Here is a 53092-nt window from a genome sequence, read left to right on the forward strand (position 1 = left end):
GACCCCCAGATGATATATCCGAGTTTGGAGAAATTTTAATTTTTGGTAAAAAAAAAACCCCGTGGGGTTTAAAGGTACAGTATGTAAGAAATCTAAAGCAACTGGCTGTAAAATCGTCCTAACATGTAACAGAGACTCAGGAATAATGTTCATATAACATACTGAACTCACCAACAACAATCCTACAGCCAAGATATTCGCATTAAAAAAATTTTTTTGCGGACCGCAAATCATGTTTATGTTTTGAATTTCTATGGTTGGCTTGTGTCGCCACCCAGCGCTCTCTCCCTGTCACAGCGTCTGTGGCATTTCAGCCTCCGGGTTGCCAGTTAGCTTCCACTGAGCTGCAAATACGGCTTGGAGATAAAACGAGATCATGAAAAAAAAGATTGTGTTCTATTATCGGTTATTATGGTCATATTTGCTTGATATCACACGGTAGAAATAAGCGGCTTGTCGCTCTGTCGTTTAATAGGCTACACAGCTTGCTGTTGTGAGCATGTAGCCTAGTTAGTTTGAGCTGCTGCTAACGCTAAAGCTAAAGGGAAGAATTACAAAGTGAAAGTTAGAAAAGAGGGAGGAAATGTGGCGAAATGGAGCCGATGGTAAATGAAGTGATTGTGAACGTGTGGAGCGGTTCATGAGAGGAGTCTGTCCCGGTCAGGTCGCCTGTCTCCGGTCCTCATGTTTTATGATCCGACGTCAGAAAGTGGAGGAGAACCGGAGCGGCTCGCATCGTTTATTCTGCGGTAAGACGTCTCATATGTTGGCTCATCTACGGCATGATTAACACGCACTACGGCTCCGGTAGATGCGGGGTTACAGTGTGTGTGTGTGTGTGTGTGTGTGTGTGTGTGTGTGTGTGTGTGTGTGTGTGTGCATGTCTGTGCGTGCGTGTGTGTGTGTGTCAGCGCTGCAGACACAGCATCAGCAGTGAATGTAACAATAACTTGCAGATCACCTGAGTGACGTGAACTCCGCTCGTAACTTTACTGTGAGTCAGAGCAATAAAACAGTGAGGTTGTTGATGAATATTGACCTTTTTACTCTGCTTTGAGACTGACTGAGTGAGCAGAGCGGAGGTTAGCGCGTCGCTGTCTGGCAACCTGGAGTCTGGTGGGTAGGGGAGGGGGGACAACGCGCTGCTGTGTTTTGAATTTGACTGCAGCAACAATTTTGGCCACATTCTTACATATCGTACCTTTAACCCACGGAGTGGCTCTTTTTTTCAAAATGGCTTGAGCGGTTTTTGGTCATTTTCTCCAAAACCACCCGCCCGATTTCAACCAAACCTTCTGCGTTGGACTCCCCTCGGACCCCCAGATGATATATCCGAGTTTGGAGAAATTTAAATTTTTGGTCAAAAAAAAAAAAAATTGGGTCAAAAAAAAACTTTAACCCGCGGAGTGGCTCTTTTTTTCAAAATGGCTTGAGCGGTTTTTGGTCATTTTCTCCAAATCCACTGGCCCGATTTCAACCAAACCTTCTGCGTTGGACTCCCCTCGGACCCCCAGATGATATATCCGAGTTTGGAGAAATTTTAATTTTTGGTCAAAAAAAAAATAAAAAAATTGGTCAAAAAAAAAAACTTTAACCCGCGGAGTGGCTCTTTTTTTCAAAATGGCCTGACCGGTTTTTGGTCATTTTCTCCAAAACCACCGGCCCGATTTCAACCAAACCTTCTGCGTTGGACTCCCCTCGGACCCCCAGATGATATATCCGAGTTTGGAGAAATTTTAATTTTTGGTCAAAAAAAACCCCGTGGAGTGGCCCTTTTTTTCAAAATGGCCTGTGTGGTTTTCGGTTATTTTCTCCAAAACCACCGGCCCGATTTCAACCAAACCTTCTGCGTTGGACTCCCCTCGGACCCCCAGTTGATATATCCGAGTTTGGAGAAATTTTAATTTTTGGTCAAAAAAAAAACTTTAACCCGCGGAGTGGCCCTTTTTTTCAAAATGGCCTGTGTGGTTTTTGGTCATTTTCTCCAAAACCACCGGCCCGATTTCAACCAAACCTTCTGCGTTGGACTCCCCTCGGACCCCCAGATGATATATCCGAGTTTGGAGTAATTTTAATTTTTGGTCAAAAAAAAAAAAGAAATTGGGTCAAAAAAAAAAATCTAACCCGCGGGGTGGCCTTTTTTTTCAAAATGTGGTTTTCATGTTTTCACTCCTGTTCAGATGCACTCAAACTACAACTGTTTTGTCCTGACACACTTTGTGAATTAACAAAAAACACACACACACCCCAGAACAAGCCATCAGAAAACATTTATTTTTAATCTGAGCATGGTTGAAGTTATGTACACCTTTGAAAGTTGAGTATTGTCCACTGGATTTGCACTGTAAGAGAACATGGGCTCATTGTGTTAGAGGATGTCCACACGAGCAAAGGACTGATCCGTTCCCAGATTGTTCTCCACAAACACCTCGTACTTGCCAGCATCAGACGACTTTGCATTTTTGATGGTGAGGATTGTGTTGGTGTCTCCAACATCAAAGAAAACCCTATAAGACAACCACCGTAAGATTTGTGTCCTTCTGACATTTATTTGCCAAACATCACCACAGTGATGATGGTGTTCATAGAAAATGTATTTCAATATGATCTACATTGAAGAAATATGGTTAATGAATACAGTTGATAATTGTCCCGACTTCCTACCTTTCATCTTCTTCGATGTCATCTCCGTCTTTGAGCCAGGCAACATCTGGAGGAGGTTCTCCTCTTATTTCAGCCTTGAGCACGACTGTAGTCCCTCTCTTGGCCTTCTTGTTGTCCGGGCCTTTAGAAACCTTTGCAGGGACTGGGAGAGCATGATGCAAATACTTAATGTATTGAAGATTTACTGCAATGTCCAGAAAATAGGGTGTTAAAAAGTGAGATATTTTTGTGGTAAACAATGGATATTTGGGGAAATACTCTTGAGGATTGATACCTTTAATATCTAATACCAACAAATACATGTTTACAGCCAAGAGCTGGTTAGCTTAGCTTAGGATAATGATTGAAAACAGGAAAACAAACTGGACTGGTTCTGCCCAGAAGTAACAAAAGCATATCCCAAGAATACTGAACTGGTTCAGGTGGTTTGACCATCTCTGACCAGCTGACGAATCTCAGGTTCCTTCCCCACTGCAAAGCATCGCAATGACAAAATGTGAACAGTCCGTACACACCCTCCACCAGAATACAAGCAGATCCTGATGTCTGCCCGAATGGATTCTTAATGGTGACCGTGTATTTTCCCAGATCAGCCAGAACCCCGTCTCGAACCACGAGCGCCACAAAGTCCGGGTCTTCAAACACGTAGCGGTACTTGGGACCATCCTTCAGCTCTTTGCCGTCCTTGTACCAGACGATGAAAGGATCTGGGAAAGCACTGACTCTGCACTCCAGCTTGGCAGCACTGCCCTCAACAAGAACCACATCTTTGAGCTCCTGCAAGATCTTCGGGGGGCCTTTCTCTCGCATCTCTTTACGTGATCTGTATGACAAACACAGGAAAATAAGAATTCAACGCGCAAGGATTTTATGCATGAATGGGTGCAGCATGCATCAATGAACTAATAAGTCTGACTGTGCACAAAGGCAAAAGTATTTGCATCTCTGCCCTACAAAGGCAAAGTGCAGTATCTATCTGCATTTTCTTCATTTTTTTTATGACCAATCAAAAGTTCAATCTGGTAGAATTTGATATTGGTACTGCTAAAAATTTCTAAAAGCTAAAAGTTATTGGGCTTTTTATTTTGCCGTCCATTCAAAAAAGCACTGTGAAACCAAGGCAAAGTGCAGTATCTGCATAATTCCATTGGAGTAAAACCAAGGCTAAATGCCTGTAGCTAATACCAAGCCAAAGTGCAGTATCTGCACCAACACCAGGGCAAAAGTGCAGTATCTGTCAAAATTGGTCAGAAAGACAAACTACAAAATACATTTAATTCAGTCCACTTTTATCTAATCAATTATAGACTTGGTAGTTATTCATAATTTGATGCTTAAACCTGACAATGAAAAACACAAAAAGCAGTTTTTCTCAGTTTGGCATTTTTACAGTTACTGCACTTTGCCTTTGTAGGTCAGATCTGTACTATATTCAAACTGTGTACAGTGGTTTGAGCATCTGTACTATATTCAAACTGTGTACAGCGGTTTGAGCATATCTACCCAACTGCAGCAAAAAAGGGTCAATATCAAGGACAAAAACAGCAATTTCCGTACCTGTGTCCACGATATGACGCCTGGATTCGGATAGCTGCCTCCTGGACCTGAGGATCGTTGATGTTCAGTGTGCACCCAGGAGGGGGTGCCGCCTTCACTTTGGACATCTGCAGCAGTCAGAGTCAATATCAGCGGCAAAGAAACAACCTTCCAAACAAGTACAACCTACTCTTGGATTTTCTCACCTTGGAGATCCTCTTGAAGATCCTCTCTGCCTCTAGTCCTCTCCAGAGTCAGCAAACATAAAAAGGCTCCTGCTTTATATGTAGAGGTCAGGAGGAGCTTTGCAGGTCTTCTAGGATCAAGGCAAATGAATCATCGCCCAGATTCTCCCTCTCCTTCTTTGGATATTAGGCAATTGTCAAACAAGACTGAAGATGCGCAACAAATGTTACAGAGACATTTCCCATCCTTATATAGCATTCATCTCAAATGCTCTGGAGAACCCTGGAGCGTTAATGGTCGTTTAAATGGAAGTATGTTGAAATATGAATCGTCCCCGCTGAGAATAAGCATGTATCTGTTGGTGCTCAGGGTCATGCGGAGGGAGTGGTGAAGCATGAACTGACCACAGGCCATTCAGGTTTTTTTTATTTATTTAACTCAAACAAATTAACTTATAGTTTTATGCATGTTGCACTTTTCATCATCTGTTGAAATAATTTGCTACTCCCCAAATCCCATATTTGTCACATTTCCTTTATTGTTCATAGCCATAACAGCTGTCATGCCTTTTCCATGCCAGATTCAGAGATTTCACAAAAATAAAAAGCAGAAGCTGTAACAAATACAGTCACCCAATAAATAAACAAATTGTGAACACACACACACACACACAAAGTAGTCACATTCATATAATCAAAATAAAGAACTAGTCATTCATTTAACAGGCTATTTTCTCTGTGGGTCTAATATCCATCACGAGGCACTGCAACACATTCCACAAAATACGGCATTGAGGTTTTAATACAAAATGTGGAGCGTTCAACATCTTCTTCAAAACCCTGTTTTCTGCGTACAAGCAGTTGTTTCTTTTTTCTTTTCTTTTTTTTTTTTTTACATGTGAAGAACAGAGTTAATATATTGCACAAACGTTTATAATTGTATGCAATGTTGCATTTCATGCTGATCTTGCATGTTTTCATTCAGGTTTTTAACAACTCCCTTAGTGATTCACTTCTACTCTGCATAGGAAAATGACTGAGCCAAAACAACAAAGAGCTGCAGAAAAAGGCAGTATTTATCTAGCAATAGCGTTAGAATATATAGAACTAGTCAAATATCTTCATAGAATTACCAACAACCTCTGTCAGTCATCACATGTTAAAAGAACTCAGAATTGATTTCTACCATCCAAAGAGACTCCTTGTGTCCGCTTAAGGTTCCTTGATACTTTCTCCTTATGAATCTAAACACAAATGGTGTGTTGAGTGTGCAAATCTGTAGCTGATATCAAATGTTTGCAGGTGACCCCAAAATATATCTGACATTTGTGCAAAAGTCTCACATGCTGGTTTTGAAAAACTGAATTTGCTGTCACAAGGCAAAGCAATACTAACAGGCACAACACTACTTAAGCCATTTATTTACCATAAAATAATAAGGATCAATGTATCATTGATATAAAATCAATATTATCTCAAAGCCAATGATGTGGATTAGATAGAAGATAGACTTTCAAAATGAATCATAGGTTGAAGCATCCTCTGGCTAAAGGTTATAAAACTATTGTGTCTGAGTCAGATTTTAATGTGGTCTATTAGAGTAAACGACTAGGATTGAAACCAGAGTGAAAAAAATAATCATGATTCATCTGTTTTGTAATGGTTTGAAAATTGTCCAGTCATGGAGGTACTGTATGTGTTCATGTATTTACACTCTCTTTTATTAATGGAATAAAAGGAAGTATTTCCTATTTACAGTTGTTTTCTTATTCTACATGTGTATGATTGTCTGAGGTGTTGACATTTCTTATTTTATTTTATATTTTGTACAGTGTGCAGTGGCTGAAACATTGCCTGTGAATTGATTTTTCTTTTTCTTTTTCTTTTGATCACTTTGACTTTTGACAGTGTACGCTTATATAGACTGGAAAACCAAAAAGATGTATAAAACTTAAATTAAGGGTATACATAAATTAATTATTTATTTATGTAAAATGTAATGGTAATTCTAACCAATTTAAATCTTACTTCTTACTTAAATCTCACTTCACTTTATTTATAAAAAGTTCAGCTACTGTATTTAAAATCTAATTCATAAAAATGAAAGAAAGCGGTGCCGAGCTGTTTAAAGTTATGGTTAAAATAAGAATTTATACACTCAGCTAATTTCTTCATCAACATCCCAATGACATCTCAATGAACTGGAGAGGCTATTTTTATATGCTGACTGAAGCTAACTCTTTAAGGGCACTTAGGGGCACCCCAGTATCACCAGTAGGTTACTCAGTTCACCACCAACCCCACAAATAATCTAACATTTACGGAAGGTTGTGTGTTTAAGTAGAAACTGACCCGCCGACTCAGCAAAAACCTGTAAACCTCACTTTTCGTAAACTCAAGTGACAAGTGCGTGGCTAATCAAACCGGATCCTTGACACTGGGCTGAGTGGAAGAGAGCTGTTAAACTGGAAGCCAGTAATGTGTTTGTTAGCTTATCTGTGGTGAAGGACCAGTGTCAGCCAGCACCGACACGGTGACGGTGCAGCAGGGAGTCTCTTGTACCGTATATATCATCATGTAGAGCAAAGAGGACGATGATAGCAAAAAACATATTGTAAACCCCCACTTCTGAGAGAGAAGGGAATTCTACTGATCACGTTTCTTAACATTAGGGAAGAAATTTGTGCTGATTAAAGGAGTCATTTGTCTAATAGCCCTTGTAGAGAACCCTCCAGTGTATCTACTGAACTCAATATGTGTCTAATAAACTCCAAATCAAACAAACTGTTCTCTCTGGAGCTGCTACAGTCTTGACAGAGGTGCTATGGCAGTATAAAATCTCAGACAGCACAAATTACACTGCTGTGAGTAAAGTGATAGATTAAGTTAATAAAGAGAAAAATTTTGAATCCTACATTGTTATAAATCAAAGAAAGAGAATCAGCCGTCCTAGTTTTGGCTGCTCAGGGAACATCTGAATATGATTCTGTGATAGATTTAGGGAGCAGAGGTCTTACTATACTATACAAAAGGCATCATTGTTTTAGCAGTCCGTCTTCTATGTATTTCCTATTTCAAAGCCTAATGAATGACTTTGATTCATGTTTTCAACATCATATAGATTTATGATATCGATTTCAGGCCTTCTGTGGTTGGTGTGTTATTATGTGACTTGACCCTAAGAAAAGAAGTAATTTATCCAAAATATATGCAAAGTTGCAAACCTTGAGGTACTAACTTGGAGACACTGCCCTGCCTTGTATGAACAAGGTCCACATTATAAAAAAAAGTGCAGTCAGGCTCTGATCAGAGGAGCTCCATAGGCATGAAATCCTTCTTTTAGATTCTTGTTCAGAACCACAAAAGAGAAAAAGAAATGATGTCTCTGTCGATCACAGCCACTGCTGGTTTCATTCTTTTTTTCTTCCTTATGACCAACTTCAACAACTCAGACCTGAAGGAACAATCCAACCTGGCGGCCCCAAAGTCTTGTCTTGCTCCGACAGCGCTTCCCCCCCATGCAGTCCCACCACCAACTGGTGCTTGGAAGCCTGTTTTCACTGGGTGACAGGTGTGGTGGGTGAGGGTGGCACAGTTGGCGTGGTGGGGCTGGTGGGGCTTTGCGCTGAGCTCCTGTAGGACCGCAGGAGAACTTTGTGCTTGGTGGCCACCTCCTCTCGCCTGCGCTGCTGGTCGGCCAAGAATTCCTTGAGACGGGTGGTTGTAAAGGTGAGGGTCTGCCTTCGAAGGCGCATCAGGTAGGCATCTTGAAGCCAGGAGTTACTGAAGCAGTCCTTAATGGATGGACGGGCCCTGTTGAAGACCAGACAGTGAGGACAGGAAGTATTTATAGAAGTCTTGTTGTAAATTTAGGTCTCTAGTGGGGTTCGGCTTACCAAGGGTAGCTACAGAGAATCTTCTTAAGAAACAGAGAGGCACTTTGGGACACATTCTGGTAGAGTTTAGAGAGGTCAAACTTGGCCGCCTGGATCCTGGCTTCAGTCTCCTGAGGATCATTTTCCATGAAAGGCGACCTGCCACTCAACCTGGAAATCGAGCGGAAAGAACTGCCTGGATCACTCCAAAAAATCAACCATGTGAAATACATCTACATCAAGGCTGATTCATTAGTTTGGATGTCAATGAAGACACTACCATCAAGACACACCTCTGCATTCAAAATTACAGCATTAACAGCTGAAATCAAAACAAACATTTCAGGATCACAACACATTCCTTAATCATAGACCCAGTTTCCCTTAAAGAACACTATGACATTTCTATTTAAAGAGGACCTGCTGAGTGGAAGCTGAGAAAGCAGTACTCACATGACGAAAGTCAGCACACCCACACTCCAGATGTCAGCTGGAGGACCTACTACATCCCCTTTCAACATCTCTGGAGCTGTAAACAGGAAAAGAGAAAGAGGCCAGGCTTTATTTTTTTTATGTTTAACTTCAATCTCATCTGCAGAAAATCCTTGTACGTTGACTTCAGTTCTGATGTTGTTTTGTGCATAGTTTTAGTTTAGCTGAGTTTATTAGCCTTTGTTTTCATAGCTGGTGCACACTGACAATACAGTTAAATAAACCTGAGGAGTAGAAGAGACTACATCAGGATTAACAGAATAAATCATAAAAAAAAATCATTCATACTCTTTCCTGATTAGCACAGTTATACAAAAGTGCTTGATTCTTTCCCCCCAAAATGACCAGTTTAGCCTGAACACACTTCACACACACTGAGGAATTGTGTGTGTCTTATCTTAACATTTTCAATTCCACTGAACACACTTCCAGTGGTTTCTTTCAAACAACATCTTACTACTAGAATGAAGTGCAGCATCTTTTACATTCAGCACAGTCATCGTTCTCAGAGATTCCAAATTATGCTCGGTAATACATTTGGACTGTATTGTATAACTATATTTGTGACTGTTCATTAGTGTCTGTTTTATGTGAACAAATTTGAATAGGGTGCGTTCTCATGTGCCTCCTAATAATAGCTGCTGATCTAAATGAGACATTAATAAAATGTCATTTTAAGGGACACATTTCAGCAAGAGAATCTGCAAATATTAATGTATTAAAAGGCTTATATGGAAAAATGTGTTAGCACATTACTGCTTATCCAACCAGCAGATGCAGAGCTGCATAAGAACATTGTTCACCAGCTGCTAATTTTGCTTATTTGCTATTTTGTGCAGGTCAGGAAGTGTGGCGTAGTGAGAGTGAACAAGTGAAGCAAAGTTCAGGCCACAAAACCAAAACACATAGTTACTAAGCTCAGAGGTCTGAGGGATTTTGCGGATTTGAGTGATTACTATCACTCTATCATGAATAGTAGGTGTCTTACACATGTACTCCAGAGTTCCAATAGGAGGGTTGAACTGCTTGAGGAAGAGTGGGTTGAATGTCTGAGAGCTGCCAAAATCTATGATCTTGATGACATTCATGTAGGTGACTATGATGTTCTCTGGCTTGATGTCCAGGTGGAGGATGCGTCTGGTATGGAGATAGTCCAGACCCTGGAGGACCTGCACGATGTAGGTCACCACGTCGTCCTCAGAGTAACGGAACCTGAGAGGAAAACAGTAAGTACAGTATATTATTAGGCCGACGCTTAGAAAGAGCGTTTCTGCTAATCAAGTGACAAATGAGTAACAGTCCTTCACCTGTCTATGAGGCTGTAGAGCAGCTCCTTCCCACTGCAGTACTCAGAAATAAGCACCAGGTAGCGTGGTGTGACGTAAGCTTCGTGCAGAGCCATGATCCTTTCGTGATGAAGGGACTTGAGGATGTCATATTCCTGCAGCACTGACTGCTTACTGTCAACCTCATATGGGACGATCTTGGCCATGAAGAGGTTTCCTGTGGCGTTCTCTCGGCACTCACGGATCACACCAAAACGGCCCCTGTGTGACAAGGATATGCTATGAATTCAGCAGGTAGACACAAAACTAATACCAGATCTGATGTTGATGATATTTCTTTGCATGTTTACCCTTACAGAAAGAAACACATGAATTTCACATGTGACATGTGATTTTTCACATGTGAAAAATTTAGCACATGGGAATCATGTTATTTGCTTGTGGTTTTGGCGCAATTTTATGTGAATCACATGTGAATACACATGTGATACACACAAACACATGTGTTACCGTGTAGCTCTCTCTCTCAATTTCAATTTCAGTTTTCAATTTCACAAGCTTTATTGGCATGACTGTCAATACAATATTGCCAAAGCGTTACAAAAATGGTATAATAACACATACAACATAAATAAATAAACAGATATATAATAATAAAGATGATACTAATGAACAAACAGTGTAGATATCATTTAGCAGGTAAAACTCAACAGGAGCAGGAGGAGCTGTTCATATAGAGGAGCTCATGTTGAGCAGCTCTTCTCTTTTTTTATGACACTCATTGACATATTTTGCTGCTTTCAAAGCAGTGGCCCTTTGTTCTCCTAACAGATGACAGAATATAATTTGTCCTGGTCTGAGAGTGTGGTGAAGTTTGGTGTTGTATGTGTGATTCTAGTGTATGTCTGTGTCCTGATGTGTGTGTATGAGTCACAATGCAGCAGGAAGTGCTGCTCTGTCTCTACCTGTCTGTGTGGACAGAGCTGACAGAGGCGCTCCTCTCTGGGCAGCCAGGTCTGTCTGTGGCGGCCATCTCTCTGTCTCTCTCTCTCTCTCTCTCTCTTACTCTCTTTTTATTCTCTCTTTTTAATTTAAATTTGTTTTAAATTGAATGGTTATTATCCCTTGTGTTGTTTTTGTTTGTTGTAGTGTTTATGATTAACTATACTGTGCTTTTGCAACAGTACAGCACTTTGGTCGACTGAGGTTGTTTTAAATGTGCTCTATAAATAAACTGTGACTTGACTTGACTTTTCTCATTGTCTCATTAAATGATTGATACTTTTAATGACTGGTTAAAAATGCACCGAATTTCAGTGTTTTATCCTTTGCTCGTAGTCAGAGACTTCAACAGAATACATATCACAGCAGCTCGAAGCCTGTGGGTTGAATTGCTTCCAATGCAGTGGTTAGGGTTAGTGCTAGTTAAACACATGGGTCAGGATACGTAGGTGCAACAACTTCTTGCAATAAACTGTTCTCTATATTCTATCTATCTACCTTGCTTTCTCATCCATGAAGGTGTAAGGTTTCTGTGGAACTCCCTGGCGCAGAGATCCCTCCCCAGGCTTGCCCAGCGGTGTCCTGCGTCCCGATGGCGTGACCCGTCCCGACGGGGTGACCCGTCCAGATGGGTTACTCCAGCTGTCCCCTCCCTGCAGCACAGGCGTCAGGCTCTGCACCACCACCACAGGCGGCGAGATGGTCACAGAAGGGACTGAGGGTGTGGTGACTGAGGGTGTGGTGACTGAGGGTGCGGTGGCTGAGGTTGCGCTGGCTGAGGGTGCGGTGGCTGAGGGTGTGGTGGCTGTCGGGGCAGAACTGGGTCGAGATGGCGAAGTGACTCGTGCGTTCACAGTTGGGGCATACATTGGCACGGATGAAATTGGTTTCCCGATGGCAGGAGCAGGCGCAGGTGCAGGAGCAGACGCAGGAGCAGGAGCAGGTGCGGGTGCAGGTGCAGGTGCAGGTGAAGGAGAAGGAGAAGGGGCTTTTCTAAATAGGGCTGTGTTAACAGGACTTTGAGGTTTAGGTGGAACAACTGGTGGCGATGCCAACTTGGTTTGGGGTTTACTCACACTAATGCTAAGGGTGGTCTTGGCTTTTGTTGGCGGGATTTGGATACTTGTGGTGGTCTGAACAGGAGCTTGTTCAGAGGGGGCTGGACTAACAGGGGGGACAACAGGGGAGACAACAGCAGGACGGCTGGCATCAACCTGAACGGTGGGTTTGACGGTGACTGGAGACACAGATTTAACCACAGAGGCAGCGGGAGCTAATGTGGGCGGAGGGACAGGTTGGGCAAGTGTCACTGTAGTGGATTTACTAGGAGCTGGTTTCATGGGAGGCACTTTCATGGATGACATCATCACCACAGGGGCAGTAGGAGAAGTCGCAGGGGCAGTTTTGACCACCACAGTTGCACTGGATTTAGCTGGTTCTGCTTAAAGACAAGGAAAGCGAGGATTTGTATGCATTTTTCAGGAGTAGAAATATTCTGTGATGTACATTTTCCCCAAATCACAAGAGCACCTAATCAAGCTTGAATGATGTGAGTACATATATATTAAAGGGATACGCCAGCATTTTTTTTTCATGTCTTGCCTCAATCCCAAGTCCATGACCAGCAGAAAGACACCATCCTCTTGACTGTGCGTGCAGTAACAAGGGACATACGGGCAGAGCTGGCGCACCGCTAATTAGCTTATCTCAAACGCTGGAAATGCATAGGTCGTGTTAGCCTGCCTCCTACCTGAGCTGAAATCAGCAGTCAAAAGCCAATTTAATTTTAGCTCTAAACTCTGTAAATATATCACTTTATCAACATTTCAAACATTTTTAGGCGAGAAAGTAGCCATTTCGATCAGCAGTGTGTCGTTAATTTGTCTAAATACCAGCTGTTTACAATTTTGTTCGGACGAATTCAGTGCTACTCAAGCTAGCCGCTGTGACCAACGCACTTCCGGTTACTTTCACAAAATTAAACACCTGTTGCCCTTTACATACAGGAAACAATGGCGATAGAATTTGTGCTTTTACTTTGAAATAGGAAGCTAACCTACCCTCGATGTAGCTAGCTTGAACCAAAATAAACCGTCTTTGCTTGAACCCTCCGTTACCGGCATTTGACCGCTCAAGATGCCTTACCGGAAAATGTTGTCAGCTCTGAGACGAAGATCAGCCCGCTGGTTTCCGTTTAGAGTTGCTGAAGAGTTTCTCTGATGACTTTAGGTGGAGGCAGGCTAACACTACCTATGCACTTCCAGCGTTTGAGCTAAGCTAATTAGTGGTGCGCCAGCTCTGCCCGTATCTACCTTGTTACTGCACGCACAGTCGAAAGGATGGTGTCTATCTGCTGGTCATGGACTCGGGAGTGAGGCAAGACACGAAAAAAAAAAATGTTGGCGTATCACTTTAAATTGACAGTGAGATAAATCAATTAAATGAGTACACAGAAAATGCTTTGTTGTGTATATTTCTGCCTGATATAATAGACGATATCTAGTTAACACATACCTGAAGCATCCATGCTCACTACCTCGGACAGGTTGCTGTAGGGGCCCTGGCCGGCTTTGTTGACACATGCCACCCTGAACCTAAAGGAGGACCCTGGAGGTAGGTCGACCACATTGTAGTAACAGTCTGCCACCCCTGTTGCCACTATCAGCCAGTTCTTCTCACCTGGGGAGCAGAAAATGTACATGTTTAACATTGGTGTTATTTTTATTCCTACTTTACTTCTTTTAGTCGAATAGAAAGACATGAATGACATTTATTCACATCCTAGCAGCAGTTAACTTTGGGGCCTCTCTCTTCAAAGAGAGCCACCCTCTTGTGACCAATTTGATGACCCTCTTCTTAGCCAGTCTCACTAACCCCGGTTTCAAGAGTTTGCAGAGTGGCTGGCCTGCAAAGCCCCAACATCCCACTTTGATCAGTTCACAGTGGGTGATCCATCCCTGCTTCCTGCACAGCTCTGCTAGCACCTGGTACTTGGCACATTTAAGTGATAATGTTGTTGTTGACCTTGCGAAAAGCTCATATATATCTAATTAAAATTTGTTAACTTCAATTAAATTGAGGTACAAAAGAAAAGAGCTCATGCACATCCAAAATGCAGCAACAGTAACACTGTCTTTTCTCGAAATAGAAAATATATTTATTCAAGGGCTACATATTAAAAGAGAAGAGAAATGTACAATGATGATTCACATAATTGTACATTTGAATGTAGAGCAAGTCGCTTGAAACGTTGTCTCTTTTAATATGTAGCCCTTGAACAAATATTTTTTCTATTATGAGGGAAGACAGTGTTGCGAGTTCTCTTTTTTCCCTTGTGCAACTTCCTTGCTCTGGTACTCACAAGACAGTCTTCTCCAATTCCTCTACTTTATTGACAATGATATTGCCATAAGAACAGAAGTGAGATTTCACTATTTCACCTTCACCACTGCGTAGCCCACATGTAGCCATGGCAACCTGGACATTTTTTGTATTATTTATGCAGTGTTGTTGATATAATTTTCATAAGAATGATGTTGTTTATTACATAGTTTGATGGGAGTAGGGGTATCGTACCTACACTATATTCTGTACATGTGATCACAATTTATTGTTTCCTGTAGTATTAAGGTAGGCACTGCATAGGATGGGTAAGCCACAGCATGCAGAGACCCCATTATACTTGCGTCTAGGTAACCCTTTGAAAACTCAGTGAAATGTAACAATAAAAATAATATAGGGCAGGCAATAAAACTTTGTAAACACTAACCCTCTGTCTTCCTCTCCAGAGAGTATGTGCAGGGGGCCATGGTGTCGGAGGGTCTCCACAGTACCAGGGCCGTGTTGTTACACTTCTGAGGAATCTCAGGGGTCCCAGGACGATTGGGGAGGCCTGTTAAAACAAATACATTGGTAGTTTATAGATCTATCTAATCAGAAATACACCTCCTTGGACCCCTACTTGCCCCAATATTGCTGTATTTTTTTTTTTATAGTATTATGATATGCACTATAGGATGTAACATGGTTTAATTCTCCTCACAGACTGAAATTAAAGGGAGGTAGTATGTCTCAGTTCTTACGAGCAAGAGATATCGTGCAGGCGCTGGACACAGCGGCCAGGGGATTTGTAGCCACACACTCATAAACGCCTGCATCCTTCTTGGTTGTCTGCATGATCATCAGTAGCTGCCGACCATCAGGGCAAGCGATCATGTTCATCCTTGCATCAATCTCCAGAGGCTTCTTATCTGAGGAAACACACATGTATAAGGTTGTTTTAATCAACATAACATCATCAAATAACAAAAGATTCATAGATATTCAGTGAGAAATCACTGAACACTTCAGTTACTGCATTGTTTGCACTGAGGCAGCCTCTGTTATCATGGCACTGTATGTTACTATGCACAGAGATGCAACACAGGCCGTCATTATGCCTCTACACAATTTGGAACCAAGAGCAATGATGTAAATTATTGTAATTTGCAAGTGAACTGATTCTGACCATCCACCTATGAGGCCAGTATGTATTTAGCAAGTTGCTGTCTTTATATCAGGTCTTTACCTTTCAGCCAGGTGATGTTTGGGTGGGGGCTGCCTGCTGGCAGACAGCTGAGAGTGACTGGATCCCCCTCCAGCAGAACATGATCTCTCAACTTGATGTGGAAGACTGGAGGGAAATCTGGCCGCCAAAGACATCAGACAAATTAAATCTCATTCATACTGAACATGCACATGTTGCTGAGCCATGATATAACCCCTGGGCTAGGTCTGAGTAGGAACAAAGTGTATGTTCAATTACTTATAATGACCTACAAATTCAACACATGCAGTGTATTTTTTGTTGGAGTGGGTGGAGGAAAGCCTGACAAAGCAGCATTAAAAACATGCTCTGGGTTATCTGGAACTACTTCTTATGTACGTTTGAATGAGCATGCACACTTCTCTGTCTCGGGTGGTTGCTTGGAAACTGTATGGCAACATGAACGACACAAGTTTGATCCTGCTTTGAGTCTTTCTGCTAAACTAAGCCATATGATAGATGTTAGCTCTAGCCCAGTGCCTCTTTATGTACACTTACCGGATGCCAGTCTAGAGTACTGGCGTGAGCGTAAGGAACTGTTATCTCTTGAGATTGCTGTTGTTAAATCAGGCTGTGAGACTGTCTTGTCCCGCCTCCCTCTGGTCAGACCCCATCTATCCCAGCGAGATCGGCGCTCCTCCACACCTTTACAAGAAAAACATCAAACCAATCATCCCTCATTCAAGAAAGTGTAGCACTCTGATCAAAGGTGGAGCAACTCCTACCTTTTGATGCGTCAGACTTTAGGCTGGACACAGAGTCTAGAGACTCTGATGAGGCACCATTGCTGGCCTGAGCTGCCAGCTGGTTCTGAGGAACGCTGGCAACCTTGGTAGCACGGCTCTCTGATGTTGCACGACGAAGCATGGAGAGAATGGGTGTCCTCTTTTGTTCTTTTTCTTCCGATGATGTTCTCCTTTCCTCTGAGTAGCTACGAATCCGGGTGGAGATACCAGCCACTGTAGATTCGATCTTCCTTCGCATTGCCAAGACTGGTGATTCATTAGGTTTCTTAAGCTCCTTTTCTTCTTGTTCCACCGAGGCGTCAGCTCCATCTACGCGCATCATTTCCACGTCCTTCTTTTCCTGTGATCCTCGTCGGCCAAGAGTCCACGAGAGCCTTCGTCTTGAAGCAACTGAGTCTTCTTCTTTGGTTGCTTCATCCTTACGCTCAGCTGATGGAGTTCTCTTTAGACGCATAGAGAGTCTTCTCATAAAGCCTTGGTCCTTTTGAGCTTCACGAAGGTCCTGGACTGACTTTGACTTCTCTTCAAGTCTCCTTGGTGCCAATTCTAGTGGTGCACCAATTGGCCCAGGTCTGTATATCTCTTCCCCTGACTCTCCCGAGTCTTGTGGTTTGTTGTCATTTTTGGACCGTGACAAAAATTTGAGACTTCTGGTGAGGGAAGACTCACGTTTTTTGAAGCGAGCCTCAAAGACTTCTTCAGAGGAAATGTCCTCAAAGTCCATTCCTGCTGAACGCTCTTGTTGGGATGAGGAATGTGTGGTAGTCTTTGGTGGACTAGGTTCTTTTGTCATCATTTCTGGCGATGCTACCCTGGAATAAACAGCAGGGTGCTCGGTGGTCGAAATGATGGCTGGCTTTGGCACAACTGGTAAAGCAGGTGAAGATGTTTCATATGATACTGAGGTCGGAACAACAACAGGCGAAGAGGGGCCTATAGGTGACTCACTGAGAGGCTGAAGTGTAGGGACCATGATAGTCTGCATTATACTAGCGTATGCTGAAGTCCGTCCATCTGGAAGAACAACCCGAGCAGGCAGGGAGGGAGTTATGGAAGTCGACATGACACTAGCTGGGGGAGGCGAGAATTCTTGCGTTGGTCTCATTATAACTGAGCTTGTGGTTATGAGCATCTCAGACGATCTATCAGGCATTTTTACTTCCTCTTCTACATTTTCTACAGCATCTTCTACATTTTCTTTAGCGCTTGATTCAGAAACACTGACAGTTCTTTCCTCTTCCTCTTTCTTAATCTCTTCTTTTTCTTCTTCCTCTTCCATTTTCTCCTCTTGTTTAGGGCTTTGGACCTCAGGAGGAGGTGTAGGAATTCTCTGGCCCGTATACTCTGATTCAATCATTGGTTCTTCCGATATGCTCATGTCCTTCTCTGAGAAACCACTTGTGCTTGATCTCTCATCGAAATTACTATCAGTAGTCAACCCATCCATTTTTTCGTTTATAGAGTCATCCTGTTTTATCTCTCTCTCCATTAATGATTCCTCGCTTTCTGCTTTGGTAGGACTCTCTTGCACAACAGACTCTGGAGTTGGTGGCTTCGGTGAAGGATCCCTGGGAGTCACTGGACGAGAATCCAACTTGGTTTGCTCAGTCAACGATGACATCGATATAGCTTCCTTAAGCCTTCTCTCTTCTATCTGTGCCAGGGGAATCTCCAGAGGAGCTCCAGATCTGCGATGCAAAGCTATGGGTTCCGAATCACCTTGACTGAAAGAAGCACTTTTGCGCAAAATTTTGGGTTTGGGAACTTCGTCTCTTGGGGAATCGGTAGATGCAGCTCTAGTTAGTGGTGGTGGGCCCAAACGAGCGGTACGAGAGTAGCGATCTGAGGATACTGCCCGTTTTTCATCACCCATTCCTAAAGTTTCTAGCAGTGGTCCTCTCAGTCCACTCATTTTATTGTCCACATTGCCACCACGAAGCAGTCGTTGTCTCATCAACTCCAGTTTAAGAGCATAGTCTTCTTGACTCAATTTGGCCGTTCCTGGGCTGGTGCTTCTCCTTGGTAGTTCCATAGAGACAGCTTTCTTCAGAACTCTCTTGCCTTCCTCTTGGGTTCCTTCTCCGGCTCCTTCCTCAGGCGTAATCCGGAGCAGCAATGCACTGTCAGCTGATCCTCCACGCCGAAGTTCTCCTCTTCGTCGCCCACACTCTGGTTTGTCTGACTCCATGCTTGAACCCCTTCGCAGTGGTTTTCTGGACATCTCTGACTTTTGTGGCAATTCAGCTGGTAGTTCTTCATCTGAGGAACCCCTGTCGTTGTCTTGTGATGACCTTTTCCGAAGGCGACCTTTAGCAGTAATTTCAATCCCTTCCTTGTTCGTTTCTTTAGGGTCACGCTCCATTGCTTCCTGTGCTTGAGCAGGGGACCCAGACCATTTATTAGTTCCATTCGGCTTGACTGTCTCCTGTTCGGTCGTCTGGATATCATTCAAAGACATCCTTGATCCAGAGAACTCCATGTTGAGTGGCATTGGGATAAATGGCAGTTCATCAATGTCTTCATCGGAATCTGAAGATGATGATGGCAGAGGTGAACCCTCTTTAAGGTTCCTGGGAACAGCGATGGAGATATGACTGGAGGAATCATTCAGCAACTCGGGTATCGACCTCATGACCATTTTGGATTTATAGCTGATTAGTGAACGCTGTAAAAGCAGAAGAAGAATGTAGTGAAAAAACAAAAATAATAGCAACTGTAGGTATTCTCAGTGTAATGCAAAGACAAGAACATTATACTGTAAGAAATAAAAAAAATTCCTCACCTGCCATTTTCTGCGAGATACAAACTTCTTCAGGGCCTCTGTGCTAATGGCCTTTCCTTTGCTAAGTGTCTGCATAATAAACAGGAATTAAATTGAAGAAAAAAATTAGGAATTGGATATTGATCAGTGATTGTAGAATGAATAAATGAATGTTTCACTGGCCTTGTCTTACCTTGAACCAGGGGTGTCGGAGACATTCCAGAGTATCAGGTCTCCTACAAGGGAAAATAGTTGCATACTTCAGTCTTTCAAGTTTAAGCACATTTATTCTGTTAGATAGCTCTTTGGTATCTTAATTTGAAAGCACCAGAGGAAGAATCAAATTAGAGTTGCAGACAGGGATGAGAGAACAATGCAGTATAAACACTATATGAATTTGATATGCAATATTATTTCTAATACTACTGCAGCTGCTTCTAAACTATATGAATAATTCTGATGATACAGAATGGAAATCGTAATATAAAAATCGAAGACTTAAACTTAAGAATAATGAATGATAGCACAGATCAAATGCTTCACATAATCACATAAGTTATTATTATTATTTGTACATCGTTTCTGAATTGTGTGTTGCAATGATATAATCATGTATTCTGTAATGTATTCTGTAAACAGACATAGCAAACTAGACATCCAGCAGTGTTACTCACAGCCTGTCTGCTACCAGCAGTTTTATGATAAACCCTTTGGCCTCCCGGCAGAGGTCAGCAAACATGCTCTCCTCAAAGGCGACATTGTAGTTCCTGATGTTCAGCACAGAGCTGCGGTCATTCTCACCAGCAAATGGAGAAACTCCTGTCAGACTGACAACAGAAGCAAATCCTTACATTAAATGTCAAGTCCACAGGTACACTTAACAGAAAGTGAGAATGATATTCATCTCTTGAAATACAGTACATTTTTGTAATGATAATAAAGAAATGAAATAACATTGATAATCATAAATTCACTCACCACAGATATGCTAAAACTCCAACTGGCCTATAGACAAATAGAGAGAAGTGTTAGAAAAATACAGTGTGTTTAGACAAAACAAATAGATACAACGATTTGTTGCACTTTCCAAAGATACTCTACCAGATGTCAGTGGCTTTTGACACAGGGGTCTGATTGACAATTTCTGGTGCAACAAACTCCGGTGTGCCGTATTTGCAGTACTGAGCCTCGTCAGGGGTGAGCTCCACCGCATTGCCAAAGTCACAGATTCGGATCTGATCACCATGGTTGTCTGCCATGAGGATGTTATCAGGCTGAAAAAAATAAAACAAAATCAATCAAACATTTTACTCAATTGGACTTAATTTTTAATTAAAAAAAACCTTTTAATTTCCAAAAAAGACTGGGGGTGTTAGTATATATGCACCCACCTTGATGTCCAGGTGAATGATATTTAAATGATGAAGGTAGTCCAGCCCCTCAAGCAGTTGTCTTATACATGACCGTACCTGTTGTTGCCAAAAACAAATTGAAATTAATCAATCATTAAAACTGATGTTGACAAGTTGAGTGCAAGAGATGTTATAAACATTCAACTTACATCAGACTCCATTACTATGGATTTCCTTATAAATCTGTCAAGCAGCTCGTCGTGACATCTTAAAGACTTGTTAAGGACTAGTCTGTCTGGGACTTCAAAATGCAATTGATTGTAATGTATTTACAGCATTTACTGTTTTCTAAATCTTAATTTTGAACAGGAAAGTTTTTTTTATATAAATAAAATGCTTTTCAGAAAAATACACAGTGTTACAGTACCAAAAGTGCATCATGAATTGTGTACTCTGCATAAAAAAACAAAGACAGTAATAACATGATAAAGATACAGTTCAGTGACGATGATGACTGCATTTTTCTTCTCAAAGGCATCATGAAAGTAAAGGACTCTTTCATGGTCGAGTTTAGAGAGCAGCTTCATTTCTCTCAGAGCAGATTTTTTCTTCTTGGCTCGTGTGGACATAAACTTTGCAGCGTACTCCATTTTTGCAACCTTCTGAGTCACACGTTTCACATAGGAAAACGCACCTCTGAAGGAAAAAATAAATAAGATGGGTTATATCAGGGAAAAAAGCTGTCAAATATAGGAAGTACCACATTGGACAAAGTAGTGGGACCTAAATAACTTACCTTCCAATTTCCTTATGTATGTCATAATAATCTGTCAATCTGCGCATTTTCCTCAGAATGGTCTCCTCATCGTCCACTGGATCCGCTTTACTTTTAGCTACAATAATGGAAACACATTCATAAGATCAAATAAACTGTACAGCCATCCCTATAGCTAACAGACTGGATGCTTATTCATGTTTCTTGATGTTTCGACTTCTTACCTTGATGAATGGTGAGTTCAGCTTTGCAGGACACAGATCCGGCTAAGTTCCTGGCAGTGCAGGTGTACACCCCAGAGTCGTCTGTGGTGGCGCTTAAGACCACCAGGGAACATTCATTGTCATCATACACAAATGTGTGATGACTGCTCTCGGACAGGAGGATATCATTCTGAAAGAACATGTAGGGTTTACTAACAGTTCTTCAGTGGATTATCTAAATAATAACATAAGCAATCAGAATCTGACTTTGGTACATTCCTATTTTATAACTTCGCCTACTGAATACCTTGCACAAAAAGTCTTTAAAGAAAGTTCTAAATGACCATTGACTGTTTCTTAAAATCCAATAGTTCTTTGAAATAACAGGTGAGAAGGATAAAAAACCTTGAACCAGAGGATGTCAGGAATGGGTCTGCCCTCCACAACCACAGCAAAACGAGGGGTCTCTCCCACACAAACATCCAAGTCCTCCATGATGGTTTCAAATGTTGGTGGAGCTGGGGGCAGAGATGCAAAAGGGCAACAAGTTACAGTGACATTTCAAAGAATGGATGGATGGATGGATGGATGGATGGATGGATGGATGGATGGATGGATGGATGGATGGATGGATGGATGGATGGATGGATGGATGGATGGATGGATGGATGGATGGATGGATGGATGGATGGATGGATGGATGGAATGCCTACCTGCCATCTCCACATTGAAGGTGCAGCTGTCGCTGCCGTACTTGTTGGAGGCCACAAACAACATCTCTCCGACGTCAGCGCTCTTCACTTTCAGCAGCTTCAGTGTGTGCTGGTCGTCATCTGGCATTGCCATCTCGTACAGGCCTGGCTTGCTGCTCAGGATCACTCCCTTCCTGGTAAAGCATTAATATTGTAAACCAAGATTAATATGTCTCATTTTGGTTTAATGTTGTCACTGCGCAGGTGTGGTGGGTGGTTTGGCTGTCGACTTGAACATAAGTCAGAATATAATAATAGACTTTTGTCACAGCTCTGGAATGAGTGATCGTCACAGCGCCTGTACACATTGTCACACTTTATCTGTGCTTGCTAACACTGGGTTCACAAGGCAGCAACCTTATGAACCTTGTGAAAAAAAATCATGTGTTCACAGCATGGTTCACATAAAGAAATGCTGGGTTGTTTTTTTCAACCCAACTGATAGGTTGAGCCTGTTGGTTAATTCAATTGGGTTATTTTCATTGAATTGGGTATTCTGAGAACCCAATTCGCCAGGTTATTTCTGTTGGGAATGGAGTTATTAGCTGTTGGGTTGTAATTTCTATAATTGTGTTGGTTTATTTTGGACTACCCAACACATTGGATTGACGTTCGGGCATGCGCAACCAAGCACTAAGTCAACCCCGACAGTTACTGTATGTTCAAACCTCAATTCAGTAAAAAGCAAGGTTTGTTACATGCCCACTATTGTTTTACCATATAGTTGACCTTATATTATTATATAAGGCTTCATATAGTTGTTAAGATGTAAGTTTGTAATGCACTGTTGATTACTACCTTCAAGGATCGATTGGTTTAACCCAACATTTTTAGGAGTGTTGATAAAACAACAAATACAACGCAATGTAATAGAAAACTAACTTGAGCCTATTATCATCTTCAACATTAACATGAAAATAACTGTATATTGTAAAAGGTATCACAGGAAAATGCAAGGACATTGCTTTTGGTTTATTAAACTTTGTTAAGTTATTCATTTGTCATTAATAAAATAAAGGACAAGAGACACTGATACTAAGAGAGAGACAGGTACCTCTTCCAGATGATTGCAGCATTGACATGATTGAGAGTAACAGTGATGGTGACAGACTGGTTCTCCATCACGTAGACAATTTCTGGCTTGTCAACAATCACTGGAGCCTCCTGAAGATATGGACCTTGAGTAGAACAAAGTTCGCACATAAAATATTAAAGCAAATATCGTACACTGATGGATAAACAGATGCAGTAAAAGCTGAATGTACTGTATACCTCTGTCCAGGAGCTGCACCGGGTCAGTGGCAGGTGAGGGTTTGCTGAAAGCCTTGGAGGTGATGGTCAGGACCCTGAAAGCGTAGCGGACTGCTTTGGAGAGGGTGCTGATGGTGTAGGTGGTCTCCTTCAGGCCAGATGCTATGATGATCCACTGGATGGAGCCCAAAGCTTGTTGTTGAATGGCATACATCACAGAGCTGGAATCTTAAAGAAAAAGAAAGGATTTCATCCACAGTGCTACACAATGTTGGAATTACAGTAGCTTAAACTGAGATTCCCTTTTTTTATTTATCATTGATTCATTCATATTTTGTGTAGAGAGACTTCTAAATTGTATGTATTGTGTCATATTCATCAGGTTTCTGTCGACATTTTACTACATATAGACACATTCATATCTTTGTGGCATGGTGTCTAATTTATCTGGATAGTTTTTAGCAGTATTTTAACACATACTTATATAATCTGATGAATAAAACATATCTAATTATACCGATTGATGGGTCCAGCCTCCTTGGTTTCTTCCAGCTTAAGGTGATGGTTTTACCAGTGATGGATTCTATCACTGGAGTCCCATCAGGAGGGTCAGGGAGGATATCTGAAAATGATAATAAAGCAATCATCACAAATGTTTCTGTTTCTTTGTTCAACACTCATTTAACCAATTTGTGTTTTTTTTTTTGTTTTTTGTTTTTATAGAGGAACATGGTATAAAAAGTAAAGAACATTACCTGTGACATACAGATGAGCATAACAGGTGGCCTTTCCCACTTTGTTAGAGATGACACTCTTGTAGACGCCTCCATGGGCATGGCACACAGAGCGGATGACCAGGCTGTGGACGTCACGGACTACAGACAGAGATGGAGAAGGGATGATGATGATAAGATATGAAGAGGTCTGAATGCATCTTTAGTAACCTTGCCGACTGTATTCAACATGAACACAAAGAGGAGATGTGGCCTTAAAATGAAAACACAAAACCACGGGGCAGCTATAGCCGCCTTAAAGCCTTGAAACAGATGTTTATATTTTCCTCTTAGAAACACTTACACTGTGTCATCTTTCTGTCCTCGGTGCTCTCGATCCTCTTGCCGTTGTGGAACCAGGCAATGGTGGGGTACGGCAAACCAGCCACTTTGCATTTGAGCACAGCCTCCTTTCCCTCAATCACATCCAGGTCGTAAAGGGGTTTAATGAAGTCGGGCATGGTGAAACGCTCCACTTCATTCTCTGGGACCTCTGGCTCCTCTGGGATGGACGGCATCTTCTCTAGTTTCGCCCTAATAAGCCCAGATCATGCAAGTTTTAGTGGCTTTTGTGATCCATGCTCAGCAAACTACAGCCCTGACATCTCAGACTTAACATCTGCTCTTACATCTGTGAGGAGATGGCCGGGCGCGGTTCTTGTATGTAAAGTTCAGCGGAACTCTCTGCATCGCCGTGAGCATTACGGGCGGTGACAGTGTAGAAACCCTCATCGTCGTTGGTCACGTGAGATATGATGAGAGAGTGACGGCCGGCCTCCTGAAGAATACGAATGTCCTCACTTTCTGCGAGCGGATGGTCTTATAGGAGAAAGAGGAGTTTGTATTTAAAATTAAAATTAAAATAATTATCCCAAAAGCAACAATAAAACAAAGATGTGGATGTTATGATTCTTGTTCTTAGGTGGAATGACTAAAAGCTGTTCTATCACTATGTGATTTAGCTGTTCTACTTACTTTACTTTATTTGTCATTGTTATAATAACACAGTTAACAACGAGATATCGTTTAGAGCAGCTTAATACTGATGCAGAACTATCATTCTATATCATTTTGTATCGTTTTCTCACAATTATTGAGATTGTAAAGACACTATAAAGTACCATCATACCAAAGTGACTCCATGTGACCTTAGGCGATGGCGTCCCACTGACTTTGCAATCGAATCGAGCGTTACGTCCTTCAATCACTTCCAGGACGTCCAACTTGCGAGTGAAGAGAGGTTCGATGGAGGGGACGACTTTGAGTTTGCCACACGAGGTCACTTCCTCTGCAGAGTTCAAATGAGATGACATAGACAGAAGAGGACAATAAATTAAGTTCTGTATAATTTTACATCACTTATCCTAATATTTGCAGCTATTTTTTTTTACCCATGTTGTATGTCTTTTAATTTATTTTATTTGTATGTTATATGTAATTTTATGCCTTATGTGAGCTGTCAAGTCTTTTATTTATTATTTCTCTGCAGCACTGTGGATGCTTTACAGTGCTCAACAAATAAAGTTGGATTGGACTGGATTTAGTCTCCCTACCTTTGGCTGTGCTGAGCTTGCACATGTAAGTCCCGCTGTCGTCCTCATGCACCGAGTTGAGCAGCAGCCGACACTTTCTCCCATCGAAGTGCATCTTACAGTTGAGCAACGCCGGCTGGATCAGTTTCCCATCAGCAAGCCAGTCCACATCCGTGTCTTTGGGCCCAATGACATGACACTCAAACAAAACCGTCTCTCCGGCCTTGGCTGTGATGTCCTTGACTGGGCGGATGACAGCGAGTCCTGGCTCAACTGGTGGAGCTGAGTGCAAATAAAAGACATATTCTGAAGAGTGTTGTTAAGTGATACACGGACAGTGTTGTGGTGTTGTGAGACAGTCACAGGTCACATTGAAACTTGCACTTATGGTATCATGTATATGTTTTTCTTACAAGTAAACTAAGGTCTGTACCTACCTTTTACTTCTAGTTTGCCTTCACACTGCTTGGTTCCATATTCATTGATGATCTTACAGGTGTAGATCCCAGAATCTGACCTCACTGCTGACTTGATCGTCATTTCAAAAGTGCCATCTTCTCTCTCACGTACAACATGACGTGGGCCTGTTTTTACGGTGACTCTGTCTCTCAGCCTACAAAGGAACAGAATGAAAGGAACAATTGTTCTATATTTTGAAACAAGACATGAATCACTCATGCACCACTCAGAGCTTTTAAAATTGAATTTATGTAATGGGGGATGACCAAGCAAGCGCACACTTTTTCATCGAACAGCTCTCCTCTGGATGGTATGAAGGGGCGGGGGGTGGGATAGATTGTCCAGGACTGCCAATGTTATGTTTAGCTCTTTCTTTTCTGCTATTGTCTCTCGAGAGCCATGACTACCTCTAGTAACAGAACCTTCCTGAGCGATTCAAGCCTATTCTGGTCTCCTGTATTAAAGGATAAGACTTGATACATATAGTACCTTGTTCTTGCTGTCAAACTTTTTGTCAAACATATCCCATGAAGCACCAAAACAACATGATGAAGCAGGAAGACCATCTCTAGACTCTATGTTTTTCATCTTCCCCATTAAGGCTATCACTTCTTACAACACAGGCGGATTTCAGCCATTTCTCAACAACATCAAGGTTTGTTGTTCTGGTGGGATTTGTTGGCTGTGAGAAAATAGAATATGACCAGCCTTATCATCTGAGGCTGTCCTGGCCAGCAACTGCAGTAAGTTGCCATTGGCTGATGGAACATATGAGGAAGAGAGGACTTCTTGCTCTCATTTGAATGGCTCCAACACTGCATGAACATTCAAGATTGCTGTCTAGGACCTCATTAGTTCAACTAGACATTTGTGTTAATGAGAACCAAGCAGCTCCATGGTAAAAGGAAAGGATGTTATTCTTCCCTTTTCCCTATTAAGACCGTTTGTGTGAGCCTGGTGATTGTTGGGCTAAATAAACATTCAGTTTCCAGTTCCCTTAATAGATGCATTAAAGCAGCATGCACAAGAACAAACAGTGCAGTCGAGCAGGCTTGCTCATGGTTTGTGGTTCTGGGAAAGTCGTTTCCATGTCCTACGCAAGCAATGAGTTGACTGATGAAGTGAAAGGACCTACCAATAGAGCATGGGTTTGGGTTGTCCACTTATTCGGACAGACATGGTGACTTCCTGTCCTTCAATGACACCTTGATCATTCATTGTTACCTGTTTGAAATGTAATGTAAGTTAGAGGTTGAGAGATGTATTTTTACCTGCAGGTTTAATTGTATAGATGCACTGATGGGGATGGCCACACGAGAGAAAACATCGTTCGTACTGGAAAATTAATACTGACAGGATCAATGACGTTTGTACATAACAAATTTCCATGCACCATTTTGCAACAGACGAGTCAAAGATGCAGTTGAGTAAGTGTCAAGACTAAAGAGACAAATGTCATACTCTTGTTGGGAGAGTAAATACGTCGGATTTATTTAATGAGATCTCTAGAGCCTCACCAGGAATGCCGGGGGGTTCCTGAAACGTGTTTCAATACTTCGCCTTGGCTCTGGCCCTCCAAAATCCATACCCTCCTCCAGGGGACTGAGATACTCCTCATCAGATGTAATAGGGCTGCTAATATCCATAGGCACACCCAGGTTTCCTTTAGGCTCCTGTGCAGCCTCTATAAAAGCAGCAAGACAACACTATGTTTTAACCTACAGTTCAATACAATTCAGTTTTTATGAGTACATCTTATGTAAACATTTGATTTTGCATCTGTAAACTTATTTGTTACAGAGAGTACAGCACAATGAGAACAAGAAGAGTTCAACGAGTTAGCATTTTAGAAAAAAAAATAAAGCAACCCCTTAAAATATAATTAGAATCTGAGATGTCAAAATGTGATATCCAAACAATAGTGGATTCACAGTGAGTGGAGCCACTGAGCCTCTGTGGGCAATTTATAGGTTCAGTTTTGCCTCTGAGTTGCTATGGTAACTATAAGTGAGGTTGTTCAGCTGGAATATATGGCACACACATTTTGCTCACAGAGATAACAACAAGGGAGCTGGAGAGAAACCGGCTGAAACACAATGCACTGTAAAAAAAAAAAAAAAAAAAAGGCGTTCTGTGTTTTTTTTTTTTTTTTTTTAAGATGACTGTTATGTTGGCTTGTTTTTGAATTGCTGAATTAACCTAGGCTATAGGTCATCAATATGAGTCCTGCCGTATATTTAAAAGCTAAAATAACTATTTTTAATTTATGATAATAACTGACTTCATCCAGGTTAATGTGCTGACTTACCTGCTTTTACTATAAGTGTGGCACTGCTGGAGGCTTTCCCCATCTGATTAACAGCAGTTACACAGTATTTTCCACCATCGCTTATTTTTGCAGATTTGATGAGGATACTGTGTCGTTCCCCCTCCACTTTGACTGTGAAATTTGCAAAGCTGATGACTTTCATGTTGTCTTTTGTCCAGGTAACTGCAATGGAGAAAAAGTAGAGGAAAAGTAAATCCACTTGCATGATGACATAAGAGGTGGCTAAAAAGAAAATGTGCAATATGTTACCTTCAGGAATGGGGGTTCCAGCGATGATGCACTTTAGTAGCACATCTGCACCAGCAGATGCCACGCTGTCCTGGAGGGGAAACTCAAATACAGGGGCCTCCATTGGGTCTTCTCCAGCAGACACATAGGAATCATCTGAAGAATCTGCACAGTTTGACAAAAGACAAGCCTGAAGCCATTTGTTTCCAGTACAACCCCCCTAAGTAAGGAATGAGTAATTGATTGATTAAACATGAAAAACAAGCAGACTGGAGCTTCACACTACAATAGCAAGCTTAATGAGAGAAACACAATATATCTAACCTAACTCTGGAGACATGGGTCGAGGGCGACGGTTTTTTCCTTTGGTCTTCTGCTGTTGTCCCTCTTTGGCACTAGTCTTAATCTGCTGAGGCTCACATGTCTTCTGAGGAACATCTACTTCCATCTTTTCTTCTTCAACAATGATGGTAGGTACTTTTATCTTGGTGTTTGGTTTGGAGACTTCGACTTCCATTTTCTCCTCCACTGGAGTGACTGGTGACAATCTTGGTGGTTTTTGAGGAACTTGCTGAGGGAGATCTTGCACAATGATGGCCCTTTTTTGGACCAGTGGACTTTCAGGTCTGTTTTCAATTTTTCTTAATGCTACTTCTATTGGTGTCTTTCTCCCCGAGGTTTCATCCTTTTGTGATGTTTGCACAAGTGATTCTTTGATGTGCGGCGATTCTTGAATTCGAGATACTCTTTGTACCAGTGGACTAGGTGGCCTTCGTTCAACTTTGCGTAACGTCATCTCAGCAACATTTCTGCTTGGTGATTCTTCCCTTTGTTGGTGATACAATGCTGGTGATGATGATCTCTGAATGATTTCTGTTACAGGACTGACTCTACTTAATTCTCTCACTGATCGTTGTCCAGGTAGGTCAGATAACTGCATTGACTCTGGGGGCCCTGCAACTTCCCCAAATCTACTGACTGTTACGGTTGTTGTACCAGAGCTTGCTGTCTTTTGGGGTTGGGATTTATGCTGCTCTGGCTGTGTTTGCTGTTGTTGCTGCATTGGTTGCTGACTTGAATCCTTTTCTGTCGGTTCCTTTGCCCACTGGGTACGTTCTCTTTCTTGAAGCTTTTGAAGGACTTGGAGAGGAATAGGTTCAATTTTTCTGAAAGGCTGCCTCTGCTTGCCCTTGAGGGTGAGCTGTTCAGTTGAAAACGATTTCTTCATATGAGGTTTTCCAACAAGCTTTTTAATGCGCTGGAGCTCCTCTGTGAACTTGTTCTCAATGTCCTGGACTTTTTGGGAGTAGCGTGGTTTCTCCTCCAGTGAAGCAGCCCTCTGTTTAAACATAGATCTCCGCTCAGCAGCATCCTCTTTCAGAGCCTCCCTAAGATCTTCCCTTGAACTCTCTCTCGAGATGCCCAACCGGCTTCCTCCATCATCTGAATCAACAGATCCAGCACGGTTGAACCCTGCCCAGGATCTTCCCGAGATGGAACCTTCTGGAAGTTCAAGGCTTCTTCTTCGCTCCTCTAGGCCACGGACCTTCTCAAAAACCTTTGAGCTTGCCCTGGTAAGCTTTGGGGATGGTCGAGGGGTAAATTCTTTGCGGGAGTACTCACTCACTGGAGTCTGTGGGCGGGAATCCTGGGTGTTACTTTGGGAGACAGATCTTGGTTGCTTAACTTTTTCTTCAAACTCCCCAGGCACTGTGTCTTGGTATTCAGTTGGCACAACAATTTTCTTTCGCAAACTGAGAGGTGTTGTCGACCCAGAGCGGCTTGGCATCGGAGAGGTGGAGGGGCGTTTGACGAGTCTTGGGGATGGGGGTGGGAGGACTTGTGGCGGAGATTCTCTTGAAAAGTCCTCTGACTGACTCCTGAAATAGAGGATTTGAAGCAAAATCTGTTGGAGTCAGTAGGTAGTTACTAATTTTGCTGGGTATCGTGTTAAAATAGAGAATTTTAGTCCAATAATACAATGTGCACACTGAAGTTTTTTTTTTTTTGAAAAATAATGCATGTTTCTGCATGTTTCTTTCTTGCCTGGATGCGTTTGAGTGATCCTCATGTCCATGTGTTCTATTATCATCTTCTGCACATTTGTCCATCACTGCATCTCAAGTAAAGTGGAGACATGACAAATTGTACATGTAAGTAGTCAGGTATTTTCAGGGCAAATCAATATTTTAATATAAACAATGGATCAAATCTGTAATTGTGTCTTGTAGCGATGAACCCACAGGGAATGACTATCCAAATTTGTAGTTCGCACCTGCTCTAAAGAATATTTTAACATCCCTAAGCCTGTTGTTTTGGTTTTCCTGCCTGCAACCTGTGCTCTCATTATTACTGTGTGTAGCCAAAGCAGGCAGCTGTTTTCATCAAAAAGCTCAGTTTAACCAACTGCACACTACTTACACCCAGTACCAAACAGACAGACAAATCTAGCAACTAGTTGCCGAACACAGTGTAGCAATTAGCAGCTGACCAGCCAGATAAGCTTGTATTCATCATGTAGACACAAAAACAAATCCAAATAAATGCTTGTTTTGATTCATTGATTCTTAAATAATAACATTATCATTATTTTGTTTTCAGCTCATTCCTTTACCCCTTAATGGCTAAAAATGAATGTATGCTTTAACAGTTACTGAGCAAATTTCAGAATTTTCATTAGTGTCTTACATTTTGTAATGCTGTTGCAGTGAAATTAGTGAATAAGCAAATCAGAAATAATACATCCCCTCTTAAATAAACCCACAATTATCTATAGGTGAAACTTCAAATGAAAACAAGGAGGATACCTCTAGGCACAGCCTGGTCCTCAACATCCCCACTATCTTCTTTGGTCTCGAATTGGTCACCTTCATCCTCTGTTGTTTCGGAATCTGTAAAAAATATATATTTATTTCAAAAAAAGTCTTCAATTTCAGTTTTCAGTTTCAATGAGTAAATCAACATTTTTATCTGACAAGTGTTTGAAAAACACTGTTGTCGTCTGGTAGAAATAACGATAACAAGTTAAATAGGATGGGGAAAATGCAACAAAAGTGAAAAGTGAATGAGCAACAATTCATAGTGTTTCCATAGAGGCAGATCCACACTATAGGAACCATTATAGATATATAGTTATCCATATAGAGGGAAACTAAAAGTTCTGAGTTACAGCTCTACCACCTTTGTCAAGCATCACAGCTGGTGGTGTGTCAATTGTGACCAGGTGGTAAAAAAAACCACAACATTTTGCTTGTCTGAAATAACATTTTTTAATTTCAAGAACTCTACCTGAACTGCAAACTTATTCCTTTACTGCCTCTATTTTATTGTATTTGACGTAAAAAGTTGTCATCCTCAGTGAGTCATTACCATGGCAAAGCTAATATATTGAATTTTCAGCAGCTGAATTGTTGCTAAACATATAATTCACAATTATCTTTTATAACCTGCTGGTTAAGAGGCAATACACAACACAGAAGCTTCATAATTTTCTGGCGTAAATCAACTTTCTGCATTTTTAAACATCAAATTTGCTCCAGCTGTACCATCTGAATGATATGTTTGTTTTTCTCAGACTGAGTAAAATTCAGTCATTGGCAGAACTCAAAATAGAAAGCACTATTGAGTCATTGGCATCCCAGCAGCTCTTATGAGGTGTTTGCATCACAGTAGGTGGAATTACAGAGGCTATCTGTTGTTCCTTGCAGTAAAATCACACAATAGGATGACATCAAAATGTAGAAATGCTGGTATTAATTCAGTGTTATAACAAACACATGTTACACAGTAGAACAAGCTCCACCCTACTAATGTGTTATTGTAAATGGTTTATATGTTGCGTAGTATACGTGTCAAACTCATGATGTTCCACACTTCTACATCAATAACAAGTTGCATTGCACAATGATGCAATATTTACAGCATATAACTCCACTGCAGATTTCAAAATAAAACTATTCTATGTTTGCAGTGGAATATTGCATTTCTAAATGTTAGCAAATTAAGTCTAAATCTCTGAGTCTATTAACGTAACTGATCTTGCAAATAGTCATGTGATAGGCGGGCAATACAGGTAACCAGAGCCCCTTTAAGGACAGTACACCTTTGTCTGTCTTTGATCTACCTTGACTGAATAAGAGAATAAATACATTTTAAAGAACCACCTCTTTTTTTTTTGCTATGCTGGTCAAGGTCTTGCAAGACAGAAAGTCAGTTATGCACAGTGGTTGCATTACCCTTGACAGTCTGGTCACCGCCAAATTCAGTAATGCAGCATTTACATAAGAACAATTAATCAAAAGGCACCATGAGGGGATTTTTTTTTACCACTTGACTATAGCAATTAAACTATTTTTATGAGCATGTGTCCATTTTGTTTCTGTGTGCACCTGCATGACTGCGTAGTTGATGCTACACACATTGCTGCCGACAGCAATAAGGCACTGAGAAAAACAGACCGTGCCAGGAAACAGCAAGGGAAAAGATACTAGAGAGAATAGATTACTACTAACTACAGTTCTAAACTTAGATGTGAGCAATGAATGATCCAAGCTATTAAAAAGATGACTTCTCAAATGATCAATCTGGAAGAACATGCACAGCCATTATGTTTCATTGCATTCTAATAAAAACACCAAGTGTACAACAACATTTTTTAAAGAGTGGCCTAGGTGAATAAATGGTCTATTAAGAACTAGCAGTATATTTACTGTAATGATGTTCATGCCTTGCATTTGTGCATTAGATGGAAGAAGATCTGGAAGTACCCACAGTCCGACAAATAAGACATCACACACCTTTCTTAATTTGGCTTGTCATGGCTGTGATGGAGTTACATTGTAGGTGATAAGTACTGCTGCATATACCACTGTATTCCCAGGAAAGTGTGGCTCATAAACTTGTCACTTAGCAGATATTCTAAACCACAAACCACAAGTTACAGCTTCACTTTGAATGTCTCTTTGTTGTTGTCATATTTTTTGAGAAGGGGACAAGAACCGTCTTTTGATCTGTTCAATCCTGCTAATTCAGGATCCACACTAACATAAAGGTTGGAGAGTATTCCGGGTTTATCATAAATGACTTCACACAATGTGTTATGTGACACTAAAGGAGCAAATCACTCTAGGCAAAACATTTCTCCCCATTGCATGTACAACATTAGTCTGAGAAACAACTGTGTTTCAGCATTTTAGTTCAACTCTGAAAGTCTTCTTTGAAGTTAGTTCAAAGCCGCGGGGTGGCAGTGCCTCCAGCCTCGTGATAATTCTAGTTTCCATTGGCCACAGCAACTACAATCCATAACAACGCCGTCAAATCGAGGTTGCACAGAGCAGCTTCATCTCCTTCCTGTCAACATGTAAAATCTCACAATCTAAGCTCCACATAACAATGAGAATGTAAGATTTATAACTGTCACAAACACATCAGAATTGCACTTGCCTGATTTTTTCTTTGGTCTGGATATTTTTCATGGCCACTGTTGGTATATCCTCGACAAATAGCTTTTGTCTTGGCTTTTGTCATTCGGCAGCAGGGTATTCCCCATGATACACTGGGGGTTCCGAGTCATTACTACGAGCCTAAATCAGAAAATGCCCTATAAAGACAACAGCCAGTATCATCTGACTAGGATGTAAAAGATTCAACTTGTTCTATACCTTAAGTCTGCTAATAAAAGCTTCTTAATCAAATGCAGAGAAAAGAAAACGGACAGAAGGCACTTTGGTCCATTATATAATAAGTTGCCCCTCAGAGTCTCAGCAGTTCCTCTGAGAAAATCCGTCTCTGAAAAGCACAAAGCAAAGACCTCCATCCGCAGGTGGAAATGTCTGTTGAATGCATATCATCCACTCTGAGGGAGCCCCCCCGTCCACACAATAGCCAGCGACAGCATAAGCATCTTCCCCCGCTGCGCTGCGTTCCACCCCACATGCAGTGCACACACCGATAGGCAGAAAAAAACAGTGGGAGTGATCCAGCCCTCTTGAGATCAGTGTTCTACGGCATTGGTTGACATTTTTCATTTTTCCCTTCCTCCCCATGTGTCTGTGTCTATATTCTTCTACTGATGTGAGGAGCCGATGCCGTGTTGCCGGCAGAGAACGGGGGAGAATCGCTGCAACAGCTAGAGGGACCTCCTCACTCCTCTGCATTGCTGGAACACTGTTAGCTCTCGAAGCAAAATGTGTTACTGGCTGCTTACACCGACTACACAGCCATCCTCTGCCCAAGGGATGGAAGACACTGAATCGCTCTGTTACATTCATGAAATATAAAAACAGCACAGTGTTATTGTACAGTACACGCCAATTTCACTTTCTCTTATTGTGTATTTTGTGTAATAATTCTCAAGTATCGTGCAAATATAAGAGGATGTTAAACATTATGCAATTTGAATGACTCAATATCTAAGACTTCCTGTGCCTGAGAGAGATGAAGAGGGGTTTCTCTTTACACCTCCAAGTATTAATGAGCACTAGGAAATGGCGACACTTAATACAGGCAGCATCCCCATGTGCTCAGGAGAGAATATTGAGTTTGCTCACAGATGCAAGAAAATGCACATCTGCAATAAATGTTATACTTCCCTAACTGTTCCATAAAGTACAATAAATAATCAACACTTTCATAATTGCAGATACAAAAAGGCCCAATTACTGTATATAATCCAGTGATTGTATAACCTCAGAGTGACTTTTTGTTTCCTTGGTTGCCACCCTTCATGTAAGCTCCTTCTGTTTTTTTTTTCATACATGAATCTAACATTCATTTGATCTGAGAGGAAGTCTGTCATGCTTCTTAGTCTTGTGACGAGCTAACGTGATGTTTTTGTGTTTTCCACAGAATGCTTTGTCACAGGCTAAGCACTGGAATTGTATGTGTAAAAGACTGACGTGATGTTTCTCAGCATACTATCACCAACACACCGACAACAAATGCAGAGGCTGCCAGTAGCCTACATTATGCTTTTCTTCTTCTGGTTTGGTGGTTATAGTCCTATATCCATTATCAAAATGACTCATTGATACTACACTGCTAATCATGGCAGCTTCGATGATGTGTTAACACTTCTTCTGTTCTTTCCCTAAAAATCAGCAGCCTTGTTCAGCTCATTGATTTTAATTTTACTGCCGGGCAAATTTCCTCTGAAGCGCTGTAACAACTTCAAAGGATGCTAATGTGCTAGCATTATGTGTTTATCAGTTTGATGTGGGATGCCTAATGGCCAAGAAATAAGACTTTCACTTTTTATACAAGGCAAAACAATTAATTAGCTACTATCTTTGAAATGTACTGCAACCATCACGTTGCTTGGTAATGCATTCTGTTGTAATCCCTGCACGTAAAAAGACAAAAGTCTATCTTTGAAAAATCATAATTTTCCACCACTGGCGTCTAGAGTTTCTTTTTTTTTTTTAATACAATTTTAACATCTTATTTTAATGTTTTTATGTAAATTCAAATGTTATTGTTTTCATTATTTCAAAAAAAACAAAACAAAAAAACATTTCAGTTTCATCTTATTTAGAAAAAAAAAAACTTCATCTTTAAAGCACTTTGATTTGCCTAATATCTGAATGGCATTATGTAAAATAAAATATTCATAGAATAAAATATAATTCAAGGGACTTACAGCTGACTTTGCTTCTCTGCAGTTAGCTTTTAAAGCAGATATCAGCTTCACGGCCGTTTCGGCTAATGCTGCGTTCAAGGCAGGCTTTTGAAACCGTAAGTTACAGCTTCAAGTCACAACTACGACTTGGTAGCGTTCCAGGTAACCCGTAGCTCGTGTTTTTACCATCCTGTTGTCTGTGAAAGTTCCCTATAACGGCCACTCGTAACTTCCGACCCGTGAACTCGTACCAGATCGAACTGGTATGACTTCACAGGAAGGAAAAACACAAAGTACGAGTTTCTTTGAACGCACCATGAGTTAGCAGCCCCCGCCCTTGTCAGGCATCAATTGGTCCTCGTGCTACGTCACCACATTCACGCGCATCCCTTGGCTGCACACACAGCCCTTCATGCCGTTCTCTCTCCTCATTGGATAACACTTGTATCCCACAAGGAAAATTTTCTCCTCGGGTTACAGCAGAGCAGAGTGACGGAGAGACTCGTGTTTAGGCTGAAATACTTCATGTAAGTGATTGCTGACGGAAAATAGGACTATTTAGGACTTATATTAACAAAAACATTCCACTGATATCTGCTTTAACATTAGATATAAAGTAGATAGTAAAACAGTTAATACTGTGAGTGTTAATGTAAGCAACATGACTGAATGCTAACATCTACACCTCTCATGCCCTCTAAAACTATCACTCCAAGTCATTTAACAGCTCTAATAAACACTTTATTTAGCCCTCATGCTTTCTTGTTTATGAAAAAATAAAAGCTGAGCTTCTTATTAAAGCAACATGGTGAGGTAGGGGATTTCCACAGTGCAACTGCAGCTCCACCTGTTCAGTCACGTTCATAGTTCAAGAGGAAGACAACACTGTCCAACACACTGGAGAGAAGCCACGGTCACGCTCAGTGGTGAGATCTGGGCTTCTCAATAACAGGTCTCTCTTGATACTTAAAACAGGCAATGCAGCTCTGTATGTGAAATCACTATCACTGACTCAGATGTGATTAGTCATCAAGAGAATCACCCAACTCGGTGCTACAATGCAGCTTTTCAGCCCCTTTTAGACTATTATTTTGAATTTAACCCAGTAGCTCACTGTTTCCACCTTAAAATGATGGCTCTTTATTGGCTAGATAAGTAAAAGTCAAATATTAACTCATATCTTTAGTTTACAGCTTGTTTCTGCCGCCCCCACATGGTCATACTCTAAGATACTAATCAATATTTTTGTATAACAACTGGTTCAATGATTATATGCAATGATCAAGTTGTCACTTGGAGTGACAATTCCACAGAGTCCCCACTCTTCTCTGCTTAGCTATTTGCTTTGTTTTTTTGGCTGTGATTTCACAGTTTCCTCTGGCTTTCACTGCTCTCATCTGTGTTGTTTTCAATTCCAGTAAGCTGCCTTTTTCAGAGAAACAGCTCTGACAAATCCGCTATATTATCTCTGTGTTACCCCGCTGTTGGATTACCATAGTGCCTTGCAATATATGGTTATCTACTCCCTGGATAATATAGTGAAGTATATGGAATTTTTTTTTTGCCCCCATGTGGCAATCCAAGTTTTAAATTTTAAGTTTCATCCCATTCAATTTATAATTTCTATTACTTCCCATCTATTTCTCTATGTAGCCATCAATTTGTCAAAAAAAAAGAGAAAAGAATAATTGACGAAGTGATAAATAGGCCCTTTAAAGTTAAGTTACTTCAACAGGTGAGAAAATGGACACCAAGACAAAATATCTATAGAGGTAGAACTAACTGCACAGTCCAATGCAGAACTCCAAAGATCACAGAGAACCAGAGAGGATCACAGAAGACGTGGCAGAAATCTTCATGCTGTATTATTAAGTAGACGTAGGTGATAGGAAATTGGCCCATTCCCTGATCAGTAGAGGGAATAAAACAGTCATACAGCGCCAGGCTAAAATTAGCAGTGATGTCTTCCTGTGTAACAGGAGAGACGCTAGCCTGCTAACATCACAAAAATCTAAGGCCTGGCACATTCCACTGTATAAATAACTAGGGAGAGTTGGTGGACGAGGGGGGCGGGACAGAGAGACATTTTCAAAGAGGGAGAGAGAGAGAGATAGAGAGAGAGAGAAAGGGTTTAAGCAGTATCATTGAGTGATGGGACAGCTGGAGACTATGCACATGGCACAGAAGCAGAGAGCTGAATCAAACTGAAGGTTAAAATGGAGCACCAAAGGAAAACTCCTCATTTTCAAAACCCTGTTTGAAGATTTGAGTGTTGGGGGGTTGTAACTACCACTTAGGGGCTACCACTGTTGCTGACTCTTAGTATCTACATTACTTATGTGGCAAAAATCACAATTCTGACACAATTTTGATTAAACCAATATACCAACACAATATGTCCAATATTACAGGGCTGGCATAATCCTCACTCACTATAAAAGCTTGTAATGGTCTTGTTCTGCTGAAAGTCAGACAGACTGATTGACTAGCTACATGAAACAGAGCTTCGAGAGCTACGTGACTGTGTCTGCTTACATGAAATCACCTTTTCTTATTGTAAATGTCTAGACTCTTTGTGCTGGTGAAATGACTGTGAACATATTGTATGTCAAGGATGTGGTGAAAGACAACTTCTGTATTGTACTCTATTTCCAAATTAAGTGGCTCCCCTAATGGGATGCAGCAATACATTATTGAAGTGTTGACAGAGTGATCGCTAAAAGCAACACATAATATATAAATATCTGTGTGTGAGAGTGTGTATGCATATAAGCCTCTGAGTATATTTAAAATCAGATTCCTCAATGTCTACCCATGTATATTTATATGTGTGTGTGCGAGAGTGTATGCGCGTGTGTTATTCACTGTGGTTTCTTGCTTCCCACACTAAAATGAATCTGCGTCATCACATTGTCCTTTCAGCAGACACCACTTCTTTAGTGCGCAATTTTTGTCCCTGCTTTGCACAGAGCATCTTGTCACAGCTTAAATCAGTAGACGTTATTATGTAAACGCCAAGTCCTTCTTTAGAAAGGATCGGAGAGTCAGCAATCATTCGGCTGAACTTTGCTTTTGTTCGACTGATTGAACTGTGTTTTGCAGTGATGAGTCTTGACATCTTTGTGCATGCAAATGCGTGCCACATAAACTCTCTCAGCAGGAAAAGACAGATCTAAATTGGAGAATGAGTTTCCACTACACACACACACACTGACGGCTGAGCACTGCAGAACAATGACAAAGTGCCTGAGCTGATATATGAAGGGCATGTTTGTAAAGCCGGTAATGCCATTTTTCAAAGCAGCTGCGGTGGTCAAAGCAATCAGGTGAGCTGAATTTAAATCAGCGAGGAGTTCACATGAGGCATAAAAAGCTCTTTTAACAGGGAATAGCAGCACTGGCCCTTGGAGCATCCTTGGCTAGACACTGAGGAATCTGATTTAAATACACTCTCAGAGGCTTGATTTGGCTGAGACTGTCAAGAATGATTCATTTTCAATGGCTCTTCATGCATGGTGGAAATGTCATTAACTTTCTCTCCAGATGCTAACCTCCAACAACTACCTTACACACCTCATAAGTAAAAAATGAAATTCCTTAGCACAAAAAACATTTAGATAATAACAGACATCCAGACTGAATGCGCTGCAGAAATAACATCCTGTAATGGGAAATTATAATATACCTGTATACAAAAGCAATATCTACAGTATGGGGAAATGTGGATAAACAATTTGAATCTTTGAGCTAGACCACTTTATCTAAACCCACTGTATTTGTGGACTATATGCAAAAATATAGACTGGAATATTTATATCCGATGTATTTAAGGCCAAGTGTACTTCACCTATTTCTCTACTGTATCTCTACAAATAGCATGATCATGAGTAAAATTAAAATATTTAATTTTATCAAGCACAACTTGTAGCCATGTTTTTTTTGAATACTTGAGGACCAAAATGACAGTCAAATTTCACCCTATATGAACAATGAAACATGACCGTGAGGATTTTAATATCCAACAGTACCTACAAAAAAGAGTAGGCTACTCATCTCCTAACTGAGACATTATCATGGCAGCATAGCAGGACCAGGAACAGGAAGTTGGACAAGTCCTATGTCATGGGTTCTAGTCCTTCTAGGCACTAAAGGCTGGGTCATCTGGATGACTAATGGCATGCTGGGTAATTTTCAAGACGTCATATCAAAATACTTTCCAGTTACAACCTAATGATTACAGTTATCCTGGCAGTGATCTTGACAAATCACATGCAACTTTAGAGTAATAGAATTATCAGAGAATAAAAGAAGCTGTAGGTTTTGTACGTCTTCCTATCACTTAATGGCTACTGTCAAAAATGGGTTTGGTCACTGAATACCTGAAATGTAACGTTAAATATGTTCAATTAGTCCTTTACACTTGTTTCTCTTGATCGCATGTGGAATGCTATTAATCCATCAATGGAAAACGGAATAAAAGGAGCTAAATCTTTTAGTCCTAATGTGTCTTTACCTTCACCCAGATCCAAGACAGCGAGTACCGCGCTGCTCCGAGCCTCTCCCAGGTGATTATTGGCGATGCAGGTGTAGAGGCCAGCATCACTAGGTTTGCAATCCCTAATCCAGAGCCCCCCATACTCTTGGTTCTCCATGTTCATGAGGTCTTCATTGTGGTACCAGTACAGGGATGGCTGGGGGTCCCCGGCCACAGTCACCTTGAGACGGATGTCGCAGCCCGTCCCCACAGCAGCGTTCCTCATTTTGCGGATAAAAACAGGTGGAGTTTGGGCAGGATGACCAGGTCCTCGAGATTCTGAGACACCCTGTTCCGGGTTAGCTTTGGACCGTTTGGGGGGGATGATGGGGCTCGGGGGTGCCCCTGCTTCATCTGCCCCTTTTTTCAGGGTCATCTGCACCTCAGCTTTTCTCATGGTTGCGCAGATTTGGGTAAATCCTCCAAATGTCCTGTGTAACTGCGCAAGTAAATTGTATAACTACCTACACTACTGACTGGGCCCTCATGTAATATTCTAAACCAAAACTCAGTCAGGTCATTAGGGTCTATATGAGATGTCTATAGTGAAGTTCTCACATTTCTAATTATAAGCATACTACATTTCATTTGCCAGGATAAGAAGATTCAAATATACACACGCTTATCTGCCATGGATAGATTCTTCTCAAATTCGTGTTTACTGACTTCAGTTGTCCAAAGAGGAAAAAGACATTGTTGATTACCAGGTAATTCAACAGATAGAGATAGCTGCCTCTCCTGCCCAGAGGTATTTTTAGGGCAAGACCCACTAGATCATGTTGCATTAACAGCTCCCTTGACTTGTCTCTTGAAAGCGACGGCCCAGCTTTTTCCAACTCCTTTTCCTGATGTTCTCCGACTTCTCAGCCCGTTGTAACCATCTCCCAGTGGGCTACTACGGAACTTCTCTGCAGAGCAAAGAGTGTGCAAGTCTTCCGTGAATTTCCCTTTATTCCCAGTGGTCTTCTGGTTTGTTCTTGCTTGGCTCCCGGTTGAATGCAAGCAACAAAGTCCTGTCCAACAAGCTGCAGTGTCCCCCCCCTCCTTGTCCCATGAGCTAAGCCACCCCACTCATGATCTCCCCCCCTACCTCTGCCAGTCAGTCCGAAGGGGGAAATGACAGTCACAGACGAGCAAGCCCTACAATGACAGCTGCATGGTGATCCGGCTGCCCACTCACTGGTAAGCTCCCGCCCCCTTGTCATTTTTAGCCAACCTGGGGTCAGTAGAACATGTGAGATGGTGCAAGACTTGGCACAGAGGAGGGGGTGGTCGGTATGGGGCAGATATTTAATTTGTAGGTCAAATGTAGAGAACGGAGTTGGCCTCCCAATTGTGCTGGAGTGGTCAAATGTCAGGAAAAAGAAAATGTTAGTACAATTGTTATAAGCACACAACAGTAAGATAGACAATATATAGGAAGTTAAAGGAACAGTTCACCAAAAAATGAAATTCAGTCATTAAAGGGATAGTTCACCCTAGAATGATATTTCGCTCATTATCTACTCACCCTCATGTTGACTAAGGGCTGGAAGAATTTTCAGAGTCCACCGTCCCTTCTCTGAGTTACAGGGGGTCTTGGCGTAGCAGTGCATTTCAATGCAACGGTTGCAAAGGGACACCAGAGCTCTTTGTAAAAAAACACACACAAAAAAACATCCAAATACCTCCATGATGCTCGTATGTAATGTCCGTCTTGTGCTGAAGCCCCAAATTGCGTAATTGTCCCGAAAAAAATTAAATAAGTCTATATTTTAAGCTTGTTTGTAGCGGAAGCTTCTCGAAGCTCCTCTTCCTGGTCCGTCCAAATCTCGCGTGATTTGCGCCAGCGTCAGTGCGGTTACTGCGAATCACGCGAGATTTGGACGGACCAGGAAGAGGAGCTTCGAGAAGCTTCCGCTACAAACAAGCTTAAAATATAGACTTATTTAATTTTTTTCGGGACAATTACGCAATTTGGGGCTTCAGCACAAGACGGACATTACATACGAGCATCATGGAGGTATTTGGATGTTTTTTTGTGTGTGTTTTTTTACGAAGAGCTCTGGTGTCCCTTTGCAACCGTTGCATTGAAATGCACTGCTACGCCAAGACCCCCTGTAACTCAGAGAAGGGACGGTGGACTCTGAAATATCATATAGGGTGAACTATCCCTTTAATGAGTCACTCTCATGCTGATGAATACTCTGGAGTAGTTTTTTATTCCTCAAAGTGCATCTGGAGACCCAGGAGGCCGGTTCGTAGTCCAACGAAATCCTTATATGAGAGTCAATAGCGCCCGACACAAAAAGGTCCATAAAACTACACAAAAACCTTGTAATATTCCTCCAAGTATCCTGAAGGGATATAGTCCAGAGTTTACTTGAAACGGCGTCATTTAGGACATTTTTACAGCCTAAACAGTCCTGTATTGTGCTTCGACGTCACGAGTGTGAACCTGTGCGTCCCAGGCAAATTCAATACAGGACTGTTTAGGCTGTATGTCCTAAATTACTTTATTTCGAGTAAACTCTGGACTATATCCTTGGATTGCAGCGGACGAGCAGTGTGGAGGAATATTACAAGGTTTTTGTGTAGTTTTATGGACCTTTTTGTGTCGGGCGCTATTGACTCTCATATAAGGATTTTGTTGAACTACGAACCGGCCTCCCGGGTCTCCAGATGCACTTTGAGGAATAAAGAACTACTCCAGAGTATTCATCAGCATGAGGGTGAGTCATTATAATGACTGAATTTCATTTTTTGGTGAACTATACCTTTAACATAGCAGACTTTGAACATTTGGCATCGCTATATCTGGGGACCCTATCGACCAATACATTTCTTTCAGGGATGGTTCTAATGATTAGAAATTATTATTAGAAATCTAGGAGACAGATAGGCTAATTGTCAAGATCTACAACAAACTGGACCCAAATGCAGTGACACAAAAAGTTTATGTAGGCCTACGTACGACGAAAAAAAAACCCAAAGAATGTGCTGGCCAGAACACAAAGAACATGCAGGAACACTGAGTAGGCCTACAAACACCAAGAACAAACACAGGGAAAGAATGCAGCAGGAAAACTGAGGGAGACGAAGCAACAAAGGACAACGGGAAAACACTATGAGGGAGAAATGAGACACAGGTGGGGGCGGCAATCAACACAGGTGAGACGCATCAGGTAATCACAGAAAGAAGAGCACAGGAAGACAAGACAGAGGGAATTTCACAATGACAGGACAAATAGGAAACCAGAGACAAACCATGACACATAATATTAGGAATTATACCAACGTAACACTAAAAAACATTTTTTATATAAAGAAAGTCACCGAACAGCACCACAGTCTACTAAACATCATAAGTTCCATGGAGGAGGAGAGCTGGACTGTTGTTAGGTCAAGTAGCCTACTAGCTAGGTGTTCCTAATAAACTGCTGAGCCCATATTAAGCTATCAGTAGCCTAGCTTTCAGTGCTGCTCAGCTGCACGCATGTCGCCTAATGTCCTGTTTAAACATGGTTTATCCCTCCACACTTTTGAAAACGTAACATAGTTTAGGCCTACTGTGCATTTTAACTGACTAGGCTACATTTTACCTCACCTTATCACCACAGGTGCGCTAGATGTGCGATCTGCATCGACGACAACTTTCAGCATTGATTGATGAGGTAATAGTGGTGACTGACGTTAACCAATCAGATTGTTCTGTGGGCGGGACTAACTTATTGAACTCTCCATCCGTAAAAAAAAGAAAAAAGAAAAAAAGAAACTTCTTACAATAAGTGACAGTAGCTGTATGGCTACAGCTGCACAGTTTAACACAACAGCCCTGACATTCATAAGCCTATTAGCCTACATCCTGTTTTACAATTGAGTGTAGGCTAAATACCAAAAATACGGTGCTGGTTGCAGTTAATATAAAAGTTGACATTAGATAGGTACTGGGACGCTGGGACTGGTTGGCTGTGGTTAGGTTTGTGGAATTCACTGAACCTGAATCTTTGGTGGAATGACAATGACTTCTTTTTTCATTTTTACGAGCAATGCTGCTGCTCTTCTCAGAACTCATTCAGTTTGAAACACATTTTCAGTTTGGGTTTTTTGGAACCTCCAGTTGTTGTTGCATTATTGCTATTGCAGTCGCAACAACTTCTTCTATTTCCAAACAATGCAGTTTCAGAAAACACCAGTTTCTGGATTAGTTCCAGGTACAGTATTAGTTAGGCTATTGATAAACACAGAGAGGGGGAACATGCACATGTCATTTTAATTTTAATGATGGTTTAGAATATACAGCAAATACAAATCAAATCATCACAACCTCAGTGCATCACTATAGAAACGTACATCAAATTATATGATACAAAACAGTTTTATGTTTCTGCTGCAGTTGCTTTAATAGTTCAACCTAAAATGCTATTTCAAAGGACAGAGTGTGGAGATTGAAATCACACAGAATGATCTTGATCACTGAGCATTGCCAGCTTGCCAGTGCTTTCTGCTGGTTCTCAGTTTGTTCATCAACAACAATTTTTCCCCTGTGTTGTGACACAGAATTATTGTGTTGAAACCTAGTCACTCTTGAAATTGAAACTTGTTAAACATGTAAACATGTTTCCTCAAAGGACTTAGGAAACTGAGGAGATGGTTAACCACACACACAAAAAATTGTTTACATCTTAACCTATGCAACATTTTCTCTGGTTTGCAGCAATTGTTGGATAGTCACAAACACAAAACCAAGTAAAATAACTTACAAAGTAAAGTTTAAAGATATTTACAAACTTCATACAATGTTCTAGCATCTAGATAATTACCCAAATGAGCATCTTGTTCAAAACCTGAGGAAGTACATACAATGATGTGATCATTTTATCTGAGTAGTTTAAAGTGTCCTTTTGGTTTCCTCACATGACAGTGGATGTAATTTCTGATGACATCGAAGACCTGCTGACTCTTGACGATGGTGCTCTCTCCATGAAGCCTATCTTCCTCATTATCTGGAACAGCCTCCTCCTGAACTTCTCTCCCACGAAGGCATACAGCACCGGGTTGACACAGCTGTGAAGTAGGCCCAGGCTCTGCGTGGCAAACATAGCCTTATCCACTGCAACCCTAGCTGGGCACTGGTAGGGCACGAGCTTGGTCCTGAAGAATGAATCAGCCATTACAGCAATGTGGTACGGGGTCCAGCAAAGCAGAAAGGCAACCACCACCACCACAATCACTCTCATGGCTCGTTGCCGCTGAAACCCCCCACGGATGCGAAAGAGACGCCGGATGGTTACTCCGTAACAGGGCAGCATGATGGCCAAAGGGACAACAAAACCCAAAACATGGCGAAGAATTCTGGTGGCCAGACGCCACTCATCAGCACTGCTGGGGTCGTATCGTTCGCTACACACTATGTGACTTGAGTTTTGAGAAAGGGAAACCGAATTGAAGAGTCCCGGTAGAGACAGTAAGGTTCCAACAATCCAGACACCAGCACAAACCCCCCAGCTGAGCATCTGGCGATTACCCTTGCGGGCATCCATAGCTCGCACAATCACCATGTAACGGTCCATACTGATGCAAGTCAGGAAGAGGATGCTGGAGTAGAAGCTAAGCTCTTGGAGGATAGCAACAATTTTGCACATAGCATCTCCAAACACCCAGCCCCTTGTAATAGAGACGGCCCAGAATGGAAGCGTAAAGGCCAGCAGGAGGTCAGCAACTGCCAGGTGGAGGAGGTAAAGGTCAGAAGGGGTCAGCGTCTGCTTGTTGAGGCCGATCACCAGTCCCACCACCAAATTTCCGGGAATTGCTAACACAAAGATGATAACATAAAACACACAGACCACAATCATCACAGCATCTGGGGGGGAGAAGAGGTTGCATGGCTGCGTTTCAGGGTCCACGATGAACTCTGTGTAGTTATATGTAAAGTTGAGTTCATCATATATAGAGCCAAAGTCGTCAAGGTTGAAAGAGGATGTGTTTGGATCTGAGGACAAAAAAGAAAAGTTTTAGAAAACAGTTTTAACAGACAGCAAATTAATGAATAGAGAGCTTATTTTTGAGACATGTGTTTTGTTGGTGAGAAAGCGTTTTGGGCCTCAACTTACAGCAACTGTTTAGTTGCATTTATGCATGCTGATAATGTCAACTGTCAACTTTTACAAAAGCAGCTTCAGTATTGACCAAATTCAGCAAGAGTCAGTCACTCTACACAATGTAACCGAAGCAAAAATGCTGCTATACTGATTCATTCTTGTTACAATATGCACTAATTTAGTGCACTCAGTGAAGTACATAAGCGTATTGCATTGCTTTTTCTGAGCAATTTATTTTTTTGTTTATTTGCATTTTTTTTTCTGTTCATGTTTTATAAAAAAAAAAAAAAAAAAAAGTAATTAGGCTACCCCGAAAAAAAAAAAAAATTACTCAGAAAAACACAAGTAATTAGGCTACCCCGAAAAACAAACCAAAAACTAAATTACTCAGAAAAACACAAATTTGTTTAAAAAGTAGCGTCAGTATCGACTAATACTTGTTAACCACAGAAGAAAAAAAACATGATTTAAAATACTCATAGCCTACTACTTGTATGGCATTTCAGGCAGAATGTCAATAAACACAATGTTAAAATGATCACAAATATCTCTTTGCCTATCATACATTCCGTTGAGGCATCAAACTGCCTGTGCTGTGAGAGTGTGTACTAAATAAATCACCTTATCTAAGTTATCATTGTAGAGATGACAGTACTCACCAGTCATTGCCATGTCTGCTTCGTTGGAGGCACTTCAGATATGACAGTGTGGCCAGGAAACTAGACACATACATTGTGCTCCTCTCCACCCCTCCCATCACTGTAACCACGGGGGCATTTTCCTGTTTACCTCTTACACACAGATTTGATTTTGAGTTTAAAAGAGGAAGACATGATTAACACATAATGCTTCAATGTATGAAAGCAAATGGAGTTGGAATTTGTGTTTAAGGTTCCCAGAGTCATATTTCTGTAGTTATGGTATAGACTGTTCAAATTAAATTATATAGATATTTCATTATGTTTACCGGTAAGTTCTTTTCATTTCTTAAAAGAAAAAAAGTTGAATAGAACTTCTTTTACAATATACAGTGTATTTGAAAGAGGCTACTCCACAATACTTGACTAATGCCATTTATTTACTAATTTAATTTCCAGTCCCATTTTATTCATATAGTGAATACCACAACATATTAAGTGATTGTTGTTTTTTTCTGTTTATTCATATTTAATCCTAAATTGATTTTCTTGTTTTAAGCTCCTATTAATGATTTTCTACTAAAGTTCAATGTTTGTTTACACATTAATGCAGACCACTTTCAATAGTCACTGTTTGGGTTTTCCTGAACCACAGTGCTTCCCCCAGAAATAAACCCAGCCACATTCTCTGAATCATCGGTGTCATGGGATTGCTGTCACACCGCAGGCAAAATCGAAAGAGAAACCACCAGGTCATATGAAGTAAGCATTTTGAGTTCAAAGTAAACACTGGCATAGGATGAAAATCAATATTCAAGAGACTGAGTGCATAATATAATCCATTATTGAAGTGTGATTATTTCAGGTTTGGTTTTTTTGCTCATGCATATGGTAAAGGAAAACACAAGAGAAATATTTCAAAGCTGATGAGACGGACAGGCAGAGCTTACATCTATGAAGTGAAAAGACCATAAGTGATTTGACATTTTCCCTGACCAGCGCTACTGAGGAAGTTCCCAGCTCATGAGATGCATCTGTGTTTAACACGAGCGCCTCACATTTCCTGCCACACATCTCATGTGTTTCACTGTCAGTGTCACAAGTCCTGTAATTTTCTCATCAGGGGCAGTGGAAATGACATATTGATGTGTTGTGAATGACTCAGATGGGATTCTGAGGGAAATGAATGATTTTGAGTTAATATTACATCAGGACTTAAGTTTTAGGGGCTTCAGATTGAAAATATTCCTGTTGCCCTACTTAAACCTCTGATTTCCCACAGCTACCTTTTGAACAGAGATGAAACAGTATGAGAGATGTCTTTGTTTCAGCTACTTGTACATGATTTTAAAATCTTTCTCTTTGATCACCTTACGTGCCTACAGACAAGTGCAATCGCTGTTTTGGTCTGAACAAGTTCCTTCGTGTTAATTGAAACACGCTAAAGCAGAAGAAAGTGCAAGTGCGTCACATGTGAAATGGGGCAAGACAAACACAGACACAGGCCGTAGAGTTCAGGTGCTTGGTGCAACAGAGGACGTGAAGAAACAGGCTTTTGTTGTTCGCAATGCATTGCTTCAAAATGGAATACCTAAAGCAAGGACTTTCAGTTATAAAAAAACATGGTTCTTTGTCCTAACAGAGACAGAGGTTAAGTAATAAACAAAACACAAGTTGTGCCACCTCATATTTTTAAGCACTTTCCAAAACAACAAATGCAGTTTATTCTTATGGGCACTAGATGGAGCTGTAGCATGAAACTTTCTGTTGATGTTGGCTGGGAAGCCTATTTTAGATCTGCCAGTGCCAACATGGAGATCCTCAGGAAGCTTTATCAACTATGCTGGGCAGCATTTGCATGGAGAGGCTTGTTGGCATTCAAGCAAACTCTTCACTTGTGTGGTGACTTGTGGCTATGGTACTGTTGATACTCCTGCAAAACTATGTATCTGAGACTTTCAACAATGGGGGAAAATTAAAAATAATTTCCATGTACTTACAGCTCAGGGTCAAGGATATATATTTTTGCCAAGTTACTAATAAATCCTGTTTTCGTAGTATAACCAACAAGACTAAATTATTGCCATTAATTCAAAATCTGTCTAACTATCAAACGTGACTAAAGAAAACGAAATATGGCAGCAAAGTAAGTGTAAAATTTATTCGGTGAACCATTTTTGCCAGTATTTTATAGTGGTCCCACCTCAATGAAGGTACAATGGATGGCAAACAAAAAAACATGTCTTATATGGGGGGGGAGGGGGAAAAAAGTCTAAAAATTCAAAACTAACACCTTTCCTTTCACAGAGTCACTTTGGATACAGTTTGGTTAAGAGAGAGAGGGAAAACCCTTTGAAGAACTTTGCTCGTGCATTCAGTCCAAGAACTCATTTTCACTTAAGGCCTTTTCCACTAAAAAAAAAAAAAGCAGAAACTGATTTCCTGATTTAAATGACAGCCAAGTTTGCCCAGACATAAATTAAGAGAAGAAAGTGCATCAAGTGTTCAAGTAGGGTGTGTAGTTCGAACAGGGGAGGGGTTAGGACAGTATGTGGGGGAGGTAACACTGGCACAGAACTGGAGGTTTGCAGTGAGATTTAGAGGACAAGGGTGTAGACTGAGAAGGCTGACCACAATTCAACCATGAAGGCTTGACTATACAAGAAGTCCTGCTAGTGCATCAAGTGGTAGATCACAATCACACTGTGCTGCTTGCTGAGAGCACTACTGGTACTACACATGGAAACACCACATATGACTTTGTTAGCCTGTAGAAAAATTATGCAAATAGTCCCTACTGTAATTTATCATTTTGAAAGTCAATCTAGGCTGTGATCGGGAAGGCTCAGAGAGGTTAAAAAAAAAAGGTGGGGGGGAAGGGGGAAAGGTGGATGTCCATAAATTTCCCCACATGGTTCCCCCTCCAACCCCAATTTCATCTTTTGGCACGCCGTGGGTCCCTGCCGTTGCTAATGGTAACTGAGGACTTTGCAGTTGTTGGGGGTCCAGAAGCAGGAGGTGCTCCGTTGCCGGGTGACCGACCGTTGGGTCTCCCAACATTCCCGAATGCAGCGTCACGGGGCGCCCCGGGGGGTGGGTTGTTGTTATTGTTGGCGAACGGGGGCATGGCACCGTTACCTGTGAGATGAAAAATACAAGTGAGTCCCCACAGGGAAACGTCCATCCTTTAAGACATTTAACGTCTTACAGCTCTTCACTATGTAAGATGATCATAGTGGGGAAAGCTCTGCTATAAATAAAAGGAATGACTTAATTCCTTGAAGTTGCTTCAGTTTCAGGGTGCTGTTATCATGCACACTGGCTCACTGTGACACACTATAAAAAGAGCCGTTGTAACATTATTAGTCATGTCTGTGCTTCTGCTACTATTATATTGTTATAAATGTGTGCTGTAAAAGGCTTTCTGTGCCTCCTGTTCTACCCACAGTTATGCAGGAGATGAACTGATGTCTCATTTCAGATTTCAGCATGCAGATAGAATTTAGGACACTTTGACTCATTTAATTTGAGTCACAAATTTAATTTTTGTATGCAGCAAAAACTGTCAATCTTTAGGACAGAGAAGCACACCGATACTCTACTCATCAGCATCTGTAAAACATGAACAGTGCTGCTGCTTCCAGCGAGCAAGTTAACTGACTAACAGGTGGTTATTTGAATAAAGGAAAATATACTGACCTGGTGGAGCAGGTGTACCTGAATTCTGATTGGGCGGAGAGTTTCCCCTCTGATTCTGGTCTGGCTTACCCTGTTGTAACGGTGGAAGAGAATGTCACACACACTGTACTTGCAAATACTGAACAGGCCAAGTTACCGGAATTAATGGTCAGCCAGAGGCATGTGTAAGAGATATCATGATATTTTAAAATCAACATAGCCAGGAGGAATACAAGGTGTGGTGCTTTCTTGTTTTGAGAATATTCTGATCCAAGTTCCATGAGGTGTTTGATGATGAGAAGTTGGACGTAGGTGCACTGCTACTCACAGACTTGTTTTGCTGGTTCCCCTGGGTTAGCAGCTCTGGATTTGGTTCACTGAAGTTGGGCACTTCTGAATACACCATGCAGAACCTGGAGAAACAAATCCCAAGTTTTACAACAAACAGTTAAGATGCTTATACAAGGGAGATAAGAACAACCATTAAAAATAAAAAAAATACTGAAGTAAAAGCAGATTTGTACGCATATACTCACTCTCCAATCTTCTGCAGATCCCCTCCTCTTCCAGTGTATAGGGTAAGGCACCCTTTCCATATGGATGCATAGCTAGGATAGAAATCACATGTTAAACTCACAAACAAAATATTACTAGTCCTAACTGAACACTGTGTAATCTGTTCAAGAGTAGGGCCAGTACCCTCTGGTCAGCTTGATGATGTCCCCTGGCTGAATAAGGCTGCCAAGTTCATCCCAAACAGAGATGGCTATGCTCCCACTCTTGTCTGCCACCTTACACGAGCGCACCTCGTGACCATCTTTTGTTTTGGTTACACGTCCTAATGGGATCAAAGAAAGATAGGTCAAATGAAACATTCAAACTGATCAAAACATCTTACAAGGGTTAATACTTTATTATTTTAAATTTTAATCCAAAGACAGTCATTGAGATGCACCCTTATTTTCACTGGGGTACTTGGACACAAAACATTTACATCAAAGTAAGAGTAGTAGTAGATTATACAATCAAAAAGCACAATTATTGTCAAGGACATATTTGAGTCCCTGTTTGCACATTTCGTTTAAATGTCATCAATTCAGATCAACAGATATGCCAAAACACTCTACTCTAAAAAGTCAGGAAAACTATCAGTGTAATCGATCTGATTGGGTGAAGCCATTATTCAGTCTGGTGGTGCTTTAAACATGATCAGCATACATGATGAGTTCATCAGTCATCACTCCCTGTTGACGGTAAATCTTACTACAGGTGATTGAACCGACGTTATCAATGGTCCCTTTAAAAAAAGAAAAGAAAAAAAACACGAGTTGATGGTATGGAAGGAGACTCTCTGCCGTCACCGAACAGTTACTTACCTATTTCCAAAACGATGAATACAATATTCAAATTTTTCGACCCAGGCTTCACATCCTTTATCAAGAACACGGCCTCGGTTGTGGGGGCTGCCATTGTCAGTCTCAGAGGGGAAAATAGTCACTCCTCGTCCTCTTCCTGTCACTTCAGCTCAGCAGCAAGAAGAGCTGGCTGGCGTCACTTTGTGATGGGTAGCTACTATGTTAGCCTTAGCACAGCTAACTAATTAGCCTGTCAAGCAAATGCTAACCAAACCTTACACCAAAACACCGTAGCGTTATCGTTAACTGGGCCGACACAGCTCAGCGTCTCAGACGTTAGACAATATACCACTCACTCGAGTGGAAGAAACAAGTGACCAATAAACTGCCCTCTTCAGAGCAGCTA

At 41.3% G+C, this 53092-nt stretch overlaps 4 protein-coding genes across 6 annotated transcripts in view; all 4 read right to left on the reverse strand.

Annotated features, from left to right (window-relative positions):
* Positions 1-2368: 2368 nt before the first annotated feature.
* On the reverse strand, positions 2369-4328 carry LOC311004505 (SPEG neighbor protein-like; the record flags this gene model as incomplete). Its single annotated transcript, XM_083996586.1, has 4 exons — positions 2369-2507; positions 2665-2806; positions 3180-3487; positions 4222-4328. 4 exons carry the CDS (start codon positions 4326-4328, stop codon positions 2369-2371), a joined length of 696 nt encoding a protein of 231 aa, XP_083852712.1.
* A 1650-nt stretch (positions 4329-5978) lies between these two features.
* Positions 5979-42014, reverse strand: spegb (striated muscle enriched protein kinase b). 3 transcript variants are annotated; one of them, XM_083996554.1, is made up of 41 exons: positions 40915-42014; positions 31594-31677; positions 30833-30899; positions 29111-30666; positions 28808-28951; positions 28538-28720; positions 27747-27913; positions 27365-27453; positions 26208-26383; positions 25792-26052; positions 25368-25526; positions 24868-25057; positions 24543-24772; positions 24221-24340; positions 23983-24087; positions 23487-23693; positions 23269-23392; positions 22176-22348; positions 21868-21980; positions 21484-21652; positions 21281-21377; positions 20980-21180; positions 20694-20751; positions 20524-20601; positions 20234-20406; positions 20111-20137; positions 19807-19959; positions 19326-19368; positions 19154-19222; positions 16351-19036; positions 16124-16270; positions 15608-15724; positions 15123-15290; positions 14810-14932; positions 13555-13719; positions 11539-12478; positions 10060-10299; positions 9741-9964; positions 8714-8789; positions 8282-8431; positions 5979-8198 (listed from the first exon to the last, which is right to left on the reverse strand). In XM_083996554.1, the coding sequence occupies exons 1-41, from the start codon at positions 41330-41332 to the stop codon at positions 7943-7945; spliced, it is 10926 nt and encodes a 3641-aa protein (XP_083852680.1). In that variant the 5' UTR covers positions 41333-42014; the 3' UTR covers positions 5979-7942. The 3 variants fall into 3 exon arrangements, with proteins under 3 accessions (XP_083852680.1, XP_083852679.1, XP_083852681.1); XM_083996553.1 differs by having other exon boundaries at positions 11539-12481; XM_083996555.1 differs by lacking the exons at positions 29111-30666; positions 30833-30899 and having other exon boundaries at positions 11539-12481.
* Positions 42015-45327: 3313 nt separating this feature from the next.
* On the reverse strand, positions 45328-47917 carry LOC311004495 (C-X-C chemokine receptor type 2-like). The gene is made up of 2 exons (XM_083996571.1): positions 47675-47917; positions 45328-46906 (listed from the first exon to the last, which is right to left on the reverse strand). Exons 1-2 carry the CDS (start codon positions 47685-47687, stop codon positions 45828-45830), a joined length of 1092 nt encoding a protein of 363 aa, XP_083852697.1. The 5' UTR covers positions 47688-47917; the 3' UTR covers positions 45328-45827.
* A 1514-nt stretch (positions 47918-49431) lies between these two features.
* Positions 49432-53092, reverse strand: part of nabp1a (nucleic acid binding protein 1a) — a 4325-nt gene continuing 664 nt past the window's right edge. The window contains exons 1-6 of the mRNA XM_083996585.1: positions 52708-53092; positions 52031-52169; positions 51868-51939; positions 51660-51744; positions 51353-51422; positions 49432-50791 (exon numbers count right to left, since the gene is read on the reverse strand). The exon at positions 52708-53092 is cut by the window's right edge and continues 664 nt beyond it. Coding sequence (XP_083852711.1) covers positions 50589-50791; positions 51353-51422; positions 51660-51744; positions 51868-51939; positions 52031-52169; positions 52708-52801 — 663 coding nt within the window. The 5' untranslated portion in view covers positions 52802-53092 and the 3' untranslated portion in view covers positions 49432-50588. The remainder of the gene's footprint in view (positions 50792-51352; positions 51423-51659; positions 51745-51867; positions 51940-52030; positions 52170-52707) is intronic.

Source organism: Trachurus trachurus (genome assembly GCF_905171665.1).
Source record: "Trachurus trachurus genome assembly, chromosome: 21".
Lineage (NCBI taxonomy): Eukaryota > Metazoa > Chordata > Actinopteri > Carangiformes > Carangidae > Trachurus > Trachurus trachurus.

Excerpts from the sequence above, each read along its gene's own strand:
- spegb (XM_083996553.1), bottom strand. The coding sequence starts at position 41,332 with ATGAGAAAAGCTGAGGTGCAGATGACCCTGAAAAAAGGGGCAGATGAA. Across the intron at positions 19,223-19,325 it reads TCCGACACCCCTGGTTCAAG|ACACTTAGCAAAGGAAAGGC; the intron begins GTAAGACAAGGC and ends TTTATTATGCAG. Across the intron at positions 8,199-8,281 it reads ATTCTCTGTAGCTACCCTTG|GGCCCGTCCATCCATTAAGG; the intron begins GTAAGCCGAACC and ends GGTCTTCAACAG.